The sequence below is a fragment of the Bos javanicus genome, chromosome 16, assembly GCF_032452875.1.
Source record: "Bos javanicus breed banteng chromosome 16, ARS-OSU_banteng_1.0, whole genome shotgun sequence".
NCBI lineage: Eukaryota > Metazoa > Chordata > Mammalia > Artiodactyla > Bovidae > Bos > Bos javanicus.
Genome location: NC_083883.1, coordinates 43,388,244 through 43,460,332, shown reverse-complemented (window position 1 = coordinate 43,460,332; position 72,089 = coordinate 43,388,244).

Here is a 72,089-nt window from a genome sequence, read left to right as displayed (position 1 = left end):
AAGGAATGATGCTGAAGCTGAAACTCCAGTACTTTGGCCACCTCATGCGAAGAGTTTGACTCATTGGAAAAGACTCTGATGCTAGGAGGGATTGGGGGCAGGAGGAGAAGGGGACGACAGAGGATGAGATGGCTGGATGGCATCACTGACTCGATGGACGTGAGTCTGGGTGAACTCCGGGAGTTGGTGATGGACAGGGAGGCCTGGCGTGCTGCGATTCATGGGGTCGCAAAGAGTCGGACACGACTGAGCGACTGAACTGAACTGAACTGGACACTTTTTTAAAGAAAACTGTAAGGTAAATACTGTATTTTATCTAAGCAAATATAATCAAAGTTATTTCATTATCATTCCAACTTTAAAAAAAAGCAATAATGAGCTATTGCAGTTTTTTCCCATCCTAAGCCTGTGACACCCAGTGTGCATTTTACACGTATGTGCTGTGCTTAGTGGCTCAATCATGTCCGACTCTTTGCAACCCCAAGGACTGTAGCCTGCCAGGCTCCTCTGTCCATGGGGATTCTCCAGGCAAGAATACTGGAGTGGGTTTCCATGCCCTTCTCCAGGGGATCTTCCCAACCAAGGGACTGAACCCCAGTTTCCCGCATTGCAGGCAGATTCTTTACCATCTGAGCCACCAGGGAAGCCCTTTTACGTGTATAGCCCATCTCAATCAGACCAGCTGCATTTCAAGTGCTCAGTAGCCACATGTGATGCCTGGCCACTGTGTGGGACAGCTAAGGTTTCTACACTGATTGTTTCCAACCCATACCTCCAGCCTAGACCTCACGTTTCAGCAGACACTCATACTCAATACCTTTATTCGGAGGCGGGAGGGCCATCTCAAACTCCAGACTTCCAAAGCTGAGCTCCTGTTCTTCCCCACACCAGCTCCACCCACAGCCTTCCTGCCTCTATTAATAGCAGCTCCAGCCTTCCAAGGCTCAGATCAAAATCTTCAAAGTGACCCTTGACTCTTCTTCCCCTGCCAACTCTCCCCACTCATCCGATCTATCAACAAATCCTATCTGTTCTGTCGTCACAATACATCCAGAATCTGAGCACTTCCCACTTCCTCTACTGCTGCCACATGGTCCAAGCCACCAACACCTCTCCCCTAGATAACTCTGGTCACCTCCTCTCTGGTCTTCCTGAGTCCACTCTTGCCTTATCCCTACCAAAGACATGCTACCCAAATCCCAGAGTGATCCAGTAAAAGCATAAGTAAGTACCTGTCACACCTCATAACCCTTCAGTACCACCCATAGTGAAAGCTCAAGTCCGTAAACCTCAACACACATAAACACATCCCTGCCGCAGGACCTTTGCACTGTCTGTTCCCTTGGCCCAGATGGACTTTCTCATAGATATCTACAAGGTCAATGCTCTCATCTCCTTTGCTGAAATATCAGCTTTTAATTGAAGTCTTTCTTAATCTTTCTATTTTATTATTTGGTTGCACTGGGTCTTTGTTGCTGCGAGCGGCCTTTCCATAGTTATGGTGAGTGGAAGCTATACTCTAGTTGTGGTGTGTGGGCTTCTCATTGCAGTGGCTTCTCTTTTGCAGAGCACGAACTCTAGGGCACAGGCTCAGTCGTTGTGGCTTGAGGGCTTAGTTGCTCCGTGACACACAGAATCGTCCCAGACCAGGAATCGAACCCACGTCCCCTGCATTGGCAAGCAGATTCTTATCCACTGTACCACCATAAAAGTGAAAGTGTTAGTCATACAGTCATGTCTGACTGTGCAGCCCCATGGACTATAGTCTGCCAGGCTCCTCTATCCATGGAATTCTCCAGGCAAGAATACTGGAGTGGGTAGCCATTCCTTTCTCCAGGGAATCTTCCAAACCCAAGGACTGAAGCTGTGTCTCCTGTATTGTAGGTAGAGTCTTTACCATCTGAGCCACCGGGGAAGCCCCTTAATCTTCCTATTTTTGATTGCCACTTTCTCCTCATCCCCCACCTCTCCTTTATTCTCTTTTATTTCTAACACATAAATAATTTACCTATTTATTTTATTGACTGACTGCCTCTACCACTGGAATGTCAGCTCTACGAGGCCAGGAATTTTTGTCCTTTTGTCTGTTTCGTTCACTATTCCTCCCCAGCAGTGTCCACATGTATGGTGCCTAGCCTGTGTTAGCATCCATAAATATTTGATGGAATAACGAATAAACATTCAGTGCCAAGTGGATAGTCACTTGAACCGAGACTATTTATTAAATTCTGTTTTTTTGAAATGTCATCTTTATTATAAACTAAACTTTCATGTAAACATGGAACTGTTCCTGTCCATTGATTGATTTATCTAATCTCATTCCAATACTACACTTTTAATTACTATGGCTTTATATTCTGCCAACTGTTAGGGCTATTCACCTTTGAAATTTCTTTTTTAATATTACTGCACATTTTCTTTTTCATATGAACTCTACAAGTGGACTATCACATTTGACAACAATTTATGCCAGGAACTTCATTGAGACTGCATTAGATTTATTTATTCATTTAAGAATTACTTCAATATTGTCATCACATCCAAAATATAAAACTACTAGAGGAAAATATTTTCATATTCTCTGAATAGGAACAATAAGACATGAAAGCCAGAAGCCAAAATTTAACATTTCTATGTCAAAAAGATTATCAGTAGGCTGGGAGAAAGATGATTCATATCCACAATATATAAAAATAGTCCATTAGAAAAACGGACAAGAAATACAAACAGACATTTCACAGTAGATGAAATTTAAATGGTCAATAATCATATATTTTTTAAGTTCACATTCAGTAATCAGGTATATGAAAATTAAAACAGCAATGAATTTTCTGTTTTGTTTTTTGCCTGACAAATTGGCAAAAATTAAGGAGATTAATAATATTGAGAGATGGTAAAGATGTAACTACAGAGTACTCTCATACAATGCTGGTAAAGGCATACATGACTCAAAATTTGAGAGAACAATTTGTTAATATCTACTAAAATTTAAAAAAATGTTCACCCAGCAACTCTACTTCTAGGGCTTTCTTTACCAAAAAGACTCACTTGGGTGCACAGAGATGTGTGTGAGGATGTCTATTACCTTGTTCACAATAGAAAACATTTTTTGAAAATGCATAAATGTCCATCAGTCAGAGATTGGATAAATACTTATAGCACAGTCAAACTATGAAAGCTTGACTAGGTGCTTAGAAATAGTGAAAGTGAAAGTGAAGTCGTTCAGTCGTGTCTGACTTTTTGGGACCTCATGGACTGTAGCCCACCAGGCTTCTCTGTCCATGGGACTTTCCAGGCAAGAATACTGGAGTGGGTTGCCATTTCCTTCTCCAGGAGATCTTCCCTACCCAGGGATTGAACCCGGGTCTCCCACATTGCAGGCAGACACTTTACCATCTGAGCCACCGGGGAAGTAAGGCAAACCTATAAAAATCTATAAAGATCACAGAAAGACCTCCGTAGCATACTGTCAAGTACAAAGAAGCAAGTCAGAACAATCAACGTGGTGTGATGCCATTTACATAAAAGATAATTAAGATATCTGAAAAACTGGCAAAAGGCTTGAACAGACACTTCTCCAAAGATATACTAATGTCCAAAAAGCAAGGGAAAAAATGCTCAACATCATTAGCCAAGAGGGAAATGCAAATCAAAATCACAATGAGATAACCACTTCACACCCACTAGGAAAGCTACAATCAAAAAGGCAGATGACAGCAAGTGTTGGTGAAGATGTGGAGAAATGACAGCCTTCATATATTGCTGCTGGGGATGTACTGGGTGCAACCACTTTGGAAAACAATCTGGCAGTTCTTTAAAATGGTAAACATGGAGTTACCACATGACCCAGAAATTCTACCCTAGGTATATACCCCGTAGAAATGAAAAAAACACAAAAACTTGTATACGAATGTATGTAACAGCATTATTCACTATGGCCAAGAAAGTAGAAACCCATATGTCCATCAACTGATGAATGGATAAGTAAAATGGTATAGCCATAAAGCAGAATATGACTGGGCAATACAAAGGAAAGAAGTATTGATGCATGCTACAGCAAGAATAAACCTTGAAAACATTATACCTAAGTGAAAACGCTTATTCACAAGAGACCATCTATTGTATAGTTTGACTTATATCAAATATCCAGAACAGGCAAATACCATAGGAATAGAAAGATCCATGGTTGCCTGCCGCTGCTGTTTATCGCCAAGCCGTGTCTGACTCTTGCCTAGGGCTGAGGAAACTGAGGGGACTGGAGAGTGGCTGCTAGCGGGTATGGCGTTTCTTTGAGGGGTGATGAAAATGTTCCAAAATCGGTGTGGTTGCACAATCTGAATAAAACCACTGAACTGGACACTCTAATGGGTGAACTGTATGATATGCAAATTATATCCCAGCTTTATGCTGGTTTTTTTAAGTTAAAGATAAAGTTAAAAGATAATTAAGATTTTTGCATTTGATACTTTGTAACTGACTAATCACAGTCATGGGTGTAGACTCCTGCCCACAATCCAGTCTCCTTTAAAATCATGGTGAACAATCCATGATGGACGAAATACTAACATTCTAAATAAAACAGTATACTGTTCCCAGTTTTTCTTTTGCCATAGGCTCCAACAGGGCTCAGTTGAGCAGTTACTGATCTCATCTTTAAAATGTTGGTATTTTCTTCACCACTGAATTTTTGGCATTAATTTTGCTTTTTTAAAACTATTGCATTAGAGTATTTTTTAATCTTGGTTTCTGAGAGGTGTTTTTTTTTTCCTGATGCTCCTTAAATTCTGCACCCAAGTGCCTCATTCGCCCCACCTGTGTCTCGGTCGTGGATCCCAGAATTCGTGCCCCTGGCCTTGGCCTTGTCCCCAAAAGACCCACCGGGGACTCCCAGGCTCCCAGCCGCTAGAAAGTGGAGGCGGGAAGCTGCAGTGTCATGTCCCAGGCTGCGGACAAAGGCCTGGGGTGACTGAGCCGTCCTCCCAAGACTTGGACAGGGAGAGACAGAGAAATAGGAGGTGTAGAAGGAAACCGAACCAGAAGAAGGGGAGAGAGACAGAGATAGAGAGACAGAGACAGAGGAGACTGGAGAGGCGGGCGAGCCGAGAGAGGCGGAGAGGAGCCGGGCAGGCGCAGGGCCGAAGGTCCCACCGCGGGTCGCCCCTCCCCGCGTCCAGCCCGCCCTCGCCCCCACCCCCAGCGCGGGAGGCCCCGGAACGACCGTCAGAGGCGCCCGGAGGAGGGGGCGCTCCCGGCCGCCCGCCGCCTGATGCGTATCGATCGGCGCCCGGGGTCGGCGCGGGGGCACCAGCTGCCGGCGGGCGGGGCGACCGCACATTAGCGCGGCCGGGGACCACTCCCCGGAACGCGGGCCGGGCAGCCCATTAGACGCCCCCGGCCGGCCGGCCGCGCGACCACCGAGCGGGCGGGGCGAGGCTGGCTCCGCCGAGGCGGCCCCTGCGGCAGGCGGGCAGCTGTGGGATGAGAGGGGATGCAGGAGCCTCCGAAGCCCCACCTCGGCCCAGGGCCGCTGTTTGCTGTTTCCTGAACTCCTCTCCCTCCTCTAGGCCTTTGCACGTGCTGTGCCCTCTGCGGGGACGCGCCCCCCATCGCTCCTCACCCAGCTGAACGTCACTCTTCCTTGGCCTCTTGCTTGGAAGTAGATCCCTTGGGAAGCCTTCCCTGATCCCCACCCTACCCAACCCCTGACAAAGGGTGCCCACCTTTGTACCGACCTCCTGAACAGCCCCCATGAAACCTGGGGGCTAGTCGTTGGGATCAAGGATTGGCCACCCCAGAGGATCTGTTCACCTGATGCCAAGAGCCAACTCATTGAAAAAGACCCTGCTGATGGGAAAGATTAGGGGCAAGAGGAGAAGGGAGCAACAGAGGATGAGATGGTTGGATGACATCACTGACTCAATGGACACGAGTTTGAGCAAACTCCAGGAGATAGTGAAGGACAGGGAATCCTGGCATGCTGCAGTCCAAAGAGTGCAGCGACTTACTGACTGAACAACAAAGAGGGTCTGTGAGTCTAGGGTGGAGGAGAGGCAGCTGGGCTTCTCTCTGTGTAGTATATTGGGGATCCTGACACCAGCAGTGCCCCCCAACTGGCACACCTGTAATGAAGGAATAACCACCAGAGCTAATCAGGAGGCCAAATTTGGAAAGCCCATGAGGATCTCTGGCTATGACCTCTCCTCCCCTTATTTATCCTTGGAGGATGCTGTTGGGCAAAAGTCGAATTCTAGTTCTTCTGCTTAATGGATGCATCACCATGGGCAAGTTGTTTAACCTCTCTGGACCCCCATTTCCCCATCGATAGCTTTATCAAGGTCTGTATTCTAATCCCTGCTTCTGCAGGAGATCCCCAGAGATCTGTACCCAAGCTGGAGAGGGGACTGGAAACCCCATAACGTGTGGTTGCAAAAAGCTTAAATGCTCCAGTGGGGAGTGGGGCATGCAGGAGAAACAGGTCACCCTCACATGCTGCTGGGGGGCGGTGTCGGGAATGGGAGACTTTCTGGCCCCTGTGACTTCTGCGCTATCTTAGGACTCTTTCTCATCAACCTCATTTTTCTCCTGTGTGTCACTTCTCCCTTGACCTCACTTCCCCCGCCAACTACCACCCTATTCTCTGCCCTTACCCAGTAAGATTCCCTGAAAGACGTCCCTGAGCCCACTCTTCTCTAGTCCCTCTCTTCCCATCCTCTTCTGAACCCACGTCATGCAACTGCTCTGGTTCACAGCACCAGTGACTCCATGTCGCTAAGTGCAATAGCAGTTAATTCTCAGCTCTCAATTTACTGGCCCCATCAGTGCTCTGGACCCAGGTGGTCACTCTTTCCTTCTTGGAACACTTTCCTCCCTCCACTGGTTCCCTCCCATCTCCCCCGATGCTCCTTCCTGTCTCCTCTGCAGTATCAGAAGCTTGGTCTTCTGACTCTTTTCCTTGTATCCCTCCTCCCAGTACCATGGCTCTTTTTGAATACCAATAGTTTGTATTTGCTGACACTCTTTGTGTTGCTGACACTTCCCAAATGTGTCTCTCTGGCTCATACCTCTCCCTAGTGCTCTGGTCTTGTCCATACATCTGTCACTCAACATCTTCATTTGGGCAACAGGCAGACCTGCCTCTAACTCATACAGCCCTTTGCAAGTTAGAAGAAAGTACTTTTCTTAAGTAATTTAACAAAGCAGCTTCATACTATGTATTATTCTGTCTGACTGTAGGCAAGCTGGCCAGGAGAAAGCAGAACGCACCTGCCTGTTCCAGGTTCTGCTGGGCAACCCCAGACTCACTCTTGTATAAAGGAGGGAGATGGGAGGGGGAGACAGGGAGGGAGCACTGACTCTGGGGTTTAATAGCAGCAACCACCTGAAGTTCATCTGAATGGCAGGTCCATGAATCAGACTTCTTGTTAAATGTGTGGCCAGAGCATATGAGTCCTGTTAGGAAGCGGTGAAGCTTCTGGAGCATGGCTGTGCCCCCTGGCACACCCCCTCTGCTTGGCCTAGATCTGCTCAGAAGGACTTTCCTGGGAGCAGCAACCCTGACTGGGGCTTATATCCACACTCTTGCTCACTTGTACCCAGGCACTCAGGCAAGTCACACAGTGAACCCTCCTCCCACCACCCCTGCCCTGTGAGGCGGCTGTAGTAGGTTTAGGGTTGGGTGGGAGTAGGGCGTGGAAATCAGGTCCCTAAGAGAGTTTGGTAAACAAGAAGAGCAGCCTCAGGGGATGCCCTGAGCATGACCTCAACAGGACACAGTCCTTCATGCATGTTCAGGATCTAGAAGTTAGACAAGTCTATGATCAGGAAGAAACCTTCTTGGAGATGCTGCCCTTGTTCAGTGTACAACCTGTGCAACCTTACATGGCAGTCCTACTAACAGGCCCCTGTATTATTCAGGACAGGTTAAATTATGTTGTGATGGCAAATAACATCTGAATCTCAGTGTGTCTTAGAACAACAAACATTTCTTTCTTTGTGATGACACATGTCCAGGGCATGTGGGCAAAGGGCTCTCCTCCACTTAGGGTCCCAGGCTGATGGAAGTTCCACCAAATTCCAGAGATAGCCTTGGCAGGAGACCAGAAGAGCTGGAAGTGATTAAAGCCTCAGCCCGGAAGTTAAACATTTCACTCCTGCCCACAACTCTCTGGCTGGAGTTCATCCCATGACCATGTCTAACTTCAACAGAGCAGGAAGTACCATCCTCCTATGTGCCAGGTAGAGAACAGGATACCAGGCTGGCAGTGATAGTTCCCAGATTTTCTCAGCTGTACTAAATACATCTCCTCCTCTCCAGGGTTCAAGATCCAGACTTTGGAGGCATCCTTGATTCCTCTCTCTTTAAAAAAAAATTCCACAGCCAAGTGATTTGCAAATCCTGTCAACTCCATTTTCAAAATATATCCAGAAGGAAACTACTTCTTCCCCCACCCCCACACCACCAACCTGGTCTGAGCCTCTTTTATCTCCAGCCCCACTGTCACAGGGGCCCCCTCACTACCACTTTTGCCTCCTACAGAGATTCTCTACCCAGTAGCCAGCAGGATCTCATTAGAGGTAAACTGGACCACATCACTGCTTGGCTCAAAGCCCTCCATCGCGCCCACCTCCCTCAGAAAAAAGTCAAAGTCCTTACAGTGGCCCTCGGAGACCCAAGATCTGTACCCCCTCCGTTGCCTCTCTGACCTCGCTGCGCCCACGCTCCATCTCTCACTCTAGTCCAGCCCCCCTGGTCTCCTTGTGCTCCCCGGACAGCTCACTCCAGCCTCGGGACCTTTGCACTTGCAGATCTCCATCTAGCGTACTTTCCCCTCAGATCCCCGTCCAGCTCCCTTGCTCACCTCCTTCAAGACTTTGCTCTAATGTCTCCTCTGTGAGGCCTTCCCCAGCCGCCTTATTCTACACTGCACATCCACCTCTGTGTTCCCATTCTGTTGTTTTCGTTTGCTTGTTTTTGGCCAGGACACTTTCTAACTTCCAAAAACACAAGGATTTCACTTACAGTGTTTACCATCTGTCTCCCCAGCTAGAAGATAGGGCAGAGATTTTTATCTGTCTGGTGCTCTGCTGTGTACTTATCGCCTGTAATAGTTCCTGGCATATATAGTCGGTGCTCAGTAAACACTTGAATGAATGAACCATCCAAAGCATGGCATAGTGACTGAGAGGTCCGGGCCTGGAACCAGACTACTGGTAGTGTTCAAAGACCAGCTTTGCCATTTACTATCATGCGATTTGAGATAATTCATTTAGCTTCCCTGACCTTGGGTTTGTTCATCTGTACAATGGAAATAGCAATAGTTCCTACTACATGGAATTATACATTTCAGTGAGCTAATGCATTTAAAGCTGTCCGATCCCTGGCAAAGATATGCTTGGCATATGTTGGCTATTACTATTTTAAAATATTGATCTTATAATTTTATAAAGAAATAGTCAGAGGTTCTGATTATGGGACAAAGATTTACATAGAATAGTGTTCATCACAGAGTTCTTTTAATAGTAAGAAATTGGAAACAATCTAAATTTCTGAGAAGGTAAGAGTTGTTAAATAAAATACGACACACCCTTTGAAGGAATACCAGGCAGCCAAATAGTCAAGTCCTCAAAGAATATCTAATGGCATGGGAGAATGTTCAGAGCCTACTGCTAAGTGAAAAAATAGTATATAATTCTTAAATTGAGTGGTGGATACCCGGCTGTTTTATTATGGTTCTTTAAACTGTATGTGTACTTTTATATGTATTAAGTAATTCATAAAAATGCAGGGAAGAAAGCAAGATACAAAGATACCTTATCCTAATTTAGATTTACATGTTTTTATGCACCTTCCTGGGCTTCCCTGGTGGCTCAGATGGTAAAGAATCTACCTGTAATGCAGGAGACCTGAGTTCGATCCTTGGGTTGGAAAGATCCCTGGAGAAGGGAATGGAAACCCCACTCCAGTATTCTTGCCTGGCGAATCCCCATGGACAGAGGAGCCTGGTGGGCTACAGTCCTTGCGGTCACAGAGTCAGACATGACTGAGCAACTCAGCACAGCACAGCACAGCACATGCACCTTCCTACACTTTCACACATTCAGAGAAAATAAAAAGACTGAAAAAGAATGGACCAAAATGTTAACAGTGGTTCCTGCTGAGTGATCAGGTATTGGAAGACCTAAACAATCTTTCCTGTTCTTTATTATATTTTCTAGATTTCTTGCAGTGAACATGAAAAAACTGAAATGCCTTAGTAATCAGGAAAAGGTGGGGATGGGGAATGTTAAAGATTCAGGTTAGAGTTTTCCAAACTGCGCATTGGTAGATGATCACTGAAACATAAGTTCCATAAGGTCAGAGAAAGGAGACCACAGTCGGGTAGAGGAAATACAAGAAGTTTCACCCGTGCAGGAATCTCAGAGCCTTTACTGTAGCACAGGTGATAGCTGTCAGTAAGACGGGAGTCCTTGCTGCACAAATCCCTGGGTATGAACTGGCACTAGGGGTGCTTAGTGCCACTCTTGGCCCCTAGGGGGCCTCTGTGCTGGCCTTCCTAGACAGGATTTAGAGCCTGGACCTGGTCTGCCTCTTCCGGTCTCTTTGCCAAGCCTCTGTCCATCCGGGATGTCCTTTCTCTGCACTAACCCACCCCTACCCGTGCTCAGGGCCTCTCTCTCCCCATGGAAGCCTAGAGCGACCCAGCTCCCTTGAGCTCCAGTGGCAAGGACTGAGTCACCAGATTGAGTTGGCGGTGGAGGGGGGCGGGGACGGCGGTTATTGATGCCTCCACAATGATTTTGTGATTGTACTTGGATGAGGGAAGCAATTTATCCCCTCAGCTGACCTGCAAAGACCCTGGAGGCCAGGCTGCCTCTGGGGGCTTCCCCAGGCCTCACAGGGCACCCAGCACAGCCTTTGCACATGCAGGAAGCCCACTGCCTCCTGCTGTACTCCGCTCCCAGAGGCTGCCGCTGTTCACTCTCCCATGCCAAGACACTTAGCTGACACCAAGCCTCACAGGGCCCCATCCCCCCAATTCCTGCTCCCCTCCTTTCCGAAGACCCCTCACTCCCTCCCCAGAAAGCCCCCTGTGGTGCTCGGTGCAGGCAGGAAGGACCCCCTTCTGCAGCACTGCTAGAAAGAACTGTTTCTCCGAAAGCACACCCGTGCCAGGCCCAGGGGCACCAAGGCAAGAGTGACACACAGAGGGACACCGGCCTGTTTTTCTGGAGCTGCCTCACTCGGAGTCTGAATCACTTCCCCTTCCTAGGTTTCGGTTTGCTCATCTCTCCAGTAGAAACGGGGGAAAGATCCTGTTTCTAGTCACTGAAGACCCTGTTGTCTGTGTGCATCCCTGGACTGGTCTGGAAGGAGGTAGTTATTCCTGCCCTGTGTCTTCTTGGGGAACGTGGGTCTGTGTGAGTACAGTCCTGCGACAGAGCACACCTGTGTAAAGTGTTCATTTCTGCGGGTGTGGTATCTCAATGACCTGACTCTGGCCCTGTGACTTCCTGGTGTATGTGTGTGTCTTTGGGCCGCAGACACATGGCTGTCAAGTGGCTCAGAGTTCCCTCCTTTCTCACTAGGGCCCTACTACATACAGGCCTCTGGGCCTAGATCACAAGGCCAGAGTCCCAGTCAGACTGGGGTCTGCTGGGGAGTGTGGGGAAGAACTTCACCTCCCCACTCCTCCAGTCCCCCTCCAGAGAGTCCACACAAACCCCACCAAGCAAGGCAGGGCTGAGAGGGCTGCCCCTCCCAACACACCTGTTCCCTGGAGAAATGTGGTCCCTGAGCCCAGCAAGCCATGTCTTCTAAGGTGCTGACCATGAGCCCAGGGTGTCAGAGGCCTCCCCAATACTGTTGGGTTCCCCCTGCCCATGGCCCAAGACTCGCTGTGGAGTCCCCATAGGGCCCTCCCTGTCCCCCCACAACTTGCCTGAGCAGCTGGGGAGCACCTCCTGCCCTGCCTCCAGGGACCTAGCTTTGACTCGCAGCCACAAGCAAATGGAGTGAGGACCCCTGGCGCCCTGGCTCCCCTCTGGTGGCCGCTCTTCCCGCAAAATCAATCATTCTGCCACTGTGTTTGCGGGAAGTGGGGTGGGGGTGGGGGGCGCAGGCAGGAGACTCGCAGGGCACACACTCCCTGGTGGGGTGGCACCAGTGGGGGACACTCCCAACAGACCCCCATCCCCAGCTCCAGGCCCCTTCCCTGTTGGCCGAACCAAGCCCTGAGCCCAGAGGCAGTGTGGGTGGGAGTTACCCCAGGGGTGCGGCCAAGGGTGGGATGGATAAGCTGGGTAGAACATGCCCCCGGGAGGCAGGGGTGGAGGGCCATGAGGAGAAGGGTGAGTGTCACTGCGTAAGCCGGGATAAGTGTCTCCCGAGTGGGAAGTTGGACCTGATTCGCTCATTGATGGGTTCAAGCACCTTCCCCACACCCCAGCAGACAGGGGAGGTGACCGTCGAGAGCCCTCTCAGCCCTCCAGGAGCTGGCGGGTTATGACCCAGGAGTCTCAACTGTGGGTGTTGGGTGGGCCGGAGTGAAGAGAGAGAGCCCCAGGCACCTCCTCCATGGCTGGCCTCGGCTGCCTGGATCTCACCAGCAGAGAGTCAACTCCCCACCCAGGGGAGGGTGACCTTACCTGCTCCTCTTGGGTTACAAGGAATGCCCCATGGCTGGGGAACAGATGAACTATCAACCCTACACCCTCCACTCCTACCATCACTGCTAATAAAGACACGATCAATGCCTAACATTTACAAAGAGCTTTAGCAGATGAAAAGTGTCTAGCGAGGGTGGGCAGCAGCAGGCACTATTGTTTCCACACCCATTTTACAGACGAGGAACCTGAGGCTCAGAGCAGTCCACCTGTTTGCACAAATGGCAACGGTGTAGGCTCAGTGGTAAAGAACCCACTTGCCAGTGCAGGAGACTTGGGTTCGATCCCTGGGTTGGGAAGATCCCCTGGAGTGGGAGATGGCAACCCGCTCCAGTATTCTTGCCTGGGAAATCCCATGAACAGAGGAGACTGGTGGGCCACAGTCCACAGGGTCGCAAAGAATCGACTTGACTGAGCACACAGCACAGGGTAGCCAGAGGCACACAGAGGAGGCCTGAGTGAGCAGGGCCTGTGATGGGAGGTGGAGCACTGAAGGGGCCAGAGGACCGTCTCTCGGGAAATGTGTTCTCCTGGGACGAGCACTGGATGAGGAGTCCCACAGCCTGGGTCCAGCCCTGGCTCTTGCACTGGCTCCCTGAGCAAGCTTCATCTCCTCCCTAGGCCTCTACTTCCCCCTCTGTAAAATGGAGTTAATAACCCCTGCCCCGCCCTGCCTGTGGGATGTTGCAGGGACAAAACCAGTGTGACTGGCTGGGAACGGGCTTTAGAAACTTCAGGGAGCTGCCAGCACCCAGGAGTCATCAGCCCACGTCTGCCTTCCAGCAGCTCTGTGCCCAGAAGGAGGCAACCCATCTGGACCCTGGGTCACAGAACCTGGAATTTGCCCAGCTCGGAGTCCCAGAGCCCATCGGGCTCACCCACTGCTCTCTTCTCAGGCTTCAAGGGCTGAGGTGGGAAGAGAGTATGGCAGCCCCAAATCCAGCAGGAGCTCCCATCGCCTGCCTTAGAACCTGGGTTGCAGAGGGGGAGCATGGGGAGTCCAGGCTGCCAATGTGAATATTAGCTGCTGTGAACTAATTTGATGGTGCTGATAAAGGCTGGCCTGCCTGGGGCCCTGGAGCCTCACCCAGCCCCCCACTCCACCCCCGCTGATAACATCGAGGCTGAGTTGTCCCGGCTCCATTCTCAGTGATGAAATCCCAGCTCAGTCGGGCTGGCTAGCGCTGCAGTTACCAAATCGCTATAATTGAGATTAATTTGGGTGCCTGATTGGGTCAGCCCTCACAGGCACCCATTAATTAGTAGGGAAGGCTCAAAACCCCAACAGCTGGGCCCTGTACCCAGAAGGAGCCAGGGCCTTGGGATGCGGGGGGGCCGGGTGCTGTCCCTGGTGGGTAAGATGCGGGCAGTGTGGCAAACTGGACAGAGCCTCCCCACCCATACTGCTCCCTCAGACCACCCCATCCTGAGCTCTTCCTCCCCTACTGAGGGAGGAGGGGACAGCAGACCTTTGACTCAGACCCAAAGGCAGTTCTGGGTCTCCAAGGGTTAAAGGGCTTATTACAGGGGTGGGGAGGAGGGGAGGGGGTGCTCAGAAGCTTCTTGGACATCAAACAGCTCTTGCAAAACTTCCAGATGAGTTAAGTGCAAATGAATTTGAAACAGACAATGAAGTTCCCTTTATTGACACCTGGGCAGAAAAATGAAGGGAAAATCGCCCAAGGGGGAGCTCATTTAGGGATATTTTTTTTTCTCCTGAACCCAAAACACACAGGGAGAAAACAAACCCACCCATCCACAGCGGCTACAAAATGTGCCAAAGGCAGGCTGGCACGTCCTGACTCAGAGCTGGGCTGGCAGTGAGCTGGGCATACACGTGAGGCCTGGGCACATGCATGTGAGTGGAGAGCGGCAACAAAGACTTGTGGAGAGCTGAGAGCGCTGGGCATACATGTAGGGTAGGGCCCCGGGAATGCAGCGCAGCCCAGGCTCGCTGGTGGAGGTTGAGGGCACGTGTGTGTGGGCAGCTGGAAGGAGGCCAGATGGGGGTGGGGGTTCAGGGTCCCCTGGGGTGAGGGGCAGAGCCCCAGGGCTCCCCAAGGTGGTGGCAGCAGGGCTCCCCCATCACATGAGTGCTCCCGGCCAGGGTGGAGGGGGAACCCCCCCCCCATTGCCTGGCAAGTGCCCCACCCTCCCCGCCCTACTCACCTGACTTGCTCCATTTAATTGCCTGGGTGTTTTATTTTTTCCCGGTGAATCTCTCCGAGGGACGAAAGCAGGTTCTGAGTCACCAGGAACCGGCCCCCGCTTCCGCCCACTCTGAAGTCTTACCCTTGCCCCCACCCCAAGTACCTGAGGACCCTGAGGCAGCTGGGGCCTGGCCCAGGGTCTGGGAGGTGTTCCCACCACTGACCAGCGCCCCTCACCCTGGGCCCAGGGCCTGTGACCTCCCCAGGGGGCCTAATGGAGCAACCTCCCCACTGCAGCACATTTGCAATTCATGGCTCCGGCTGAGATTGCATTAGGGCCCGGCTGTCACTCGTGATGAATGTCGCTTGTTTTCCAGAAAAAAACGGGCTCTGGATGCAGAGTGACAGTGCCGCGGGAGGTACCCAGCCCTCCCCGGGGCAGAGGACCAGGGCGTGGCCTGCATTCTCAGATGCTGGTCGGTGGCCTTGGACCTTGACCAGTCCGTGGGGCTCTCAGGGTGTCCCTCACTTCCGTTCCTGTTCACCTGCCCCAGGGAGTTCCCCTGGCAGCCCTGCTGGAGGGGACTCTGTTTGAGTGGCTCCACTTGACAGATGTGCAAACTGAGGTTTGCAGGAAGGGGAAGTTGAGGAAAGTGTGCTGACCGGAGGTGAACTGGAGAGTGGTTCAGGGGTCCTCGGGCACAAGGGGGTTTCCTGAGGACGAAGGTCTGGGGCACTTAGGAGGGAGGTCGATTGAAGGGGGAAGAGGAAGAACCCCCATAGGCTCTGCTCTCCCTACCTGCAGAGGCGAGGGCCGCCCCAGGGATGGGAGCTGCTGTCCGTGTCTGCTCACACTCTGCCAGGCTCTGCCCTCTCTCTCCCTGGCAACTTCCTTCCTGTCCAGAAGAGGGGAGTCACAGACCTGAGGCTCTGGGCACTGCCTTTCCTAAGCCACTAGCTTAGAGAGAGGCATACTGCCCCAACCCCAGGCCCACAACCAGGTCAGCGGGAGCCAGGAACTGGCGTGCAGGAATTAGTTGAAGATCTCAGCTAGAGCTCCTCCAGCATGTTCTCACCCTCCAGCCTCTCAAAGAGCCAGCATTTCCCAGGCCTTTTGGAACAGAGAAGCCTAGAGAGGCCTCCCTAATGACCTGCTGTGGCTCAAGAGTCCAAAATAACTTCCACTTTCCCAAAATTTCCCACATTTTATCCTGTTTCACCTTGGCTCCTGCCCTTACCATCTGGGAGCCCCAGCCTGGTAGGGCAGCAGACAGAAAAATAATTCCATCCATGAGGGTCTTATCAGGCCCAGTTCATTGGAAAAAGAACAATAGCTCATCTGGGGGCAGCTTGTATCTCTTTCACCCCTGTGATCTCACACAGTTTAGCCCGAAGCAGGCGAAACAGGCAGAGCCCCCATCACAGGTGAAGAAAGTGAGACAAAGTGCTAGTGGCAAAAGGCATACACCTTAACTTGTGTAAAACAGAGGGAAGTTGTTGTATAACACAGAGAGCTCAACCAGGTGCTGTGACAACCTAGAGGGTGGGAGGGAGGTTCCAGAGAGAGGGGACATATGTTTACCTATGGCTGATTCATGCTGCTGTATGGCGGAAACCAATACGACATTGTAAAGCAATTATCCTCCAATTTAAATTTTTTAAAAAGGCAGAGGCTTTGTCTTGGGTTGTGAGTCCTGGTTTGTTTGCTGTATATTCCTGTCCCTCGAACAGTGCCTGGGTTGTGATAGGTATTTGCTGAAACAGTGCATGAATGAATGAATGAATGGCCTCAGCGAGAGACTGTGGAAGCTGTGGGCTGCTGAAGAGGCTGAGCCACAGGGCCAGGTGCTCAGGCCCTTGATGCCTCCTCTCCTGATCTCCCTGCTGCCCTGTGCCCTTGGCCTGGGAAAGACAACCCGCCGACACGGCCTCCTGGGTTTCCCCATGGCAAAACCAGCTGACGAGGGTGGGAAGCCAGCTCTCACCCAATCAGAGACATGGCTTCTTAGCATCCAGCTCCATAGCCCCAAACCCACCTAAAGGGACCCAGGAAATGCAGACCAGAAGAGGGAAAAAAACCCATATTCTCTGGAGGAGTCTAGGGCCCAAGTTGGACCCCAGATATGCTGTCATAATAGCAGTTACTGTGGCCTATACCAAGCTTGTGTTTCTTCTCTAGAACAGCCCACCTGCAAGGGAGGTGCCGTCTTTCTCCCCATTTCACAGATGTAGAATAAGACTTAGGCTTCCCAGGTGGCATGGTGGTAAAGAATCCACCTGCCAATGCAGGAGATGCAAGAGACCCAGGTTCAATCCCTGGGTCGGGAAGATCCCCTGGAGGAGGAAATGGTAACCCACTCTTGCCTGGAGAATCCCATGAACAAAGGAGCCTGGAGGGCTACAGCCCATAGGGTTGCAAGAGTCAGACACAACTGAGCAACTGAGCATACACAGAATAAGACTCAGACTGATAGGTTGGGATTGCAGTCCAAGTACCCAAAAACATCTCTGGTGATGACTCTGATCCTCCTGCCAAATTGTTTCTCCGCTTGTGAAGCAGCAGGATGCTACTCCTCTTATGGTCCTCCTCTCCCCAGTTCAAGCTTCTGTCCTGGCATTTTTGTCCAGTGTGGTAAGCCTCACCGAGAATGCTAGAGTCCACTCCTATTGACTGCCTGTCCATTGGTTCCAGAGCAGCCCAGGGACACCACTGCCATAGGGCATCCCTCACTGTCCAACACGTGGATTTGATTAGCAACAAGGCTAGAGGTCCAGCTCCGGGTTCCCTTGAGCGACCCTCCCTGGCTTCCCAGGGACGAGGCAGTTTTCCAGAATCAAGATGTGCCAAGTCCCTGCCCCTTCGCCATATGGGCGGATGTTGGCCCTGTCTCCCTCGGCTGTAAACAGCTGCCCGTCAACTCTGGAGCACGTCAGAGGCCATGGCTCAGGGCCAACATCCTACCCACCCTCCAACTGCACCTTTCAAGAGAAGCATGTGTGTGTGCTAAGTCACTTCGGTTGTGTCCAACTCTTTGCAACCCTTTGGACTGTAGCCCATCAGGCTACTCAGCCCATGGGACTCTCCAGGCAAGAATTCTGGAGTGGATTGCCATTTCCTACTCCAGGGGATCTTCCCAACCCAGGGATCAAACCCACATCTCTTATGTCTCTTGCATTGGCAGAAGGGTTCTTTACCACTAGTGCCACTTGGGAAGCCCCCTCAAGAGAAGCATGGCACAAGAGCACTGACTCTAGAGGGAGCTGGCTCTGGGTTTAAACCCTCCTGAGGGAGCTGGCTCTGGGTTTAAACCCTCCTGTTGTCCCAGCTGTGAGTCCTTGGACGGATTATTTCACAGCTCTGAACTCCAGCTCTCTCATCCATAAAATGGGCATGACCATGCCTCATAGTCACAGGGAATATGGGGCTCACATGAGCCATATGTAAAGCACCAGGCACACAGTAGGGGCTTGCTAAGTGGGAGATGATCTATGACCGTTCTGTCGACTGGAGGTGCATTTCAGTGCTCTGAGCCAGTGGGCACCGTCCCCGGGTCCCTGGGTCCCATCCACTCTTGTCATCAATCAGCACTGCTGTGCCACTTCTGCAGCCATCTGTCAGCACCAGCTGCTGCCTGCCGCCACCAGGGCACCACTCAAGGCCCGGGGGCCCTGCCATACCCTATGTCCCCCAGCCCCTACTGCCTCAGCCTGCCTTTGAGCTCTGAGATGCAGGGATTCCAGCAGCCTCCCCAAATTCTGAGAGCACCCCCTTTATCCTCATCCCAGGGCTTTTCCGCATCCCGAGGGGCTCCTCACCAAGGCCTGGGGCCCAGGGACTGGGCTGGAAGCCCCTCCGTTCCCACAGCAGGGCCCCCGCCCCTCCTGCCCCTCCGCTGCTCATACCACATCCTGCCGCAGCCCTGCCTCTATTTCATCAGGCCAAGGATTGCTTTTTAAATAAATCTAAAAAACTCCACTTCCTCCTTGGCAAGTTCATTTTAAGTCATTTTATCTCTTTCCCCCCTATATTTTTCCCAAATAATGTGATTAAGTGACTCAGCGCCGGCTGCCTCTGGCAGGCCTGGCCTCTAATTCAGTTTGAGGACGGCCACCTCTGACCCCACTCCACTCTGGCTAAGAGAACACTTAAGCGATGTCCTACCGCTTCCTACAGAGAAAGGCTGGTGGGGGGGGCGACAAGGGGCGGGGGCGGCAGCAGGCGGGGGCGAGGGGGGGAAGCGAAACAAACTTTCACATAAAATTATGGTATATGGATAATTGAGAAGTTTAAAAACATGAATCTAATTGTACAGTCCCCGGAGAAACCCATATCGAGCCACCCTATAAGAGGCCTGGAATCTCCCGATGATGATTTATTGCTAAATCCTAGTATTTTTCAATACATTATAGTTTTTAAATTGTGTTTAAATTGAGTGTAGAGGAGCAGAGGCCATTAGGAGATGCAGAAATGATGATTATATTTAAATATTCATGCACGCAGTACCTTATTATTGAATCTGAACACTAACAAAATCAATATTAAGTGCGGTTTGACATGAATTTATTTATGAATTTCGACTTTCTAAGTACTGTATTTTTTCACTCAAAAATTGTGAGTATAATGTAGTAATGATATCAAAACACAGTGTCAGAGAGCATTAGCTGGGGAGGTTATAAACCTCTGGATTAGGGGGCCCCAGATTGCCCTCAAAAGTGCTTAGTACACAAAACCCAATTCCTTTTTTTTTTTTTTTCCCTTCCCTGTTTCTGAATCGTGCAAATCCACATACACTCAGAGAAGGCAGCGTGGCAGAGTGGGGGAGGCGGGTGGCTCAGCCGGAGTGGCAGGAGTGGCTGCGGGCGCTCAGCTGCTCCGATGGGGTGCCGGGGACCCAGGGTTCTCCGTGGGCGCCTCCCTTAACCTCCGGGTCTGGGAAGCAGCCCCCTGGCCAAGGGGTCCCGAGGGTCTCAAAGGATGTGCTGCTCCCACTGCCAAGAGGTAGACACGGTGGAGGTTGGGGAGGGGTGCCTGGGGGTCTCTTTATTTCTGAGACTTTTGATTCTGGATGCAGGGTGTAAGCTGGTGGGATCTGGGTCCAGGAAACCCAGACACAAGGAGCTAGAAAGAGAGCCTTTACCCCCCAGACTCTGGGTCGGGCCCCCAAGCGCATACCCCGGGTGGGTTTAGGCGACATTCTCCTGCTCAGCCTACCAGGACCTGCTGCCTAGATGTGGGCGCTGACGCTGGTGAAGGGAATCAGTGTGCCAGCCCCTGCCCTCCCTGGGCCCCCTTCCCTTCTGTTCATTCACAGCGTCTCTTTCCTGCGGTCCCTGTCTGCTGCCCCAGGCCACCCCTGCCAGGAAGCTACCTGCAGGCGCAGGGGTGCCCCCTGGAAATCCTTCCAAAGATCTGATGTCTGCCTGTGCGCTTAGGTGACACCCAGCCCGTCACAGTCACAGTGAGCAGTGGTCCCCATACATGCAGAACCACCTTGCCATGACCCATTCGGACATGCCCGGACCTCACAGAACCCCGTGTAGGCACACACACGCACACATATACACACAACTAGCGTGAAAAGACACAGTGGGCAACGGGAGTGAGACCCCATTCTTTAGATGGAAAGTGACTCCTGGATCTGTAGTCTTTTGGACAACATACAACACGAATTTGCAAAGAACTAACTACAGAAATACAGTTACTATCTTTGATGTAAGCTGACACTTCTCAGTCCTCCCCTCATGGTCACACAGTCCTGACTCTGATGGTCAGTGGCCACACTATCTTCCAAATAGATCCATGACCCCCCATCCATTAACCCACAAATACTCCACAGCCCGACACTCACCATATCCTGCCTCCAGGGGACCCCCCTACAAATAATGTAACACACAAGTCCACACACCTTAACACTCACAACTCCCTACCCCTCCCGCACAGAAATAATCAGTGGGTACACACGCTAGCACACACCCTTGAACACAGTCAGACCACCATCATCTTTACATGTAGCCCCACACACACTTCAACACACGGACTCCCTAACACAGATACACCCCCCACTTCTGACACCCCAAGTCCTCAGTTCACGCACACGCCTGTCCTGAAGCTGGCAGGGGGCCAGGTGATCAGTATAGTCTGTCCCACCGTGGGTGGAGGCAACCTGGGGTCAAGGGTCAAAAAGCACTTAGAAGCTTTGATTCAGAATATTCATCAGTCTTTGGGGAGGGGAGATGAAGCCCACACAGGGGGAAGGGGAGGAAAAAGACTCAACCTCGACCCTAAACTCTTTTCCAGTAAATCGATGTATTTTGCTATAATTTTATTAGGAATATAAAAGGAGGCTTTTCAAAAGTGCTTAGGACGCAAAAAAAAGAGGCGGGCGATGGAAACATTAGTCTGTCTGTATTAGCAATCCCATAGTCACATTTTATTGTTACTGTCAGGATGCAAAAGCTGTGCTTAAAACAAAATAATACATAATGTATTACTGAGGCATAAACATCAGCGAGCCGCGAGCGGTCGGCGTTTTTATTTTAAAAAGAAGACGCAAGAAAAAAAAATATATCGAGGGACCGAGGGTGGGGGAGGGGTGCTGGCAGCCTCTGGAAATCAGAGTAGAGCTGGGCTCCCAGGCCAGGACTGGGGAACTCAGAGCAGGGGTGGGGGCTGACCCCCAGTGATAACTTCAATCACAATCTTCCCAACCCCCTTTACAGCTCCCCCCTAGGAAAAATCTGCCCCCCAGAGTAGCTCCAGCTTCAAGGATCTCCCATCTTCTGGATACATCCTTCGGACCCTGTGGTTTATAAAACTCTGGCCTTTTGTCCTTCCCCAATCCTGACCACCACTGTATCCTAGGGAAGGAGATTGGGCAGCTATTCTTGTCCCTATTTTGCAGATAAAGACACTGGGACTCAGAGAAGGACAGTGATCTCTAAGTCACAGAGCCAATGAGGATGTGGTCAGGGCTAGAATCCAGGGCAGAGCACAGAGCCTCAGTTCAGTGCCCCTTCCACAGTTCCAGCTACCCAGGTGCGTGACCCTCTCCAGCCTGAGCCCCTGGCTTTCTGGGGTGATCTGCCCTACCCTTGCCCTCTGTAATCCATTCTCCAATATCAACAAGTATAATCTTCCAAAAGGCAAACCAAATCTTGCCTCTTCTGTGCTAACATCTTTCAAACACATTCTCTCCCACCTAGGAAACAATCTGTACCCTGCCAGGGTCCTCCTTCTTCTGGCTCTGACCTCCTCTGCCACCTCCTTCCCCTCCCCGCTGCCCAGTGCTCACTGGGCATCAGATCCACTGGCCTTTGATCTATGTCTTCGCTTCAAGGTCACCTCTGCCTTAGGGCCTGGACTTCTGTTGTTCCCTCTGCCTGGAAAGTCTTTTCTGGCCCTTTACATGAAATACCACCTCCTCTGAGGAGTTCTCCTGGATTACCCAATCTAAACCTGATCCTCCTTCACTTTTTGTCTTATCTCTTTGTTTCTTGTTTATTGCCTATTTTCCCAAAAGTAGAGCTTACGTCCCAAGAAGGAAGGGACTTTATTCATTGCAAGGTCTCCAGTTCCTGGCACATGCACAATCAATATGTAGACAACTGATGGGTAGACAGCACTGCCACTTGGATGCCATGGTGGGCTGAGGCTGAAACCATTTGAGCCTTTTATCCTGCTTCAATCCTCAGAGTTCCCAGGGCAGGCCCAGCTTCCCACGTATGGGGACTCTTCCAGCCCACCAGAGCCAGAGCCCCCAGTCTGGGCTGGACCACTGCAGCCCACACAGCTGAAAACAGGGCCTCTGGATTTCAGCACCACCTGGAGCCAGCACTCCCTCTAACACCAGGGGCAGCACCTCCCCCATCCTATACCTGCCCCTCAAGTTCCTCCCAGCTTTCTTTGGCCCTCTAGGAAAGCTGGCTCTGCTTCCCCACCCGGGATTCCCCTCCAGGTATCTCCCGTATTCTCTCCTCCATTTCCTGGACCTTTGGTCAAGCAGCTACTGGGGGGTCAGGATCATGGCTCTTCCATCCTCCCATGCATCCTGCTCTCAGGCCCTAGCTTCTCCCCTCCCAAACCCACCCCAGCCCTCCAAGTCAGCCCCCTACTCTGAAAGCTTCCTCACAGCCTCTGGCCAGCTAGCTCTGGGGCCCCACGGTTCACTCTGGGGGGCCACTGACCCTAATGAAAGAGATTTAGGGAACCAGTAGTTAAGAGTGGAACCAGGAAGACAGAGTTTGAATCCTGGGTCTCCTTCTTGCTAGCTTTGTGACTTGGATACATTGCTTTAACCACCCTGTGTGCCTCAGTTTCCTCATCTGTAAAATGGGGACAGGAATGGTGTCTTCCTCACTGGGCCTTTGCAAGCCTTGTGGGGGAATGTAAGGCAAAGTATGAACATCCTTTAGCACAGGGATTTAGGGCCACCGCGCCATTCAAAGAAAGGGCTGTGGGGGCAGGAAGTCCAGCCAGTGTCAGAATGAGGGATGCTGGGACCAGCCGGTCCACCCATCCCGACCTGTGAGCCCTTCTGGGGCAGCTCCCCACTGTCTCAGGGCTCTTGGTGCCACCTAGTGGTGGGTGGGGGCATCAGGGGGCCTGGCGGGGGCAGGGTGGGGCTGTGGATACCAGAGATGGATACCAGAGAGGGGAGAAGAGGTCAGGAGCAGTTATTCACCTGTCTTGCTGGGCACTATCTGGGGCTAGCATGCACTCAAGAGGCCACCCCACCCCAGGCCTGGCAGCCTTCCTGGGAGAACAGAGCAGGGAGGAGCCACCTCCAGGGCGCCCTGTGCCAGCTCAGGAGTCCCCGCCAGCCCCACCAGCCATAGCTCAGATGCCTGTGCTATTATTGAGGGAGAATAGAAGTGAGGCAGGGGAGGAGCTGGGAATATCCTCTGCAGCCCTCAAGTGTCCCAGCCTCCTGTCCATCACATCCCCTCCCTCCTCAGGACCCAGGACAGCAGGAGGTCCTGGGTGTCAGGGCTGGATGACCCTGTCCATTCAGGCACCAAGTCCTTCCATGCAACACATGCCTGTTGAGTCCCTACTATGCGGCAGGACACTGGGGAGGCAGAGGGAACAAGACAAAACCCTGGGACTTCCCTGGTGGTCCAGTGGCTAAGACTCCAGGTTCCCAATGCAGGTGGCCTGGGTTGGCTCCCTGATCAGAGAACTAGATCCCATATGCCACAACTAAAGATCCCATACGTTGCGATTACGATCCAGTGCAGCCAAACAAAATAGGGCAGGTGCTTGTTGTTCAGTCACTCAGTCGTGTCCAACTTTTTGTGACCCCATGGACTGCAGCACGCCAGGTTTCCCTGTCTTTCACTATCTCCCGGAGTTTGCTCAAACTCACGTCCATCGAGTCGGTGATGCCATTCAATCATTTCATCCTCTGTTGTCCCCTTTTCCTCCTGCCTTAGATCTTTCCCAGAATCAGGGTCTTTTTCAGTGAGTCAGCTCTTCAAATCAGGTGGCCAAAGTATTGGAGCTTCAGCTTTAGCATCAGTCCTTCCAATGAATATTCAGGGTTGATTTCCTGTAGGATTGACTGGTTTGATCTCCTTGCTGTCCAAGGTTCTCTCGAGTCTTCTCCAACACCACAATCTGAAAGCATCAGTTCTTTGGCGCTCAGCCTTTTTTATGGTCCAACTCTTACATCCATACATGACTACTGAAAAAACCATAGCTTTGACTATACGGACCTTGCTTATTTGAAAGTAAATGAGCTTGTATTAGTTGGGGTGGGGTGCAGGCAACAGGTGGGGAGAGGGAGAGGAAGAGACAGAAAAGCAAATAACAGAAATTCTCTGTGTGTTTAACCAGCACAGATGGTTAAAGTACTGTGGACTTCAAAGCAGCGGGGAGGGCACGCAGGGGGGAGGGCAAGCAGTGGGGAGGGCAAGCAGGGGGGAAGGCAAGCATTGGGGAAGGCAAGCAGGGGGGAGGGCAAGCAGGGGGGAGGGCAAGCAGGGGAAGTTGTGGTGTAGCAGGGTGTGGGGCCCACAGCATCACCTGGTGGTTAGGGCCTTGGGCTCAAAGCTTCCAGGATGCCTGACTCTAACCTAGCTGTGAGGCTTTGGATGAGTTATTGAACTTCTCTGGGCCTGTTTCATTGTTGGTGAAATGAGGAATAATAAGAGCTACTATCTTACTACTTGATGGGTGGGTTTGTCCCCAGGACTGAATGAAACTCAGAATGCAGGGAGAATCTGAGGCTTTAATTGTGGCAACAGCTCCAGGATCCTCTGCTCCTCAAGACCCCACTCTAGCGTCACCACACACACACACACACAGCCCAGGAACACTGGAGGCCATATCCATATCTGTGTAGACATGCCCAGGTGATCTCAGGAATCAGGGCTGCACCTGGACAGGTGTACAAGGCCCTGAATGTGCCAGGCCATGTGTGCCCATGGAAGGGAAGAAAAAGACACCAGGGAATAGACAGGAAAGAAGAGAGAAGATTTTGGAGGTCTAGTTCCCATCCAGGGACAGAGGCTGATACTCTGGATTAGGGTTTCCTGAATGGTCTACCAAGGATGCTGCCTAGACTCAGCCTTCCTTGCCGCCACCCACGGCTGAGGTTCCAGGGCCCTTCCAAACTGTGGGAAGCTCTGAGGCCTGGGCAGAATATGCCCTTGTGTGCATGCATGCTCAGTCATGTTTGATTCTTCACAACCCCATGGGCTATAGCCCAGCAGGCTCCTTCTGTCTGTGGGATTTCCCAGGCAAGAATACTGGACCACCAGGGAAGTCCTGCATTGTCATTTCAACTCAATAGATCCTAAATACCTACTATGTGTTGGGCATTAGGGATCCAGAGAAGGATAAAACTCATTCATTTAACAAATGATTATTGGGTACCTATGTGTCAAGCACAGTGCTATGCATTGGGAATACAAACATTGAAAAGATTGATTCATTCATTCATTTGTCCATTCAGCATATGCTAACTAAAAATTGACGATGTGCCAGGTACTGTGCTGGGTCACAGAGATGGAATAGGCTGTGCCAGCCCTCAGTTGCTCACAGTGAAGCTGGGAAAACAGACTCCCAGGCAGATTCATGCCCTCCTCCAGGGGATCTTCCCAACCCAGGGATCGAACCCAGGTTTCTTGCATCTCCTGTATTGGCAGGCAGAGCCTTTACCACTGCGCCACCTGGGATCCCCATGGAGCCCCTTTATTCCAGGCTGAGGGTCCCTGCATCAGGCTGCCTTGTGTCAGGTGCTGGGCCTTCCCAGGCACCAGGGAAAGGGAGCAGAAGCAAGCCTCAGTCTCCTGCATCTTCGCCCCTCCTGCATCCTTGCTCTCACTCCTGCCTCTGGAGTTCCCAGGATGCCTCCCAGCAGGTGGTAAACCTCACCAAAGGGCCAGCTGTCCTTCAGTAGGCTAAGACAGGGATCAGTAAGCAAGAAGCGGGAAAATAGGAGGCTTCTCATACCGACACTGCCAGGCTGGGCTTCGCATCTCCCCACCCCCATGGACTGGGGCAGGGCTACCTGTCAGCAGCAGAGCCCCTGCCTTTTCATCAGACTCATAGCAATGTGTCAGCAGCTGGCAGGGTCTCCCTCCTTTCACTGGGCAGCCTCCATCAGCAAGGAGACAACTGAGGCAGAGTCTGGACTTCCAGCCTGATGAATGCAGTGAATCTGCCTGGAAATCTGTTTTCCCAGCTTCACTGTGAGCAACTGAGGTTTGGCACAACCTCTTCATCTCTGTGACCCAGCACAGCACCTGGCACATCGTCGATTTTTAGTTAGCATATGCTGAATGGATAAACGAATGAATGAATCTTTTCAAAGTTTGTATTCCCAGTGCAGAGCACCAATAATCATTTGTTAAATGAATGAGTTTTATCCTTCTCTGGATCCCTAATGCCCAACACATAGTAGGTATTTAGGATCTATTGTCATTTCAACAGAACTTCCTGATGGAAATGACAGTGCAGGACTTCCCTGGTGGTTCACTAGTTGAGAATCTGCCTTCCAGTGCAGGAGACATGGGTTCCATCTCTGATCCGGGAGGATCCCACATACCATGGAGCAACTAAGCCTGTGTACCGCAACTACCGAGCCCACGCTCTAGAGCATGTACTCTGCAACAAGAGAAGCCACCATGATGAGAAACCCGAGCACTGCAACTAGAGAAAGCCTGTGCACAGCAACCAATACCCAGAGCAGCCAAAAATAAACGAATAATTTTTTTTTAATGACAAAGTGGGCTTCCCTGGTGGCTTAACGATAAAAGAATCTGCTTTCTGATGCAGGAGACATGGATTCAATCCTTGATCCCACAGAGCAACAAAAGCCACGAGCCACAACTACTAAGCCTGCATTCTAGACCCTGGGAGCCTCAACTACTGAGTCCATGTGCTGCAACTACTGAAGCCTGCGTGCCTTGGAGCCCTTGCTCTGCAACAAGAGGAGCCTGTGAACTGCAGCTAAAGAGTGGCCCCTGCTCTCCGCAACTAGAGAAAAGCCCACAAAGCAACGAAGACCTAGCACAGCCACATAAATAAATACATAAAATTATTATTTTAATGACAAAGCAAAACTCCTGAGGGCCTGTCCGGTCCAAAGGGGACTCCAATGATAGGCTTCTGCTTAGACTGGCCCCAGCCTCAGCATCCTGGGAGGGCCTGGGTTCTGGGCACACTCCACAATCTCCCCAACCCCATCTTCCTCCTTGTCTAGAATGGGGTGAGGTGGGGAACTTTGGCTCCCTTGGCACAGGAATTGATGGGTCAAAGGCAAGAGGGAGAGAGGGGAAAGGCAGACCATCAGACAGACACCACTGCAGTGGGTCCTGCCCACAGAGGGGACAGCAGGGTCCCCACAGTGTCCCTGGAGGCCCTTCCCCTGACAAACCAGGTTGTCCTACTGCATCCCCTCCATGCAAAGGGCTCCCCATGGCCCCGCACCTACAGAGCCCTGCTTCCCGACCCTCTGCACACTCAGTAAGTCGGGGTTGGTGAGGGGGGCCAAGTGGAGGGGGAGATAGAATTCTTCTTGGCAGTTTAAAGAGTTTTGGCATTTTCACGAGGGTGCATGTAATATTTAAATTACTTCCCCGCAGCACGCCCTCATGCCTGCCTTGGCTTCCCCAGGTGAATTTGTAGGCGCTGAAATGGTCTAATTTCCCGCACAAGCCATGTCAAATATAATTTGGGTGCAAAGTTGGTAATTATACGTAACATCAGTCTGATGTTAAAAACACTGAAAAATTTAGCAAGAAGACACTACTGGAAAGACGTAAGTCTGAGGCCCAGCCAGAAAAAGGCAGGCCCGGGCCCTGCAGAAGCCAAAGTCTTTAATTAATGATAGCATGTTTTCAGAGACTCAAAGGACGCGGGTCCCCAACTGTCTGAAACTCCTTTGTCTTCCAATTACCAGCATCTGGGGAGAGGGAGGCAGAGAGGAAGTCGAAGGGGGGCACCCAGATCCTGGCGGGAAGCTGCTGAGGTCTGGACAGCGGCTGTGGCACCTGAAGACCAAGGTCCTGCCGTCAGGTGACCCACCGTGTTCTTCTGTCACCAGAGACCAAGCCCACACACAGGGCCAGCGGGAGGAGGGGCTTGTCCCCCCCAACCCCTGACTCTCTGGGTGAATCATGGGGAGGGGGTGAGGTTGCCGAGCAGATCTGCCAGTCTTAGAGGGTCTGGAGACAACGCCTGTCCCCTTCCTGATTTACCTGGACCTTTTTCTTTTCTTTTCATGTGGACCATTTAAAAGTCTTCACTGAATTCGTTACAGTATCACTTCTGTTTTACATTGTGTTTTTTTGGCTGCGAGGCACATGGAATCTTAGCTCCCTGACTCAGTAGGATTGAACCTGCATACTCTGCATCAGAAGAAGTCTTGATCACTGGAGTGCCAGGGAAGTCCCTCTTCCCTTTTCAAACAATTCAACCAACTCTTTCTGTGAGGACAGGGGCCACATCTTGTTTGCTCAGCTGTGTCCCTGGATCTAGCACATAGTATGTGCTCAATAAATATTTGTTACCTGAATGTTCTGTGAAACAAGCTCAAATTGCTTCTCACTCTAACTCTATGTGGACCAAGAGGGACCCCAGCACAGGAGACATTCGAGAAGCTAAAAGGACAGATGCTGAGTCTGGATTTGGTTGGTGATTCCACACTTATAAGCACTATAATCTTGAAACAATTGCCAAAACTGTGCCTCAGTTTCCTCATCTGCATAATGGGCACAGTAATAGATCTGCCTCTGAGGATGACTGTGAACTCTGGGTGAGATTCTTGGAGGCATAAAGTACTCTCAACAGTGCCTGGCAGGTAGCTCTTGTTTTGCTAAGAGAGGCGAGGGAGGTGTGGCTTTGTAGAATGGCTCTTCAGAAGGGGTTTCCAAAGGCTGTGTAAAGACAAGGAGAGAAGGGGTGGCCAGCATGGCACAGGAACCTGGAGTGAACTTGATTTCCAGTGGACAGTTCAGAAAAGTTTCTGCCATTAGTGACATGACAAGAATACCTTCTTGACTCCTTAGGAAATCTTTAATAAAATGTCATCCGTCTCTTGATACATGATATGGAGTTGTGTCTGTTTGGGCTATATGGCCTCCAGGTGAGCAAAGACCTGAGCATCTCCTGTGAGAGGTGACTACGTTCAGAGTGGGTACTGTTACTTATTTATTCGACTGTGCTGGGTCTTAGTTGCGACATAGAGATCTGCGGTCTTCATAGCGGCCTGTGGGATCTTTAGTTTTAGCGTGCAAACCCATACGTGGGATTTTAGTTTCCCCATCAGGAATCGAACACAGGCCCCCTGCATCGGGAGCTGAAGTCTTAGCCACTGGACCACCACCAAGTCCCCTCTTACTGTTATTAATGGTTTATGATGTGAAAGCAGGGCTCAGAGAGATTAAGTAGTGGGCCTGTACTTCACACTTTGGTGTGGTGGGTTTGTCTTCCCACTGTCCACTTTTAACCCTCTGTGCTCCATTAAACATACCAGAAGATTCTGCCAAATAATAACAAAAGCCAGAGCTGACATGAAGCACTTTACTGAGAGTCAGATATCCTGGTTTACCCCACTTCATCCTAACTGCCCTCGGAGGCAGGCACCACTGGTATCTCAGTCTTAGAGATGAGGAGGCTGTGGCTCTGAGGGGTTGAATTGCTCCAGGTCACAGGACGTGGGACGTGGAAAGAAATCCAGGCTGACCCCAGAGGAGCCCTGCCCTCAGAAGGAACCATCTCCTCAAACGCTGCCCTTATCCTGCATGAATGCCCCAGCTACACCTTCTACAAACTGGTCCTAGGCCCTGCACATTGGAATCATCTGGGGACCTTTAAAACCACTGATGCCCAAGTTTGAAGTGGCCTGGGTTGTGTCTGGGCAACAGGATTTTTATAAACTCCCAGGTTGTCCTAACACTGAGGACCTTCCTCCTGTTTCAGCTAAATCTTCCTGAGCTCCTTCAACTGTAACATGCACATGAATCACCTGGTTGTTGCTCGGTCACTAAGTTATGTCCTGTTCTTTGCAACGCCACGGACTGCAGCATGTCAGGTTTCCCTGTCCTTCACCATCTCCCGAAGCTGGCTCAAACTCGTGTCCATTGAGTTGGGGATGCCGTCCAACCATCTTCATCCTCTGTTGTCCCCTTCTCCTCCTGCCATCAATCTTTCCCAGCATCGGGATCTTTTCTAATGAGAAGGCTCTTTGCATCAGGTGGCCCAAGTATTGGCGCTCCAGCTTCAGCATCAGTTCTTCCAATGAATATTCAGGCTTTATTTCCTTTAGGATTGACTGGTTTGATCTCTTTGCTATCCAAAGGACTCTCAAGAGTCTTCTCCAGCACCACAATTCAAAAGCATCATTCTTCAGCGCTCAGCCTTCTTTATAGTCCAACTCTCACATTTGTACGTGACTAATGGAATCACCTGGGGATCCTGATAAAACACAGCCTCTGTTGAAGATGTCTCTGGGTTGAGGCCTGGGATTCTGCATTTCTAACAAGCTGAGGCTTCTCCTCTGAGGATCACTCCTCAGAGGCTACTCCTCTGAGCTTTGAGTATAAAAGCTCCATACTAACAACTCTTAAATATGCCTGTATATTCTAATCATCTGTAGAGTTTGAAGAAGTTTGAATGCCTGGGTCCCAACCCAGAGATTCTGGTATCATTGAAAAGGAAGACTAGCAACTGGGTGGGGTTGGGGGTGTGCTTTGAAAAAATACCAATGCCTAGGCCACATCCTCGGCCAATTAAATCAGAGTCTCTGGCATGGCACTTGGGCACCTGCATTTTTTAAAGCATTCAGGTGATTCTGACAAATAGCCAGTCTTGAGGACTAAAGCTTTGGGCTGCATCTCACATAGTGTTTGAAAAGTGAAAGTGTTAGTCGCTCACTTTTGAAAAGTGAAAGTGTTAGTTGTTCAGTCGTGTCTGATTCTTTGTGATCCCATGAAGTATAGTCTGCCAGGCTCTTCTGTTCATGGAATGCTCCAGGCAAGAATACTGGAATGGGTAGCCATTCCCTTCTCCAAGGATCTTCTAGACCCAAGGATCAAACCCAGGTCTCCTGCAATAAATTCTTTATTGTCTGAGCCACCAGTTGCCAGATCCTATCGAACTTAGGCTTCTTCAGAGTTTTGCATTCATCGAGTCTGAGGTAGGACCCAGGAGTCAACACTCTTAATGCCCTTCCCAGGGGATCCTGGTGTAGGTGGACCTCAGACTCCTTCATCTTCCCCATCCTCAGCCCCTGCCCAGCTGATCCCTCTGCACAGCATCCCACCTCAGCCCACAAGAAGTATTCCCTGGGCTAGTGGGACCCCACTCCTTAGGACTCCGGGACCCCCCCCCCCCCCGCTAACAAGGAGAGATGATAAAGCCACAGAGGGAGACCAGAGGTGAGGCTGAAGAGGGGCTGGTCCAGGCTGCAGCCCTCTGTCACACTTCTGTGGCTGACCAGCGCTCAGAGGTCAGCTTCATCCTGTGACAGGCAAGGAAGGAGGACTCCTGGCTTCTGAGGAAGGCAGGGGTGGGGCAGAGACTGGAAAACCAGACAGGAGGATTCCTGTCTAGCCAATTCCTCCACCTGGCTCCCTGCACCACCCACCTGGGCAAGTCAGGACAACACCCCCACCCCATGCCTCTATTCCTGTATTTCTCAAATAAAGAGAATAATCTTACCCCACCCCACTGTGTATGTGTGATTGTGTGTGTTTTCTTTTTAAAGTAGTAAGTGCTCAAGGCAATGAATTCAAACAGATCAGAAGCATGTGAAGTGAGGAGTCTCTTTTGGAGGAAGCACTATTAATAGACTCTTGTGTGTTTCCAGACAATTTCTGTGCATGTACAAGCAAACCTCTGTATGCATCTTCTAAAAAACAAGATCGTATATGTTGTTGCAATTTGTTTTTTGCACCTAGCAATATTTTATAGGTACCTTTCCTTGGAAATCCATAAGATTCAGCTCATTCTATTTGAAGGTTGCTTAATATTCCACAGTACTGATATACCTTTGTTTATTCAGCCATTCTTCTATTGGTGGACATTGAGGCCATTTTAACTTTTTTGACTACAATAGATGATGATGCAACAGACATCACTATATGAGTGCCTCTGAATACTTCTACAAGTGTGTCCCCAGCACATTCCTGGGAGTAATGTTAAGGTTCACTCAACTTTCTCTCTCATTTTAACAGAGACTGAAAAGCTCAAGTTTGCAAAACCCATGGATCTTTAATGAGAAGAGACAAGTTGATAACAAACAGTAACTCTGTCTAGAAGTGGACAAGACTGCTATGGGTTTCACAACAGTAGGATTTCACATAGACACTATTTAACATCTCCCTTATTTCCATCATAACTGGCAGCACTAATACTATTGTCAAGTCACCGCTGCCAGCAGCACCACCAGACCATTGACACCAATGCCATGAGCAAAACCGCCATGACCATCATTTCCACATCAGCCTGTGTTCTCAGTTGCAGACAACAGAACCTACTCTGATTTAACTGGAAAGGTATTATTAAAGGGTAGTAGACAAACATCTCAATGTAAAATCCAAAACTATGAAACACCTAGAAAAAAAATAAGAAAAATTCTTTAAGACCTTGGGTTAGGCAAGGATTCCTTAAGATAAAAGCACAGATAGATCATAAAAGAAGAAAATTGATGAATCTAACTTCACCAAAATTTAAAATGTCTGCTTTTGACAACACTGTGATGAAGATGAAAAGACAAGCTACAGACTGGGAGAAAATATTTGCAAAATGCATATCTCACAAAAGACTGGTAACCAGATAGACAAGCAACACTAAAAACTCAAAAATAAGTAAAGAGACAATCCAATAAAAATATGAGCTTAAGATCTGCATAGACACTTTACCAAAGAAGGTATTTGGGTATAATGTGCTCAGCATCAGTAGTCATTAGGGAAATGAAAATTAATACCATAATGAGATATCACTGCATACTTATTTGAACCGTTCCAATTTTTAAAACTGACAGTACAAAATGCTAGCAAGGATGCAGACCAGCTAGAATTCTCATACATTGCTGGTGGTAATGCAGAATGATGCACCCTCTTTGAAAACCTGTTAGGCAGTTTCTTGTACAGTTGAACATATATTTAACACATGGCTCACCAATCCCACTCCTAGGTATTTACCAAAGAGAAATTGAGATATACGTCCTCGTCAGAAAAAAAGCATGGCATGTGAATGTTTATAGAAGCTTTATTCATACCAAAAATTGGAAACAACCCAAATGTCCATCAGCAGATGGATGGATAACCAAATTATGGTACATCCATTCAGTACCATATGCAACAATAAAATTTGTAACATAATTGTTACATAGTAACAACATAGTTGTTACAATATTGTTACTATGCAACAATAAAAGGGAACAAGTTACTGACATATGCAATGACCTGGAGACTCTCAAAAGCCATATGCTAAGTTAAGGAAGCCAGACTCAACAGGCTACATATTGTATAATTCAATTTATATGACATTCTAGAAAAGGCAAAACTATAGCAACAGAAAGCAAAGAGGAACTAAAACAGCCTCTTGATGAAAGTGAAAGAGGAAAGTGAAAAAACTGACTTAAAACTCAACATTCAAAAAACTAAGATCATGGCATCCAGTCCCATCACTTAATGGCAAAAAGATTGGGGAAACAATCGAAACAGTAACAGATTTTATTTTCTTGGGCTCCAAAATCACTGCAGATGGTGACTGCAGCCATGAAATTAAAAAATGCTTGCTCCTTGGAAGAAAAACTATGACAAACATAGACAGCATATTAAAAAGCAGAGACATTACTTTGCTGACAAAGGTCCATCTAGTCAAAGCTATGGTTTTTCCAGTAGTCATATATACATCTCTCTTTGGTATATACTTAGGTGGCCGAAGGCACAGCAACCCACTCCAGTGTTCTTGCCTGGAGAATCTCCATGGACAGAGAAACCTGGCTGGCTACATTTCATAGGATCGCAAAGAGTCGGACATGACTGAGGCGACTTAGCACACATGCATAAACCTAGGCATGGAATTGCTGGGTCATATGGTAATTCTATGTTTAACTTTTTGAGGGACCACCAAATTGTTTTCCACAGTGGTTGTACCACTTTATATTCCCACCCACAATGTACAGATTCCTATTTCTCCATATCCTCATCAATATGTATTATTTTGCCTCCCCCCCATTTTTTACTATAACCATTTTAATGAGTATGAACTGGTATTTCACTGGGATTTAATTTGCATTTTCTTAGTGACAAATGGCGGAAAAGGCAATGGCAACCCACTCCAGTACTCTTGCCTGGAAAATCCCATGGACAGAGGAGCCTGGTGGGCTGCAGTCCATGGGTTTACTAAGGGTCGGACACGACTGAGCAACTTCCTTTTCACTTTTCACTTTCATGCATTGGAGAAGGAAATGGCAACCCACTTCAGCGTTCTTGCCTGGAGAATCCCAGGGATGGGGAGCCTGGTAGGCTGCCATCTCTGGGGTCGCACAGAGTCAGACACGACAGAAACGATTTAGCAGCAGCAGTGACAAATGGTATTGAATATCTTTTCATATGCTCATTGGCCATGTTTCTTTGAAGAAACATCTACTCAATTCTTTACCCACTTTAAATTGGATTGTATGTCTTTTTGTTGTGGAGTTGTAAGAATTCTTTAGATAGTCTGGATATTACACCCTTATCAGATACATGCTTTGCAAATATTTTCTCCCATTCCATAGGTTGTCTTTTCATATTCTTGATAATTCCCTTTAATGTACCAAAGTTTTTAATTTGGTGGAATCCAACACATCTATATTTTTATTTACTGCTTGCATTTTCAGTATCAAATCAGAGATTCTGTTGCCAAATCTGAAATCATGAAGAAGTACTCCTGTGTTTCTTATAATAGTGTTACCGTTTAGCTCTTATATTTAGGTCACTGATCCATTTCGAGTTAATTTTCGTACAAGGAGAGAGGTAAGTGTCCAAATTCATTATTTTACATGTGGTTATCCAGTTGTCCCAGAACTACTTGGTTTTGGTTTTTTTCTGGCGAGGAGGTAGGGGAAGGTGGAGGTGCAGTAGCACTTCATGGGGCGGCATGCAGGATCGTAGTTCCTGGACCAGGATTGGCACTCACTCTCCCTGCAGTGGACCTGCAGAGTCTCAACTGCTGGAAAACCAATCAAGTCCCAGACCTGGAACTACTTGTTGAAGAGACTGGTCTTTCTCCAGTTAAATGGTCTGGGCACCCTAGCAGAAAATCAATTGCTCATAGATGTCCAGTTTATTTCTGAACTGTCAATTCTATCCCATTTGTTTATATATGTATCCTTATGTCACTGTTTTTATTACTTTCACTTGTAGTAACTTTTAAAATTGAGAAGCATGATCCCTTCATATGGTCTGAATTGCCCCCCCCCCTTCACATGTTGAAGTTCTAAGCTCTAGTACCTCAGGATGCAGCTGTATTTGGAATAGTTACTAGAGAGGTAATCAAATTGATATGAGGTCATTAATGTTAGATGCTCAGTTGTGTCTTACTCTTTGTGATCCCATGGACAGTAGCCTGCCAGGCTCCTCTCCGTGGAGTTCTCTAGGCAAGAATACTGGAACGAGTTACCATTCCCTTCTCCAGGGTATCTTCCCAACCCAGGGATCAAACCCAGGTCTTCCACACTGCAGTCGGATTCTTTACCATCTGAACCACAGGGAAGCCAGGCAGACCCTAATCTAATATAGTTGGTGTCTCTACACAAAAAGGAAATTTGGACATGGACATGCACAAAGGGCCCCTTCAAGGATCACAGCCTTGTGAAGGGGCTTGCATAACTCAGTGAAGCTCTGAGCCATGCCGTGCAGGGCCACCCAAGACAGATGGGTCATAGTGGAGAGTTCTGACAAAATATGGTCCACTGGAGGAGGGAATGACAAACCACTCCAGTATTCTTGGTGCGAGAAACCCATGAATAGCATGAAAAGGCAAAAAGATATGACACCGGAAGATGAGCCCCCCCAGGTTGGAAGGTGTCCAATATGCTCCTGGAAAAAAATTGGAGGACAATTACTAACAGCTCCAGAAAGAAAGAAGCAGCTGGGCCAAAGAGAAAATGATGCTCAGTTGTGGATGTATCTGGTGGTGAAAATAAAGTCCGATGCTATAAAGAAAAATATTGCATAAGAACTTGGAATGTTAGGTTCATGAATCAAGATAAATTGCCAAGCAAGAGATGGCAAGAGTGAACATTGATATCTTAGGAAGCAGTGAACTAAAGTGGATGGGAATGGGTGAATTTAATTCAGATGACCCTTATATCTACTGCTGTGGGCAAGAATCTCTTAGAAGAAATGCAGAAGCCCTCATAGCCAACAAAAGAGTCTGAAATATAGTACTTGCATGCAATCTCAAAAATGACAGAACGACCTTGGTCGTTTCCAAGACAAACCATTCAACATCACAGTATTCCTGTGTATGCCACAGTATGCCACAATCACTGGTGCTGAAGAGGCTGAAGTTGAATGGTTCCATGAAGACCTACAAGACCTTCTAAAACTAACACCAAGAAAAGATTTCCTTTTCATCATAAGGGACTGGAATGCAAAAGTTGGAAGTCAAGAGATACCTGGAGTAACAGGCAAGTTTGGCCTTGGAGTACAACATGAAGCAGGGCAAACGTTAATAGAGTTTTGTCAAGAGAATACACTGGTCACAGCAAAAACCTTTTCCAACAACACAGGAGAAAACTCTACACATGGGTATCACCAAATAATCAATAATGACATCAGATTAATTGCATTCTTAGGAGCCGAAGATGGAGAAGCTCCAAACATTCAGCAAAACAAGACCTGGAGCTGACTGTGGCTCAGCTCGTGAGCCACTTGGTGCAAAATTCAGGCTTAAATTAAAGAAAGTAGGGAAAACCACTAGGCCATTTAGTATGACCTAAATCAAATCTCTTATGATTACAGAGTAGAGGAGATAAATAGATTCAAAGGACTAGATCTGGTAGACAGAATGCCTGAAGAGCTATGGGCAGAGGTTCGTAACATTGTACAGGAGGCAGTGATCAAAACCACCACTGCAAGAAAGCAGAAAGAAATGCAAGAAGGCAAAGCAGTTGTCTAAGGAGGCTTTACAAATAGCTGAGGAAAGAAGAGAAGCAAAAAGCAAGGGAGAAAGGGAAAGATATATCCAACTGAATGCAGAGTTTCAGAGACTAGCAAGAAGAGATAAGAAGGCCTTCTTAAAAAAGCAGAGGAAAACAATAGAATGGGGAGGACTAGAGATCTCTTCTAGAAAATTAGAGATTTCAAGGGAATATGTCATGCAAGGATGGGCAGGATAAAGTACAGAATTGGTATGGACCTGACAGAAATAGAAGAGATTAAGAAGAGGTGGCAAGGATACACAGGAGAACTATACCAAAAACGGTATCAATGACTAGGATAACCATAATGGTATTTTCACTCACTCAGAGTCAGACGTCCTTGAATGTGAAGTCAAGTGGACCTTAGGAAGCATTGCTACAAACAAAGCTAGTGGAGATGATGGAATTCCAAGTGAGCTATTTAAAATCCTTAAAGATGATGCTGTGAAAATGCCACACTCAGTGTTAGCAAATTTGGAAAACTCAGCAGTGGCCACAGAACTGGAAAAGGTCAGTTTTCATTCCAATTCAATTCAATTCCAACTCAAACTATCCTACAATTGCACTCATTTCCCAGGCTAGCAAGGTTATGCTCAAAATCCTTCAAGACAGGCTGAAGCAGTATGTGAACCGAGAACTTCTACATGTACAAGGTGGGTTTAGAAAAGGCAGAGGAACAAGAGATTAAATTGCCAACACTCATCGTATCACAGAGAAAGCAAGGGAATTTCAGAAAAACATTTACTTCTGCTTCACTGACTATGCTAAAGCCTTTGACGGTGCAGATCACAACAAACTGTGGAAAATTCTTAAAGAGATGGGAGTACCAGGCTTACCTGTATCCTGAGAAACCTGTAGGTGGGTTAAGAAGCAACAGTTATATTGCTTATATGAAAGAACTGACTGGTTCAAAATTGGGAAAGGAGTATGACAAGGTTACATATTGTCACCCTATTTATTTAACTTATATGCAGAGCACATCATGCAAAATGTCAGGTTGGATGAAGCACAAGCTGGAATCAAGACTGCTGGGAGAAGTACCAACAACCTCAGATATACAGATGATATCACTCAAATGGCAGAAAGCAAAGAGGAACTGAAGAACCTCTTGATAAAGGCGAAAGAAAACAGTGAAAAAGCTGGCTTAAAACTCAACATTCAAAAAACTAAGATTATGGCATCTGGTCCCATCGCTGTATGGCAAATAGAAGGGAAAAAAGTGGAAACAATGACAGATTTTATTTTCTTGGGCTTCAAAATCACTGCAGATGGGGACTGCAGCCATGAAATTAAAAGACACTTGCTTCTTGGACGGAAAACCATGACAAACCTAGACAGTGTATTAAAAAGCAGAGACATCACCTTGCCGACAAAGGTCCATATAGTCAAAGCTATGGTTTTTCCTGTAGTCATGTATGGATGTGAGAGTTGGACCATAAAGAAGGCTGAACGCTGAAGAACTGATGCTTTCAAATTGTGGTGCCAGAGGAGACTCTTCAGAGTCCCCAGGACAGCAAGGAGATCAAACCAGTCAATCCTAAAGGAAATCAACCCTGAATATTCACTGGAAAGACTGATGCTGAAGCTGAAGTTCCAATACTTTGGCTACCTGATGCAAAGAGCCAACTCATTGGAAAAGACCCTGATGCTGGGAAAGATTGAAGGCAAAGGAGAAGAGGGCAGCAGAGGATGAGCTGGTTGGATGGCATCGCCGACTCAATGGACATGAGTTTGAGCAAACTCCAGGAGATAGTGAAGGACAGGGAAGCCTGGTGTGCTGCAGTCCATGGGGTCACAAAGAGTCAGACAATACTAAGCAACTGAACAACACCAACCATGCACAGAGGGAAGACCATGTGAAGACGAAGGAGAAGGCCACATACAGGCCAATGAGAGAGACCTCAGGAGAAACCAAACCTGCCTGACACCTTCCTCACTTCTAGCCTCCAAAATTGTGAGAAACTACATTTCCATTGTCTAACCCACCCATTCCGTGGCACTCTGTTATGGCAGCCCTAGCAAACTATTACACTCCTCCAATTTCATTTTTCTTTTTCAATATTGTTTCGGCTATTTGGGGACCCATGCAATTCCGTACGAATTTAAAGGTCAGCTTTTCAATTTTACCCAAAAAAGAGGCCTTTGGAGTTTTGATAAGATCACACTAAATTTGTGCATCTCTTTGGGGAAAATTGCCAGCTTAAACACACTAAGTCTCTCAATCTATGAACATGGGATATCTTTCTATTTAAATAAGTCTTGATTTCTCTCAGCTAAGTTTTGTAGTTTTCAGTGTATGAGTCTTTCACCTCCTTGAGTTTTTCCCTCTAGGTATTTTCATCTTTGGATGCTATTGGAAATGGAATTGTTTTATTTATTTCCTTTGCAATAGTTTATTGCTTTTATAGAAACACAACTGATTTTTGTATGTTGATCCTATACCCTGTAATTTTGCTGAATTTATAGCATACAATTTACATATAATAACATAGTAAATTTCATACAGCCAGTGGATTCTCACAGAATGTTGTAGTTAATTTCACCAAACTCATGAATCTGTAGCCAACCTGTGGTTGCAACTGACAAACATGTGTTGCTCCAACTTGAATGTCGGTTGATATTTTCCCTCACATTAAAGAGTGAGGTTGAAACCACCTACGCTCACACAGCTTGGAAACTGAAGACTCAAACCCTCTCCACTCCCCCCAACCCAGTCTACAGTAACAAGACTCCTCGATACGCTAGGCCCTGCACTGAAAGATCCTCCGTAAAACAAACTTCTAATTCTTAATGAATTCTGACTTTGCCTCCCCACCTTGACACACAGTAAAATCTGTCAGTGCATTGGGTCTTTTTTACCATGGTGAGAAATAAATTCAGCTTTGTCTTATCAATGGGGTATTGGGGGTGATATTCGGGGAGTAAGACAAGAAGAAAACAACGAATATATATGTCAAAACTTCCTTCAAGAAAGACAAATAGCATGTGACATCACTTATATGTGGAAACTTAAAAAATATATATAAATGAACTTATACACAGAACAGAAATTGACTCACAGACATAGCAAACAAATTTATGGTCACCAAAGGGGAAAAAAGAGGAAGGATAAATTGGTAATTGGGGATTAACAGATAAAAACTAATATATAAAGCTAGGTAAACAGTAACAATCTACAGTATATAGCACAGGGAACAGTATACAATATCTAATAATAACCTATAATGGAAAAGAACCTGAAAAAGAGTACATGCATATGTAAAACTGAGTCACTTTGCTGTATATACCTGAAACACTGTACATCAGCTTCACTTTAAAAATATAATTTAAAAGTTAATTGAATTTTGAAAAATAAGAACTTCCTTCACTCACCATGACGTGAATGACTTCTTTGCTGAATCAGATAAGAGTGCTTAAATGTGTGTTAGTCATTCAGTCGTGTCTGACTCTTTGCAACTCCGTGGACTATAGCCCGCCAGGCTCCTCTGTCCATGGAATTTTCCAGGCAAGGATACTGCAGTGGGTTGCCATTTCCTTCTCCGGGGGATTTTTCCCAACCAGGAATCAAACCTGGGTCTCCCGCATTGCAGACGGATGGTTTACCGTCTGAATTACTAGGGAAGTCTGTGCTTAAATAACAGAAGAATATTTCCTTAATTTTTTGTGCCATTTGCAAGGTAATGGTTACAGACAAGCACACTTTTAAGTTTAATCTGCATTATTTATATTTTCTCCATCATTTTCTTATGTCTAGACAATCAACAAAACAGTAAGTCAAATCCCAATCTGTAGCTATCAATTTCTCTGGTGCAAATTCTCCCACCAACATGAGGTCACTGAACTTGGAGCAGAAAAGAGCTATCATTACATAGTATTTCTACCAAATATAACATAATCTCACAAGCATAAGTAGCAAAAGGTAGCAAAATCATTAGGAAGTAAGCTGGTTTTAGAAAAGGCAGAGGAACCAGAGATCAAATTGCCAACATCCACTGGATCATGGAAAAAGCAAGAGAGTTCCAGAAAAACATCTATTTCTGCTTTATTGACTATGCCAAAGCCTTTGACTGTGTGGATCACGATAAACTGTGGAAAATTCTGAAAGAGATGGGAATACCAGACCACCTGATCTGCCTCTTGAGAAACTTGTATGCAGGTTAGGAAGCAACAGTTAGAACTGGACATGGAACAACAGACTGGTTCCAAATAGGAAAAGGAGTTCATCAAGGCTGTATATTGTCACCCTGTTTATTTAACTTATATGCAGAGTACATCATGAGAAACGCTGGGCTGGAAGAAACACAAACTGGAATCAAGATTGCCAGGAGAAATATCAATAACCTCAGATATGCAGATGACACCATGAAGAGGAACTAAAAAGCCTCTTGATGAAAGTGAAAGTGGAGAGTGAAAAAGTTGGCTTAAAGCTCAACATTCAGAAAACGAAGATCATGGCATCCGGTCCCATCACTTAATGGGAAATAGATGGGGAAACAGTGGAAACAGTGTCAGACTTTATATTTTTGGGGCTCCAAAATCACTACAGATGGTGACTGCAGCCATGAAATTAAAAGACGCTTACTCCTTGGAAGGAAAGTTATGACCAACCTAGATAGCATATTCAAAAGCAGAGACATTATTTTGCCAACAAAGGTTCGTCTAGTCAAGGCTATGGTTTTTCCTGTGGTCATGTATGGATGTGAGAGTTGGACTGTGAAGAAGGCTGAGCACCAAAGAATTGATGCTTTTGAACTGTGGTGTTGGAGAAGACTCTTGAGAGTCCCTTGAACTGCAAGGAGATCCAACCAGTCCATTCTGAAGGAGATCAGCCCTGGGATTTCTTTGGAAGGAATGATGCTAAAGCTGAAACTCCAGTACTTTGGCCACCTCATGTGAAGAGTTGACTCATTGGAAAAGACTCTGATGCTGGGAGGGATTGGGGGCAGGAGGAGAAGGGGACGACAGAGGATGAGATGGCTGGATGGCATCACTGACTCGATGGACGTGAGTCTCAGTGAACTCTGGGAGACGGTGATGGACAGGGAGGCCTGGTGTGCTGCAATTCATGGGGTCGCAAAGAGTCGGACACGACTGAGCGACTGATCTGATCTGAATGAGTTTATTACTGTTGTTTTTAATACAAGTTATTTGTTAGTTTGTGTAATTTAACATTTAATGAGGGCTATGTTTAACAATCAGCTTGCAAACTTCCTGAAAATTTAACAACTGACTCTCACAAAGTGACACTAGCCAGCTCTCGCACAGCACTAGGATGGACTACAGAGTTGCACGGGGAAACTTTTGAGAGTGACAGAAATATTCCATGATTGTGGCTGTGGCTATACGAGTATGTAAGTTTGTTGAGATATATAGAATTGTGAATATAAACAGGGTAATTTTGCTGGATGTCAGTTATACTTCAATAAACCTGAAATAAGTGGGTATTTGGAAACATACTAATTTTCCATAGAATCAGACTTGGAGCCTGGAACAGCACCCAGAGATACAGGAGAGGCTTCTGTTGCTGTTGCTGAGCACAAGGAGTGGGGGCTTGCACCACCAATGTGGGCAGGGAAGCCCCTGCCGGGACCCCACCCATGTTTCCACTGGACTCCGGTTGTCTCTCCAACAAACCCATCCACACCGAGCCTGCCATGTACCTCTGCTGCATCAGAGCCCTGTGTCTACATCTGAGTGATGGAAGTGAGAGCACACGACTACACTAGCTGCAAGGGAGACTGGAAAATGAATTTCTTTTTTTTTTTTTTGGCCACACCATGAGGCATGCGGGATCTTAGTTCCCTGACCAGGAATCGAACCTGCGCCTTTTGCAGTGGAAACAGTCTTAACCATGGGACTGCCAAGGTAGTCCCTAGAAAGTGAATTTCTGATTTCTACCTTTGTGGAATAAGACTCGTAGTATGGGAGACACCTTGAACCTAGGAAGAGAGTTACAGGATACAGAGTGGCCCCATAAGCAAGAAAACTGTCCCCTACAATGACACCAGCTACTGTCAACAGCACGTGAATACAGACACCAGCAACGATGTCATCTCGGTTATTGTTATAAGTCTGGTCCCAGCCCTTCCATGTGAAGGCCACACGGACGGTTAGAACCCACATGGAGACAGGTGTCAGACAGGCCCCTTCTTAGAGAAGCTTACCTCCTGATTGGAAGTCCTGGTCATCCTCCTCCAGGGCGGTGTGTACTCAGTTGCCGCAGGAGGACCTGAGACAGGAAGGGCTGCGGGAACCAGAAGGAGAGGTCCATGGCGGCTGGGAAGGGAAGGGAAGACTTCCTGGAGAAGGGGAGCATTTGAGCTGAGCTTTGAAGAGTGGGAAAGACTGAGACGTGGGTAGCCGAGGATCAGGGTACCTCATAAGAAGAGGCCTTTGGCAAAGGCTTGGGTCAAGAATGTGCTCCTCATGCTAAGGGGTTTGGCTAGTGCAGAAATGCAGGCAGTGCTTCTCAGAATTCTTGACCACAGCTTCAAAGTAGGAAATAATACATTTTACTTGCAATATACACATATATAATATACAAATGAGTAAAAATTTCACAAAGCAGTGCTTACCCTTCTCCATGCAGTGCACTTTGATGTTTTCTATTCTCATTTATCCTGTTTCATTACTTTTCTTTTTTTCAAATGCTGGTCATCACTCATTAAATTGACTTCATGACCCATCAGTGAGCCACAACCTGAAAATCACAGATGCAGGGGCCATAGATCTGGAGGAAGAAGCAGGGGTGGGGCTGTGAAGGGCCTTGCACACCAAACCACGGCATTTTTTGCTTCATTGTTTTGTTTTTGACCACACCACAAGGCTTGCAGGACATTAGTTCCTCAACCAGGGATTGAACCAGGCCTGAAAGTGCCAAGTCTTAACCACTGGTGGTTATTGCTGTTCAGTCGCTAAGTTGTGTCTGCCTCTTTGCAGCCCATGGACTGCAGCACTCCAGGCCTCCCAGTCCCTCACTATCTCCCAGAGTTTGCTCAAGTTCACGTCCATTTAATCAGTGATGCTATCCTAACCACTGGACTGCCAGGCAATTCCAAACATTTGGACTTTTCCCTGTAGATTCTTGATCCCAGAGGTCTTGTGTGGAGTTGTGATTTGAAACGATTAACATACACCATCTATCGATCTTTAAAATGCACAGAGTATTTGACCCAGCAATTCCACTTCTAGGAATGTAGCCTGGAGAAACACCCACCAAGGAGTTCACAATAGGATGTTTGCTGCCACACTGCTTCTCACTGGAAAAATTGGAAGCAGCCAAGTACTATGCAGCCCTTCAAAGGAATGAGGTCAGTCTTCATTGTGGAGAGATTCCCAGGACATTCTACAGGGGGGCGATCAAATCGTCTCAGAGCCAGATCTGTGGTTTGCCTTCAATTTTGGATAAAACACACTTGTATATGCATATTTATACATGTAGATCACTTTTTGTGTGTTAGTCACTCAGTCATGCCCGACTCTGTGATCCCATGGACTGTAGCCCACGAGGCTCCTCTGTCCATGGGATTTTCCAGGCAAGGATATTAGAGTGGGTTTCCATTTCCTTCTCCAGGGGTTCTTCCCGACCCAGGGATCAAACCTGGGTCTCCTACATTGTAGGCCGATGCTTTACCATCTGAGCTACTAAGGAAGCCCCATGGATGACTTTTTAAAAGATCTAAAAGGAAATTCAGACACACGCTACCACATGGATGAAGCTTGGAGACATTATGCTAGTGAAATAAGCCAATCACAAAAGGACAAATACGTGATTCTATATTTAGGAAGGATGGAGAGTAGTCAGCTTCATGGAGACAGAAAGTAGAATGGTGGTTGCTGGTGGCTGGTTGGAGGGAGGATGGGGAGCTAGTGGCTTATGGGGAGGGTTTCAGTTTGGGAAGAAGAAGTTCTGGAGATGGATGGTGGTGATGTTTGCGCAACAATGTGAATCTACTTGATGCCACTGAACTGTATTCTTAAAATCGGTTAAAATGGTAAATTCTGTGATATGTGTGTCTTACCACATATACCAAAAATGATTTAGAGGCCCTAAACCAGATTTTGGGCATCCCTGGTTGCTCAGATGGTAAAGAACCTGCCTGCAATGCAGGTTTGATCTCTGGATCAGGAAGATCCCCTGGAGAAGGGAATAGCTATCCATTCCAGTATTCTTGCCTGGAGAATTCCATGGACAGAGGAGCACGGTGATCTACAGTCCATGGGATTGCAAAAAAGTTGGACATGACTGAGCAACAAACACTTTCACTTCACTTTCACACCAGATCTAACCGTGATTGCCATGGGGAGGGGAGTGAACTAGGGTTAGTGCAGGTAAAGGGGGTCTTTCACATTTCACTCTCTATGCTTCTGTATGGTTTGTAATTCTTGAATAACTCATATGATTTTTAAAAAACCAATTAAATATATATATAAAGTTCAAGTGGGCATAGGAGGGTTAGAGGGTGGGGATGAGGGAGGGGTTAGGGTCCAGAGAGTCCTGGAGGAGCTGGAGGGTATGGCCAAAGGGGTTACCTTATTAAGACCAATGCTGAGTGCAGGAGGATGTCAAGTAGCTCACTAGATGAGGAGGTTATAATCCAGTGCAGTAAACATTAGGAGCTCTGGGACCCCAGAGAAGGTGCTTAATCTACCCAGAGTATCATGGAAGACTTCCTGGGAGAAGTGACTGGAGCTAGGAGTGAGGACTGTGAGTAACTCAGCTGAAGAACAGCAGCAGCAGACTCGGAGGCAGTATTTTCTGTAGCCCAAAGCCTGGAATCCCAAGCACCCTGGGCTGGAGGCCGTTGGTCTCACCACCGCGAAGGCACAGTTCCAGGCCTCTCCCCAGAGACTGGCAGGATGGGAGCAGTTATGCAAATCACCTCCTGGGTGTAGCAAGAGCAGGGACTGGCAGCTGCAGAGCCTCCCTGGCCTGGGGGTGGCGGGGAACAGATGCTTTGTTCCCATCTCTTCCCCCAGCCCTCCTGCGAGAGCCCCCAACCCTAATCCCATCTGGTTCACATTGGTCCTGTTTGGTTCCAATTGTCTCACTTCCTGCTACCGTCTCTGGGCACCCCAACCCCTGCCCCCCTATCTGTGGGAACAGACCCCTCCCTCTCTCCTTCCCTCAGCCTGCAATAAGGCCTTGGTTGGGGGAGGATCCCCAGGGGTGAGGGTCCCCAACAGCCCTGTGGACCTCCCCTTGACCCCTCTCATGAGCATGATGGGTCATGTCACCGTCCCCCAATGTGCCTTCTGCCCATTATTCTGAGGTGTCCTGGCTCTGATAATGCCCACCCTCATCCTTCTAGGTCTGGCCCAGACATCTAGGAACCCCACTATCCCCTTTGCCCGGTCCTTCTCAACTCCTGGGGAGGGGCATTCCATGTCAGGCACTATGCTGAACTCCTCTGTCCCCACACCCAGGCCTTCCTGGGAGGTCCTTGGTAAGAGTGAGCCAGAGGTGTGTTTACCTGGAGGGCATTTCTCTCCAAAAGAAAATAGTCCCTAAAATAGTCCCCACTTCCAGGGGTTGCTGAACCTCAGAGACAGAGCTGGATAGGGTGGTGGTGAGTGTGTCAGGGAACAAAGGGCTGATAACACAGGAGATGAGACTCCAGAAGGCAGGCACTCAGACACCCACCCATATGGAGTCAGCAAAGTGCTTTGGAGGGAAGGTCAGAGAGTGCCCTCTGCTTCCACCTCTGGGATCAGCTGGGAGTGCAGCTCTCTCTCCAGTACCAGACCGTGCCCTGGTGAAACATGCTCTGTAGTGTTTGTCCCAAATGATCACTAATCAGTGACAAACTACACTTACCATAAGCCAAGCCCCTAAAATATGTTAACTCCTTTAATCCTCTTGGCAGCCCCATGAACGAGCTATCATCGTTGCCATCATAATCCCATTTTACAGCTGAGAAAGTTGAGTCGGGAAGAGGTTAAGTAACTGGTCCAAGGTCACACAACTGGTAAATTGTGAAGCCAGGATCTGGGCCCAGGAGCCTCTTAATCTTGGAGGCCAGGAGGCCCCCAGAGAGCTGGTGTCTCTGCTTCCACCACTACCTGCCCCTCGACTGGACCAGACTCTGGACTGGGAGCTCCTTGAGGACAGGAAAAGGGGCTGAGGTTCCTCGATGCCTCCCCCACAGCCAGCACTAGACATCCACCCATCCATTCATTCATTCATTCCATAGAGTTTTTCCTGAGTACCACGAGGCAGTCATATGCCAAAACCCCTCTGAGCCTCCAATCCTTCATCTCCAAAATTCAAATGTTGTCTGAGCAGAGGGGGTCCAAATAAGATACTGCAGGCCATGAATGTAATTTTAAAACTTCTAGTAGCCATGTTTAAAGGAGTAAAAAAATGACAGGTGAAATTAATTTTAATAGCATACTTTCGAACCCAATACCTCCAAAATACTATCATTTTAGCATGCAATCGATGTAAAACTGATGAATGAGATATTTGACATGCTTTTGTTTGTACTGGCCCCAAGAAATCCTATGCGTATCCCTTTCTGGCACTCCTTCCTACGGACTTGCCATCCATTCAGTGCTACGTGTGGTCGTCGTACTGGGCAGCACATATTCGGGCTGTGAGGTTCAGTAGAGATCAGAGGACACTGGTGTGTTAGCCTCCAGCTCCCAGTTGGGTCCGAGGTGGGAACACATCCAGGTGTGAAGGTCCCAGCCCCTTCCTTCCCTCGGCCTGGCAGAGCCTCCCCTTTCCTGCTCCAGGGGGAAGGGAGGCCCCTCTGGGGTGCCCCTGGGGCTGAGACGCTGCTGGCTTTCCGGGAAGAAGCAAGAGGAGGAGGGGGAGAGCAGTCTGGGGCCTCGAGGAGGGAGCTGCTGCCGCCTGGCACGGGGACAGAGTTTGTTTGCACCTCTTTGAAGCCGGGAGATGAAAGCCGGGCCCACATGGCTGCCTTTGATTCCCCCCTCCCTGGGCCCTCACAGCTGCAACCGGGCCAGGCCCGGTCCTTCGCTGCACCCGGGGAGCAGAAGAAGCCCCAGGCCAAGGCTTTCTCCCCTGGGTGGCTTGGAATGTAAGCAGAGGAAGCACCCTCCATCCTGGGGCATCTACCCTCCCATAGACAGACCCACCCAAGGGAAGAGTGACAGCTTCCCTGGAGAGGATGGGGCAGGTGTGATGTGTAAGATGCAGGGGTGCCTGCAGACTCGAATCTCTCTTCTGCTAATGCCTGAGCATCCACCGTCAGTGGTCAGACCTTATGAAGAAACACAAGAGCGTGGCGGTTGAGAGTTGGGTGGATCCCTTTACCTCCCTAAGCCTTTTAATCCAACAAATGTTTGTTGAAGACCTACTGTGTGCTTTCAAACTGTGGTGCTGGAGAAGACTCCTGGGAGTCCCTTGGACAGCAAGGAGATCAAACCAGTCAATCCTAAAGGAAATCAACCCTGAATACTCATTGGAAGGACTGATGCTGAAGCTGAACCTCCAATCCTTTGACCACCTGATGCAAAGAGCTGACTCATTGGAAAAGCCCCTGATGCTGGGAAAGATTGAGGGCAGGAAGAGAAGAGGGTGACAGAGGATGAGATGGTTGGATGGCATCACCAATTTCACGGACATGAGTTTGAGCAAGCTCCGGGAGATAGTGAAGGACAGGGAAGCCTGGCATGCTGCAGTCCATGGGGTCACAAAGAGTCGGAGGTGATTCAGTGACTGAATAAGAACAACTGTGTGCCAGGCACTGTTCTAGGCGCCTTCCAACTACATATCATGGAGCAGATGGAAGGAAATGATGTGTGTAAAGTGCTTAGCATGGTGACTGGCATGTGGAAATTGCTCAGTACATGTCAGGCAGTATCAGCATCATTACTGCCAAGTTCTGCAGGGTCTCTTAACCATGCCCAGGCACTGAGAGAAGAGGATCAGCTGCTGAAAGAGTGCCCACCCTCAGGGTCATGGCCATCTGCTTCGGCCTGGGCTCTGCCACCTCCTCTCTCTTAGGCCCTTTGGGGCAGGTCCTGGCCTAGAAGGGAAAGCAGGAACATTGACCAAGACCACTGACGTCTCTGGGTCAAGAACGGCAGCTCAGATCGCAGGTATCATTCTCGGGGACCTCCTGGCTATGATAGACTCACATTCACATCTGAGACCTTGGTGGGCCCCTCCCCAGACCTGCAGACCCCTCCTCAGGCAACTGGAGACCCAGGGGCTGCAGGATCCTTTAGAGCAGCAGGGCTTTGGGCATCTGCTGTACTAGGGGCGTGGCCTCTGTGATCTCAGACCCTATATCATCCTGGCAGCATGGACAGGGTGTCCTCAGCCCTAATCCCTGTCCGAACAGTTTCTGGAGTCTCCCAGCTGCTGCCTCACCTCAGAGGAAGAATCACCTTTGTCCCCTTCCTCTGGTACAGGACACCATCTGCACCATCCTGCTCACTGCATCCCCGCACACACACTGCTGGTTCTCACTGCTCAGGGCACAGCAGTGCACAGAGCAGGTTTTCTTCTCTTGGGCCTGCGAGCCCCTCGGGTCAGAGAGGAGACGTGGTGGAGCCAGGGCTGCAGATGAGAGCCAAGTGGGTAAGACCCATGTCCCGAGGGCTCCTGGACAACCCCTGGTAGAAGAAAAGGTAGAAGCAGTGACAGGTTTTATTTTCTTGGGCTCCAAAATCACTGTGGACAGTGACTTCAGCCATGAAATTAAAAAACGCTTGCTTCTTGGAAGAAAAGCTATGAGAAAACTAGACAGTGTATTAAAAAGCACAGACATCACTTTGCTGACAAAGGTCTGTAAAGTCAAAGCTATGGTTTTTCCAGTAGTCATGTACAGATGTGAGAGTTGGACCATAAAGAAGGCTGAGCACCGAAGAATTGATGCTTTTGAACTGTAGTGCTGGAGAAGACTCTTGAGAGTCCCTTGGATTGCTGGATCAAACTAGTCAATCCTAAAGGAAATCAACCCTGAATATTCATTGGAAAGACTGATGCTGAAGCCAAAGCTCCTATATTTTGGCCACCTAAGGGGAAGAGCCAATTCATTGGAAAAGACCATGATGATGGGAAAGATTGAGGGCAGGAGGAGAAGAGGATGACAGAAGATGAGATGGTTGGATGGCATCATCAACTCAATGGACATGATGAGTTTGAGCAAACTCCAGGAGATGGTGAAGGACAGGGAAGCTTGGCATGCTGCAGCCCATGGGGTCACAAAGAGCTGGACACAGCTGAGTGACTGAACAACAACAGACGCAGGTCATTCCCAGGTGCATCTCGATCCTCATGCATGGTCGTACCCATTTCACAGATTGGGGAATCAAGGCTCTTTCACAAATGCACACGTAGGAGGGAAGGCAGCCACATTGGGTGCCAGGTCTGATTGATTCCAAAGTCCATGTTCTTTTCACTCAACCTGCCAAGGAACCCAGCTCTCTCAGCGCACTCAGAGCAGCATAGTCTGAAACTCCAGGGCCGAGAAGCCTGCCCTGTAGATAGATGTGCTGGAGCAGAAGAACCCTGGCCTTGCAGACAGACAAGCTGGCTGGGGAAACCACCAACCCTGGAGCCTTGGGCAGGTCGCCTCACCTCGAGACCTTCTTCTTCTCTTCCAGGGATTTCCCAAAACATGCATGGTTGGCAGGATTATCTTAGATGTTAAATAGCCTTTTAAAAAAACTATAATTTTGTTTATTTATCCATTTTTGGCTGTACTGGGTCTTCATTGCTGTGCGGGATTTTCTCTAGTTGGCAGCGAGTGGGGGCTACTCTCTAGTTGCGGCGCATGGGGTTCTCATCGCAGCGGCTTCTGTTGCCACGCACACTGTCTAGGGCGCGCGGGTTTCCATACTTGTGGCATGTGGGCTCAGTAGTTGCGGCTTCCAGGCTCTAGAGCGCAGGCTCAATAGTTACAGCACATGAGGTTAGTTGTTTCGTGGCATGTGGGATTTTCCTGGATCAGGGATCAAGCCCGTGTCTCCTGCATTGGCAGGCTGATTCTTATCCACTGAGCCTCCAGGGAAGCTCCTACATAGCCTTTCTTTCTACTTCAGTTGTTACAGATTTGTTCTGTTCTGTAGTAGACCAGAGAGATGTAACTAGAACACCCAACTCACAGTTTCACAGATATTTTGGCTTAGGTGGTGTCTACGTAAGTGAGAAAGGTGCATTGACTTAAGGGATGATACTAAGCAACTAAAAACACAGGTGGAAGGAGGATGTGATTTATCAGCTGCCTGTGTCTGGGGAGCAGGAGCTGGTACGATGACCAGCATCAGCCAGAGGGGGACACCAGGTGGCTCGGGGCTGGACGCTGGGTAGCCTGGCCCCATTGGCTGGGGCGAGCTCCACGGAGGCTTGGACAGGAGAGGGAAGCGGGCGTGGAGGTGGGAAGAGGGGGAGACGCCAGTGGGGCTCCAGGCTCACCCCGGCTGGCTTGCCTGCTGCATCCACCCGGGCCTCTGAGCCTGGAGGCCACATTGCCGCCTCCCCTCCCTGGGCCACGCAGTCCACAGCTGGCTGATGTAAAACACACATGTTTTGACTGAAGCTGTTCTCCCCCCACCTCCTGAAAAACGCCAACATTAAAGGGAGCGTAGCTTTGTAAAACTGAAACTGTAAAACGCTTCTGAAACCCAGCCCGGGGGATTAAAGAAACCACATGAAAAGAGATTTGGGACGACCTGCACCCTGACTTCCTGTTCAGAAGTTCGCTCACCATGTGCCTCCCACCCGCTGGTGCCATGGAGCGAGGAGGAGAAGGAGGGAAGAGGAAGGCCAGGCCCGCAGGGGCCGCAGAGAGCCCCCAGAAGTCCAGCGCTCCCTGAGGTCCGAGGCCTGCCAACCTCAGCCATGGCCCTCCCAGGCCTCCAACCTCTGGGGGTTCTGAGAAGACACCCTGCTGCTCTTGCCCTTGGACACCCTCTCTTGTCATAACAGAGGGATCAGGCAAGCAAATGAGACCTCAGCCAACCACCATAGGCCTCCCTCCCAGTTTCTGCCATTCTCCCCTGCTATTCCCAATGTGGTCTTCACTGGCCCTGGAGCCTCGTAGAGGCAGGAAATGTTTGGACCCCAGCTTGGCTTCCTGTCCTAGCATAGCTAAGAGCCTCCCCAAGGCACAGGAATCGACTACGTGTTCGAATCCTAGCTCTGCCCTTCTTCGCTCATGGGATGAGCACGAGCTACCATTGGAAGCTCCCACTATCCCCTACCCTCGTCACTGAACAGCATGAGCGATGCTGTGTGCAAAGATGCTGTGACTGGGATGATGCCAAGGCGGTCCTTCTCCCACTCTTAGAAGACTGGGGTAGGAGTTCCCATGGGTCTCCCTCTTGCTATGTATGTGTTCTTGGGCTCATCACTTTCCCTCTCTGGGCTCAGGATCGTCATCCTTGAAAAAAAGAGGGTAGGATGGGCTTGGCCAGAGGGGAAGCCTGGCCTATGGACAGACATCATATCCAATCGTGCATGGACATGCACTCATCCCCCACCACACACATCATACACACACGAAGACACACACAGGCCACTTGGTGGCCACCCCCAGCTTCATTACAGCCCTCTTTCCCTTATATAAACTCCCCATGCCCTCCAGTGTCCCCCGCAATCACTTACCTAATATTAGGATATTAAAAAATATGGCAAGATTTTAAGAGACTTATTAAAATGCAATTAGCAGCCTGTACGACTTAAGCAGGGAGATTATTTTTAAAAATGACTTGATTGTGCAGAATACCACGCACCTTCCTGAGGCCGTAAACCTGCCAATCACACATATTCTCAAATGAGGAGATTTCCCCGCTTTCTCTTTGTCCTTCAGGGTTTTCTCCTGCCCCCAGGGACCATGAAGGCTGTGGTACCCCAGCCATCTGCCCACACACAGACACTCTGAACCCTGCAAGAGGCCCCTCAGAAGGAAGCAAATGGGTTAATCAGGTTCATGCCAAACCTGGAGAAGCTTCCAGAAACTGGCCAGAGGGTAGGCATGGGGATGAAGAAGCTCCCATTCCCCCACTCATGCCCACCCCTGTTAAGATTTGGGTCTGGCGGGGGCTGCAGCCGGGATAACGATGACGAACTGTCCTCGGAAGGGGCTGGGGATAGGAAGGGCCAAGGGAGGAGGAAGAGGTCCCAGGGAGAGGGCTGCTGCTGACCCCCTCTGAGGGCTAAGCCTCAGAGACCCCCTGCCAACGCCCCCCACCTAGCGCCCACTTTCCCGGCTGGAACGGTGGGTTATGCTGCCCCCTGCTGGCTGCTCTTCACACTGCAGCCCCGCTCCCGGGACCGGCGGCTGAGCAAAGCAGCGGGGCTCGTCCAGGGTCAGTCCTTCTCCAGATGCAGGTCCATTAGACGGACCCCAGGATCCTCCAGGCTCTAGCCTAAAAAGAAACACACCTCTGGAAGCATGGGACCCGCTCTCTGGCCACCCCCACCCAGGCCGCCCCACCCCTGGCTGGAGTTTATCAAATGTGCTCGCTACTTCCTGGCATTAGGCTCCCGCTGGCACTTTTATTCCAACCATAAAAAGGCTATTTCATTGAGAAATAAAGTCCCATCTCCCTGACGTGTAACTCCTTTCAGAGCTCTTATTCAGCTGCCAGGCAAAATTTATGTTTCCTGGAGGCTTTCTCCTGGGATTGCAACTGGAAATGGGGGAGAAGGGGCTGGAAGGGGGAATTTCCTTTCTGGCTGATGGACATGTATTTATTCCTTTGACCTAAGGATCCCCAGAAACCCAAGGTGTCCAGGAGGGAGCCTTGGCCTTGGAATGAGAAGGCCAGGGTTCGAACCCTGGTTCTGCCACCTATTAGCTGTGACCTTGAGTGAGGCCGAGTTTGTTATTCAGTCGCTAAGTCATGTCTAACTCTTTGTGACCCCCATGGACTACAGCATGCCAGGCTTCCCTGTCCTTCACCATCTCTCAGAGCTTGCTCAAATTCATGTCCATTGATATCATGTCCATAGATGATATCACCCAACCACCTCATCCCCTGTCATCCCCTTCTCCTCCTGCCCTTCTCCTCCTGCTTTCAATCTTTTCCCAGCATCAGGGTCTTTTCTAATGAGTCAGTTCTTTATATCAGGTGGCCAAAGTATTGGAGCTTTAGTATCAGTCCCTCCAATGAATATTCAGGGTTGATTTCTTTTAGGATTGACGGGTTTGATCTCCTTGCAGTCCACCGGACTCTCAAGAGTCTTCTCCAGCACCACAGTTCAAAAGCATCAATTCGGTGCTCAGTCTTCTTTATGGTACAACTCTCACATCTGTACACGACTACTGGAAAAACCACGGCTTTGACTATATAGACCTTTGTCAGAAAAGTGATGAGGCCAAGTTTTGTCATCTATAAAATGGGAAGAACAAGTCCTCTCTTCCTCAGAGGGATAGTGCCAAATGCAGTGAGCAGATGGAGGCAGAAATTTATTAGATGCTGTTGAGTGCAAGTATTGAAGGTATATGGAGGCAGAGGAGTTCTCAGACTCCGAAGGGGGCAGGGGGCCCCTGGCACAGATTCTCCCAGGGGTGGTCTTCAACTGCCTTGTGCGTCAGAATCACTTGGAGGACTTATTACAACACAGCTTGCTGGGTCCTGCCCTGTGAGTTTTTGAACGGTAGAGGCAAGAATTTGCTTTTCTTACAAGTTAGCAGGTGAAGCTGATGCTGTTGGTCTGGGGGCTCCACTTTGAGAACCACCATTCCGAAGGTTTTAAGGTCTAGGCTGCGAGACAGCTCAGCTTGGGCCTCAGGGAAGGCATGAGGAGCAGGTGGGAGGTCACCTGTGGAGTCAGGTAGATCTGAGCTGTAGCCAGCTCCATGGGAATGAGGATGGGTCCACGGCACCCCGTCTTGTTTCCCCACTGGCTTGGCCAGCCCCTACCCCGAGTCCAGACCTGTGAGCATGAATGTCAGTAGGTGGACTGACCTGGGCAGGATGGACCTTGGAAGGGGATGGGTTCTCTCAGAGCTGCATTAGAGATTCTTGATTGCCATCTTCAGGGGTTGACTGCCAAATCACCCTAGAGCAGGGGTCCCCAACCTCCTGGATTTAATGTCTGATGATCTGAGGTGCAACTGATGTACTAATGATGGAAATAAAGTGCACAATGCATGTAATGTGCTTGAATCATCCAGAGACCATCCCTCCAATCTACCCACCTACCCTGGTCCATGGGAAAACTGTCTTCCACAAAACCAGTCCAGTGGTTGGAGACTGCTGCCCTGGAGCACCGGTTCCTGTTTCCAAACAGCCGCATGCCAAGGTAGGAGCTCAGAGAAGTGAACTGACTTGCTCAAGGTCACACAGCTTGGGCAGGACACCCAGAAGAGAGCTCTTCTCACCACACTGCCTCTCTGGTTATGCAGTAATTTGGAAGATTACTAAATTGATGACTCCAATTCCAGTTTAAGTAATATTCAAATACCCAACAGAGACTTGCAGCTAAGGCTGAAAGAGCATGTTGTGATGGAAGAGGTCTGACGTGGGAAGCATCTAAAATCCGGAAATTCGAGACCTTCCACAAGGGAAAAACAAGGAGCTGGGATGTTTTAGAGCGTGAAAAATGGCTTTGTGCTCAAGGAGGGAAAACCCAAAAGGGAATCTGGATCACTGACTGTTCCCGTAACAGGAGAAAAGGACAATAAACACATCAGACACTGGATTTTACACACAGAGTCATGGGGGGAATGCTGAGGATCCAAGCTGCTGAGGGTAGGGGGCCCCAGATTTCTAACTACCCCCAAATCTCAGGTTGTCTGAGATCCCACCCAGCAGGGCACTGACCGGGAGGGGCAGAGCCACTGTCTGCCAGGATCTTACCGATTACACTCGTGTCAGCTGTCAGCCGTAAACAAATGACTGCATGACCACGGGGGAGGTCTCAACAGGAAAACCGGAGGTCCCCAGGGCAGAGAAGACACTGGGGCACGTGTACACATGGCTGCGGGTCAGACCCAGGTGCCACCCAGGCCCTGCCAGACCTGGAGCCCCGGTTCCAGATCCAGGGTTGTCCTATATTGAGGGAGAACAGGAGCCCTCCGGAGAAGCGGGATCACTTTCTAATTAAGTATGACTGTCCCGGTTTTGAGCCGATGCGGAGCAGAGCGAAGGGAAGGAAGAAAAGGAAAGTGGTTTGTTCCAGCTGTGCAGCGCGCTGAGCTGGGAAGAGTGCCCAGAGCAGTTAATGTCCAGACCCTTTCAGCCTTGCAAATCGCTGCCCGCCTGGGGGGTGAAGAGCCATTTATGCCAGGTAAAGGCGGGCGATTTCATTAACTTCGTTCCCTGTGTCTCGTCTCCAAGGGCGCGGGTGGTTAAATGTGAGCAGGACTTGGTAAAGGGTCAGCCTGGTTGGCAGGACTTGCTGAGGGCTGTGCGCCTCTGGTCTTTGAGGTCCCGAGGCTGAGTGGCTCTGCAGAGGTGAAGAGGGGAAGAGGTGGGTGTGGGGCAGGGCCACGGGGCAGATGAAAGACAAACTGAGTCAGAGACTGATTCCAGACAGAAACACTGCAGGCCTGGGGACTCCCCCTCCAAGCTTCTAGTGCAAGAGGTTTGATCCCTGATCCGAGAACTAAGATCCCATGTGCTTTGAGGGCAGCCAAGAAAATATATTTCAGAAAAGAAGAAAGAAAGACTGCAGGCTGGTGTTTTGGGGTAGAAGATGTGACATGTCTCAAATGTCACCAGCAGTCACCCCCACCACTCCAGCCACCCCAAGTCCTCCAGGTGCAGGGCGAGAGTGGCCCAAGCCCTCAACGAGGAGCCCTTGGAGTCACCTCTCCTCATGGGGCCTCTCTTGCCCTCCCCTTGTCCCCTCCCTGCTGCTCTTGTCCATCTGATGTCCAGCTTTTTAAAACAGAATAAAGCAAGGCTCCTGCTTCGGCCTTCAGGCTCTGCTGGTCCCCTCCTCCTCCCTACTTTCTCCCGCTGGAAGGCCATCTTTCTGTCCCTTCCACCCTCCTCAGGACCCTGGCACTTGCCTTGCCTCTGCCTGGATGTCCCCTACCCCAGCTCTTTCCAGACCAACTTCCTCAGAGGGTCAGGGTCCGCCCCCACCATCCCACCCAAAGCAGCCTAGGATGTGCCCGCCCACGTTGTCCATTTGGGGCTCTTCAGAGCACTTGGTGGGATCTAGAACCGTCCATGCATGTGTTCATTGTTGCTCTGCCTGCCCCTCATATGCACGCGTGTGGGGCTTTCTCTGTCCCATTCCCCTTCCTCTGCAAGTGGACCGGTGCCTGCACAGAGGATGCACTCCGTAACTAAGTGATGCAGTCCAGGAGATGCTCTACAGGAAGGGGAGTGATCTGGGGAACCAGCCAACAGTGAGCCCACGACAGCAGCGCTGGGCTCCAACCATTGCCCCACCAGCCTCTGCAGACCTTCTAGCCCCCCAAGCCCTGGTTTCCTGTGAGTTGCTCCAGGCTTCGAAGAGGTCAGGCCTTCTTTCCTCACCAGTCCAGGCCACCCAGCCAGCTGTCCAGGGCAGCAGTCAGAGGCTTGGTCCTCCTCCTACCGGCTTCCCCTCTAGGTGTCAGGCTTGCCCTGGCATGGGGGCCGCCATCCCTGGGCAGCGGCTACCCACAGGGGAAACGCCTAGAGGGGCGGGGAGGGTGCGGAGGGGGCAGGCCTTGGAGTCATGGTTCCGATTCAAGAAGGGAAATCATCTGAGCTTTTAAAAAATTAAATGGAGTCAGTAATTTGATTTCAGAGAGAAGCTGAAAACCTCGTAATGGCAGGAGCAGCTCAATTCCGTGGTGAAAAGGAAAAGCCTTAAATGGGGCTATTAAGCTTTTGCCTGGGATGGATCTGCCCGGAGAAGTAGGAAGGAGGGAGGGCGGGTGGGGGGAGAAGTCATCCTCGAGATAGAGACCGTTTATCAGCCAAGACAACCCTGATTATTTATTTATTTATTTATTTATTTATTTTGCGTTTCGGGCGTTGCCGAAGGCCTCCTCTTCTTGGCTGCATTTCAAATCCCACTTCCAGTGAAGGGCCAGCCTGGGGGTGGGGGTGGGGCTGCTACCCTTCCGGGGAAGGGCTGAGTACCCGCTCTGGCTCAGGCCGCAGCTGGGCTTCTGGGCTAGAGAGCCTGGGAACACTGGCGTCCCTGGGGGTCAACAGGGGTCACCGGAGCTGTCCGAGCCAGCAGAGTGCCAGCTGCTGCCATGGGAACCAGAGGAAGGGAGTGGTGAATCATGAAAGCAAAGCAGCAGCACTCCCCATTCCTCTCCTGGGGTTCCTCCCATGAGGCTCTTTAATGACCTGGGGTCGTGGCCCTCTGAGGCCCAGGAGAGAGGACTTCTCACATCACAGCACTTTATCAACACCTACCTTCTCAGAAGACGTCTGAACTATTGTTGTTCAATTGCTAAGTCGTGTCCAACTCTTTGTGACCCCATGGACTGCAGCACACCAAGCTTCCCTGTCCTTCACCATCTCCCAGAGTTTGCTCAAACTCAAGTCCATTGAGTCAGTGATGCCACCCAACTGTCTCTTCCTCTGTCATCCCCTTCTCCTCCTGCCTTCAATCTTTCCCAGCATTAGGTTCTTTTCCAATGAGTCAGTTCTTTGCATCAGGTGGCCAGAGTGTTGGAGCTACAGCTTCAGCATCAGTCCTTGCAATGAATTTTCGGGCTTGATTTCCTTTCGGATTGACTGGTTTGATCTCCTTGCACTAGAAGAGACTCACAAGTCTTCTCTAGCACCACAGTTCGAAAGCCTCGGCATTCAGTCTTCTTTATGGTCCAACTCTCACATCCTGAGCTATGACTGAAGGCTTATCATGCTCTGCTGGAATAAGCAACCATCCTCTCTGCCTGGGCCTGGGAGCCTGACTGTTCAGCTTCTCTAGATGGCAGCAGAAATGACCTCAAGAGTGGCTCACAGGCTCTGAGTTAGAAGCCTGTGTCCATCTTCTCAGTGGCCCCTAAACAGACCTGTTGGGAAAAACCATTGTCAACCCCTGTGTAACTGATCTGGAAACTGAGGCACAGAGAGGTTAGTGCCTTGCCCAAAGTCACCCAGCCAAAGAATGAAGGGACTGGGACTTGAACCACAGCAGCCTGGCTGCAGAGCCTACAACCCTTCTCTTTTCCCGTGCCTCACACATTTAACAGCAAAAAGACAAACACAAAAGCCCTGAGTGTGCACTCATGGGTCGTCCAAGCAGGTGGGTGTGCTGCATGTGTGCTCAGTCTTATCTGACTCTTTTGTGGCCCTGTGGACTGTAGCCCGCCAGGCTCCTCTGTCCATGGAATTCTCCGGGCAAGAATACAGGAATGGGTAGCCATTCCCTTCTCCAGGGATCTTCCCAGCCCCAGGATCCAACCCATGTCTCCTGCATTGGCAGGTCACTGAGCCACCTGGGAAGCCCCAAGCAGGTGGGAGCCATGCCCAAATGATGCCCACCCACCCCCTTCCTTGCACTAGTCATCCCTTGGGGCACTGCCAGGACTCACCCCACTAAGGGAGTCTCTCAAAGGCCCTCGTGAAGTTCTGAAGCTCATGAGGCCTGTGCCCTCCAGGGCTTGATGCCAACATGGGCTCTGTCGGTTCCTGCTAAGGGGCTCCCCAGGCCAGCAGGGAAAGGGTCTCTAGGTTCAGCTAGGCTGGGTGAGGAAATGGGTGCTTGTAAGCTCTTTGTTTGCTGGACGTGTGTGTGCCACCCCCACTCAGCCTGCTCCACTGGCCAGCTGTGCACTGACTTTAGGCCTTGGACTCTGTATGACTCTCCCATAGATGAGGCAGTGGCCTTCTAGGAGGCAGAAGACAGACAGCTCTCAGGAAGGGCTGTCAGGTGGCTGCACTCTGCTGGCAGCTTCTCAGCAGTAAGAACTGGCAGGAGGGTGGCTGGGCCCTCCCTGTGCTCTGGCTTGGGCTCAGGTCTGAGACCTTCAGACGGGCACCAAGGCCTGGCACTACACCTTGGAAGTAACTGTTGGGGCAGTGATGGTGGCATGTGCCCCCAGAAGGAGGGTGAATCCCCCCCAGGTCCCGACTTGGTTCTGGGAATGACAGATCAGGTGCCCTCTGATCCCTCCCCAGGTGGCCCCACAGCTTCCATTCTGGAGTTGGTTGGCTAGCACTTTCTCAGGGGACAGTGGGAAGCCAACACCTCTCCAGCCGGGCTGGTCTTCAAGGACCTTGTCAATGGCTGGACCTCCTGTTGGCCTGGCCAGGGCCCCAGACATGGTCTAGCCACCTCCCCCTGTGACAGTCCTCCAGGAGGAGAGGACTTCCTGGTAGCTGGGGGGAGGGAGGATCTGTTCAGGCCTAGACTGTCAGGGTCACAGATAACCTGAGACCCCAGAGAGCCAGGTAGAAAGGAGACAGCTGAAGACAAAGTTCCCTGGGGGCAGGAAGAACTGGACAACTACTATAGTGAGACGAGGGGACCAGGTCACCCCACTTTCCCTGGGGGAGCTGATCCTCTGGGAAAGGGAAAAGGGAAGCCAGTAGGTGAGCATCTTCTTGCACAGGCTGGCTGTTTGCAGAAATGGTCCAAGCCCCTTCTGCAGCGAGAGAGCGGTGGAGAGAGAAAAATCTCCAGAAATAAGATGTGGTCTCGGCCACTCTGAGAATGGCAGCTGGTGGCAGCTGCAACCTGAGGCTGGTTCTCTAGGCCTGGCTCCCAGGCTCCGGCCACAAGTCCGTGGAGATGTGCCTCAGTTTCCCCCTGATTTTGTGCACAGCCACAGACCCTCCCTACTGCCTCCTCGTGCCCAGTCCCAAGGCCGTGGAGGGATGTGAGCCAGGCAGGACAGCTGGGCTGCACTGAGGTGGGAGCTCTCAGCGAGGGTTGGGGGCAGGTAGTGTTGGGGAGCTTTATCAAGAAAATGGCTAGCATTTGAGGAGGAGGAGACATGGCCAGAGATCAGAGTGGGGCTCCCTTTGGAAGAATGGTGGTGAGAGAGGGGCCTTGTGCCTGGTTGGGTCCACTGATGCCTCGTGGGGCTGTGCCCTTTAGGGGAACCCGTGAGTGGAAGTCAGGGTGAGGACTTCCATCAGCCAGTCCATGGGAACTGGACTTCCATGGTGAGCGAAGCTCTGACAAAGCCCCTCCCAACAAGGACCTATTGTATACCACATGGAGCTCTGCTCGATGTTATATGGCAGCCTGGATGGGAGGGGTTTGGGAGAAGAAAAGATACATGTATATGTATGGCTGAGTCCCTTTGCTGTTCACCTAAAACTACCACAACATTGTTAATTGGCTGTGTGTGTGTGTGTGTTAGTCGCTCAGTTGTGTCCGACTCTTTGCTACCCCATAGACTATAGCTCACCAGGTTCCTCTGTCCATGGGACTTCCCAAGCAAGTATATTGGAGTGGGTTGCCATTCCCTTCTCCATGGGATCTTCTCAACCTGGGGATCGAACCTGGGTCTTCCACATTGCAGGTAGATTCTTCACCATCTGAGCCACCTGGGAAGCCCCGTTAATTGGCTATACCCCAATACAAAATAAAATGTTTAAAGTTAACAAAAAAGAAAGAAAGAAAACCCTTCCTGCTGCTGCTGCTGCTGCTGCCCAGTCGCTTCAGTCGTGTCCGACTCTGTGTGACCCCATAGACAGCGGCCCACCAGGCTTCCCCGTCCCTGGGATTCTCCAGGCAAGAACACTGGAGAGGCCTCCAAATGCAGCTGGTCCTCAGTTTGGAACTGGGAGAAAGTGGCAGATGGCATTCCTGCTGGAGGGGTTCCTGGGGATGGTGGGGAGTGGTCCTCAGCATGGCAGCTGAAGCAGACAACTCCTTCCTGAACCTCTCAGAAAGGAGGCAGAGATCAAGTCCTTCTCCTAAGAGAGCAGAATCCTCCCAACACCCTGCTGGAGGGGCCATTTTTACAGACAGGGAAACAGGCTTTGGAGTTCAAGTTCAAGCACTGGAGTAGAAACTGTCCTCATCGGTTGAATTTCACAGACCCTTGACCTGGAGTCCTTTTTGAGACCAAAATCTATTTCTGAAATTGAATCACAATTTCAGCTTTTCTGTAAAATTTTATTTATTTATTTTTTGTTGCTGGGTCTTCATTGCTGCACACAGGCTTTCTCTAGTTGCAGCGAGCAGGGGCTACTCTTCATGGTGCTCGGGCTTCTCGTGGAGGTGGCTTCTGTTGTTGCAGAGCACAGGCTCTAGACACACAGGCTTCAGCAGTTGCAGCGTGCAGGCTTGGTAGTTACAGCTAGTGGGCTTTAAGAGCACGAGCTCAGTAGCCGTGCCACACGGGCTTAGTTGCTCCACGGCATGTGGAATCTTCCCAGACCAGGGATCGAACCTGTGTCCCCTCCACTGGCAGATGGAGTCTTATCCACCAAGCCACCAGGGAAGTCCCAGGTTTTCTGTAAATTGCCCCTGGTCCCAACTCTCTGCCTCTCTGTTTGATGCCACCAGCTGGTTCCACCTCTGAGCCATTCCCTGTGTTGAGACCAAATCCATCAGCTCCGCCCCAGGAACCATCCAGAACAGACTCTGCGTTGACCCCGTCGACATCCCGGGCAAGATCGTTCTTTGTTGTTGGGGGGCCTCCTGTGCACCCTGGCAGCATCCCTGGCCTCTACCCTCCACGTGCTAATAGCATCGCCTTGCCTTGTCATAATCAGAAACATCTCCAGACTGCTAACTGTCCCCCGGGGGGCAAAAATGCACCCCACCCAGTTGCAAATTCTGGCTCACAAGTCAAATATAGCCCTTAGACATGTTTGGTTTGGCCTGCAGAGGGTTTAAATATTTTCTAAATTAACTGACAAAATTTTATAAACAGCTTTTCCTGAAAAGTCACATTTGGCCACGCCAGCCTGCCTCCCTACAAGGCAGGAATGGGTTCCAGTAAAGTGAAGCTACTTTTCTTTTTTTTTTTTTTCTTTTCTGGCCACACCACTCAACACGTGGGCTCTTAGTGCCATGCCAGGGATCAACCCCATGCCCTTGCATTGGAAGCAAAGAGTTTTAACCACTAGACTGCCAGGAAAGTCCAAAGCTACTCTGTTTAAAGTGGTCTGGTGGCTGCCAGTGCACCAGAGTCCCCGCCACTCCCTTGTGGCTCCTACACTGAGCTTCATGGCCTTTGTCATCCGACACTTGGGCCAGGTGTAGTTGCAGAGCAAGATGCTAAACAGGGCAGGGCCCCTGATGGTTTTCTAACCCTCACTCCTTTACACTCCCCACATTTTTGCCCGTAACTCCTGCTTTAAAATGTAAAACAGGTTTAGCTAAACCACCCTCTTGGTTTCTTTTCCAGGCTGGGCACTCCATTGCCTCCACTGTCCTTGACACCTCTGATCTTAAGTAATTAGGATTTCTCCCATAGGTTCTAATCACCTTTTGCGGGGGAGGAAGGAGATTTTTAAAAATCTGTAAAGAGGAATTCCCTGCAGTCCTGTGGTTAGGGCTCTGTGCTTCCACTGCAGAGGGCTTGGGTTTGATCCCTCGTTGAGAAACTAAGATCCTCCATGAGGTGTAGCCAAAAATTAAAAAAAAATAAAGTGTGTGTGTGTGCTCAGTCACTCAGTCATATCTAACTCTGTGGCCCCATGAACTGTAGCCTGCCAGGCCCCTCTGTCCATGGAATTTTCCAGGCAAGAAATACTGGAGTGGATTGCCATTTCCTACTCCAAGGGATCTTCTCAACCCAGGGATCGAACCCAAGTCTCCCTTGTCTTCTGTTTTGGCCAGTGGATTCTTTACCATTGTGCCACCTGGGAAACCCAAGTAAATAAAGACTAACAGTTTAAAAAAAAATCTGTAACCTCCAAGTGCTTAGGCACTAATATTCCAATAGATTACCCACATATTATCTCAAAGAAATGTTCTTTGTCTAAAACTTTTTAAAAATTCCTGCTGAAAATTCAATCCCATGGGCATTTATTAAGTGTTTACCAAGGCCAAGGCAGTCTGATAAGGCCCACAAAGAGCAAAATGCTGAACCAGGCAGGGCCCCTGATGGCAAGGAGTTCCCAGACCGCAGTACAAGACAGGAGCGTGTACCAATAACTATAATAAGAATAGAAAGACCTAGAAACTGCAGGGGATATACAGGGAAGGCATGTTGGAAACCAGGGAGGGGAGAGGTTCATTCTGGCTGCTGGTATTAAATTAATAAAACAAGGAAGAGAACATTCTTTCCTTGTGTAAATCTTTCGAGAGAGGCCAAAAAGACTTCCTAAAATGTTCTTATTGCTGTTGCCAGCTATTTTTGTATCTTATGTACTAGGTCCCTACCAAGAACCTACCCTCTCTTCAAAGCCCTAGACAAAGTTCACGTGCTCCTTGGCGTCTCCCTCCCCAAACCTGCCTGCCCTCCATTACAACTCCCTGGGCATTTCTTTTTTTTTTTTTTCCCTGGACATTTCTTCTCTCCCCTTCCAGACAGGCCAGTACTTGAAAGCAAGGACAGAATCCGGTGAACTCCGTTTCCTCCCACGGGGCCTCACGCGTGGCAAATGCTTAGTGAATATTTGTTGGATAAAATTCTGGCCCTCCCTTTCCAAAATCAATGTCATCGCTGCAGGAAACTGTTAAAACAAAAACAGCCGAAATGTGTAAAAACTTTCAGGAAACTTTTCCATTTTTAGCAGACTGTTAGAACTCATCCCCGCCCCGCCTCTTCCTTTGTTTCTAATTCTGAATTTGGGGCTAGATGGTAGGCAGTCCCCCTTTTAATCTTTAAATATACTTCTGAATATAATTACATTTTTATGCAGCACCGAAACATCATATCCTGGTAACGGGGCATTCTTGCACTATTAACATCTGAGTTAAATCTCCTTCGCGTCTGTCTTCTATTGAGGACAGTTAGGAAGTCGAAGATGAAAGTGATCAACATCATTTGTGAATTATGTGTATTTCCTTATGCTGTATTTCAATGGGTTTTGCTCCTGGTGGTTTTGCGAATACCAGGTTGTCTGGTAACTGCGCTTTCACCAAAAACCCCTTTCAAGCGGAGAATCCCAGCATCTTGGAGAGGACACACACCACGTGGAGAAGAGGGCTCGACTTGGGCTCAGAAATAAGTGGCATCAAGTACTATTCTTTGCCGAAGAGCCTACTCCCTCCTGTAGGTGACCCAAGAAGCTGGAGCCCACACAGATTGCTGGAGGATCGAAATGGAAGTGGCTCATTTTGTGCCAGGAACCCCACTGAGCTCCTAAGAACCATCACCTCCAGTCCTCAGAGCAGGTACCCCTATTCTCATTTTGCAGGTAAAAAAAAAAAAAAAAGGCTGAGGTCCTGCAGCTAGAAAGTTAACGTGTGCCTTCCCTCTCCCCGGCACTTTGACCACATCACCACATCAGCCAGCAACCACATCATCACCGGTTCCCTCGGCCTTCCTGTTCCTGGGCCAGTTCCAGCCAGTGTGCCTGATGCCATTGCTTCCCTGGTTGGGTGTGGGACGTGTCAAGCCAGGGGATAGGAAGCCTTGTCATGGGAGAAAGAGCCACAGGCAGAACCAGCCCTCTCCGTGACTCTCACCCATACACCGGAAAAACCCCAGAGGATGGGTGGGGGAGCAAATTTCCAGCTCAGGGCCATCCTATAGAAAGCCTGCTTTCCCGGGGCTCCTTGGGCCTCCTGGCAAAGCTGCAGGGCAACGAGGTGTTATTTGTATGTGTCACGGTGCATCCTGCGCCCTGTGGCTGTCCCTCCCATGGAGCCACCCTGACAAGAGCGGCAGCTTCCAGGGTGTAAGTGGCAAAGGTCCATTCCTGCTGGCCTCACCGTGCTGCACTCACGTCTCTGACTCCTCACCACCTCAGAGGCCTGAGCAGAAGGGGCCTTCAGAAGGGGCAGGACAGCCAACACCACTACCAAGACCCTGGCCTGGACCTGGTACACCCCAGCCTCCAGGACACAGACCACCACAGTCTCTGTCTTCAAGATGTAGGACTGGAACACTCAGGAATTTTAGGCTCAGGCTCTCCTCTTGTGGCTTAGACAGTGAAGAATCCACCTGCAGTGTGGGAGACCTGGGTTTGATCCCTGGGTTGGGAGGATCCCCTGGAAAAGTGAACAGCAGGCTACCCATTCCAGTATTCTGGCCTGGAGAATTCCATGGACAGAGGAGCCAAGTGGGCAACAGTCCATGGGGTCACAAAGAGTCGGATCCGACTGAGCGACTTTCACTCACTCCTCTGAGTAGGAACCTCTTTAGACCAGATCAAGTCTCTGCTTTGGGACATGAACAAGACCCCCAACTCTGGCTGGGGGGATGATTCTGGAAGAACACGTGACACAGAAAGATACACACTCTGCAGTCACATGGACAAGAGGGTGGTGGCAGGACCACAGCCAGGGGCCACGCCCGTGGCCGGCATAGTACATTTTTGGGATCAGTGACATGAGGTTGGGTTTCCCAGGTGGCACTAGTGGTAAAGAACCCCCCTGCCAACGCAGGAGCAGTAAGAGACTCAGGTTTGATCCCTGGGTCAGAAAGATCCCCTGGAGGAGGGCATGGCAACCCACTCCTGTACTCTTGCTTGGAGAATCCCATGGACAGAGGAGCCTAGCCAGCTACAGCACACAGGGTTGAACAGAGTCAGACATGACTGAAGTGACTTAGCTTACTTGCTCGCTCAACACGAGATTACTTGGTGTTGAGTATCACTCCCTGGGCTGGAACGTGGCTGCACTGATGAGCAAGAGAAGGAAAAGCCATCCCCAGCACCGGGGGATCCCACCATACTCAGAAGCCCACAAGGAAGCAGATGCTGAGAGCAGCTCTGCTGTGGGGAACTACAGAGATGTCTCAGCCAAGACTTCTTCAGCTCGGTGACCTAGCCTGGTGCCCCTTTCATTACCAAAGCTGCTCTTAAGAAATAAAGCTTGTATCAGTTGTTTACACTTTAGCAAGAATTTTGTCGTGTCAGCCCTCTCACGGGGCCGTTTTAAGCCAGCTCTGCAGTGGCTAAATGAAAGCATCTGTCTCTGAGTAAATGGATTTCAAGCATTGTGAATAAGAAAAGAGATGTTTGAGGGCTTGGTGAGGCCATCCCCAGTGCCCTAAAGTCCCCAGAGCCCCGTCGTAAAATCTGGCCCATGATAAAATTCTAATACACCCATGTCACATCTTAGTCACCTCAGATCTACCCACTCAGGATGAAGCCTTGGATCCACCTAACTCCGCACACAGAGTTCCTTAAAATTTAATTCCCCAAAAGTAGGAAGTGATCTTTCTGGCCCCTCTGTATCACACCCCACGCTGGATGAAATAGTTATCACATCCAGGGTCTAGATCAGGGGTCCCGACCACTGTCAGACCACAGAGCCCTGGAGAGCCTGGTGAAGACAGAGGACCCTCTCTCATCTATGTTCTCAGAGCCCCTGGAGGCCACCTCGGACTTCCTAGGAGTTTGAAGACCCCCGGGTTTGGAAAAGCAGATGATTCCACTTTTCATCCAGTCTCCATACTCCATCCCTACTCCACACACACACTCTTACCCACCAGGAAGAGCCAAGGTCTGTCTGTGCCAAGCAATTCAAGAATGCACGGCTGAGATGGGGTGGGCCCACTGGCACAAGGTGCCCAGAGGATGGAGGAACACAGAAGGGACCAGAGAACAACGCAGCCAGAAAGGCAGGACCTTGGGGGCACCCCTGGGCCTCACCCAGTGGGCCAGCGGCTCCCAAAGACTAGGTGTAGGGACTTGCCTGGTAGTCCAGAGCTTCCTCCAACCCAGGGGGTAAAGGTTTGATCCCTGGTGGGGGAACTCAGATCCTGCCTGCAGTGCGTCTCAGCCAAAAAATAAAGCCTAGGCATAGTGGCCGCTCCCCACAAGCAGCAGGGACCCTGGGGGATGTGCAGCACCTGCTGAGGCTGGAGTGACTCCCGTGACCTCAGAAACTGCTCCTCCAGAAGCAGACCCCCTCCGACATTCCAACCAGCCTCTGGACTGAACCCCCAAGTGTCATAGAGCTCAGGTCAGGGACTGTGGCTCCAGTACCACCGGAAATATTATTTAGCTGAGATATTTTTAGCAGCAAGCCAGCTCAGAGCAAATGTCATGTGAGCCATCTTCTCTTACACGGCAACTTTGGGCTATTTAAAGAGATGGTAATTACGCTCCTGCCACCATGATCAGGACGACGAGTTGAATGCGTGATTGCAGAAGCCCCCCGTCTGCCTCCCAGAGCACTTGATGCTAATGCAGCCCAATTTTCGAAGCCGCCTGCCTAAATCTGTCCAGTCTCCAGGTGGACATTTGAATCAGTGTTTGAGCCCCAGGGAATTGTTCTCTGGGGCCTCTCCAAGGGGCCACGCCTCAAGGCTCCCCACCTGGCATGGTTGCTGTCCACCCCTGACCTCCCGCCTCTGGACAGCGTCTTGCCTTGGGCTCTGTCAGGGGAGGCAGGTGGTGGTGATGGCCACACTGGTCATCACCGTGCTGATAATCCCATCAAGCTGCCGTTGCCCAGAGAGGCTGCCAGCTCCCCTCTATGAGACAGCAGACACAGGGTCTGGATAAACAGGACACACTCTTAAAGAGTCTGGCCAAGGAGACTGGGTCACTGGGGGCTCAAGGAGAAGGTGAACTTGAGGAGACATACTCAGGAAGGTCACAGGGTCAAGGGGAGGATGGGGAGGACCGCGAGGCCAGGCAGCATGCCACTCAGTTCAGTTCAGTCGCTCAGTCGTGTCCGACTCTTTGCGACCCCATGGACTGCAGCATGCCAGGCTTCTCTGTCCAACATCAACTCCCGCAGCTTGCTCAAACTCATGTCCATCGAGAACCCATGAACAGTATGAAAAGGCCACTCAGAGAGGAAAGCAAACTGGACGCTTGACTCCTTATACTCCAGGGGACCCCTGGCAGGACCACTGGGTATAGAGCCGGGAGACAACCTGGCCGAAAGATCCAATGCACCGTGACCCCTGCTAGCAAGGCCGTCAGGTGACCTGCACTCCACCCAGTCTGCATGCTGCCTCAGTTCCCTTTGCAAGCTTCTAGTAGGACCTTGGCAAACGGGTACCTGGATGGCGGGAGGGGACGGGGAGGGGACGGGGAGGGGCCCCCAGTCCCTATCCTAGGAGGACTAGCAGGAGGCATTCAGGAGAAGATTTGAGGAAGGGAAAGCTCACTGACTTCACATATTCAAAGGGATGTGAAATGAAGACGGGACCGCCTGCTCCCAGGGGGCCACGGAGAACAGAGGACCAGCTGATGGAAAGTTTGGGGAAAGAGCTGGGCAGTACAGGAACAGGTGGCTTTGCAAAGACATGAGCTTCCATCACTGGAGACGGTGCAGAGGGAATCACAGCACTGGGTAGACCTCGGAGGCCTCCCAATCAAAGCCAGGACCCCTCCTCAGATTCTCCTGGATGGTCTCAGGCCTCTGCTTGCAGGTACCAGTGTATGCTTCCAACTCCACCACCACAGCCCAAGCCCAGCACACTCAGCCGCACCCACTAATACTCTCCAAAGGAGAACAGAAGTCAACACCTCCTGCCTTGGGGCGTCCCCAAACACCAGACCTGGCAGAACCTTCAAGAAAGTTGCTCCTGCCCCAGCTATCTGTCCACAGGCGCTTCTCATGGGGTGAGGGGGAGACCTGCAGAACAGAAAGCAAGCAACCTCTCCTGGCAAGCAGTAAGCAAAGGTGAGAATAAACATTTCTGCCTGAGCACAGAAGTGCTGGCAATTACCCCAGCGGGAGGCTGGTGAGGGAGCCCTGCGGCTGGGCAGTTTGCTCATTAAGACAAGAAAATCATTTATGTTCTGAGACGCCAGTGTCAACAGACCCAGGGAAATGTCGTTGCCTCAGCTGCTTCCCTGGGCCCGGCCAAGGGGGCAGCAGGGGTCCCAGGCAGGGAGGAGGTCCCGGGCGCAGCTGGTGAGGCCAAGAGCGCATGAACGTGGCAGAGGGGTCTCTCTGGATCCCCTGAGTTCACACATTTCTCCCTCACCCTTTCTCTTTCCTTTTCAAATCCAATAAGCAAAGGTGGAAGGAGTGCTTCCAAGGGCTGGCGCACTCACCACTGGCATTGAACTCGGGGTGGCCACACATCACAGTTTCCTGGGAACTGAGCAGGCCCCCCCGGTGTGGGACTTAGGGCCAAAGCAGGAATAGTCCCAGGCGAACTGAGCTGGTGAGTCACCGTCCTCCCTGTGAGCCTCAAGACCATGCCCTCAGGGAACCAGTCTTCTCGCATCACAGATGAAGGGAAGGGATGGTACGGGCGAGACACCTTCCCAGGAGTTTCTGCTGCAGCCCAAACCCTCCACCCTGCCATCCTCTCAATTCTTCCTACTTTCTCCAAACTCCACCTCGCATTTGCTTCAGGCTTTGGCAGGGCAGTCTCCGCACAAGAAGGGAGTCACAGACCAGCCAAGGGTCCGTCAGAGATCATCTGACCACGTCCCATCCAAGGTGGGGACGTGTGAGGCCAGAGGGGACTGACTTGCCTTAATGACACCTCCATCCAAGACTACCCTCTAACTCCTCCATACAGAGGGACAGAGAGGGGCTCCCAGGAGCAGAAAGAAACAAAAGGGACCTGAGGAGACCCCAGCCAGCTCGGCCTTCTCAGTTCCCCAGCTCTGCTGCCCCTTGGCCCCTCGGCCCTTCCTTGCAGCAGGCTCGCAGTGGCCCCCAGGGAGCCCCTCCAGTGAGCCCCAGTGTCTCCTTTGGAGGTGCCGCCTTCCCTTGGGGAGTGAAGAGGCAGGAATGGGGCAGAGGAACCTCCCTAGCAGTCCAGTGGTTTAGAACACCGTGTTTCCAATGCAGGGGGCCCAGGTTCGATCCCTGGCCGGGGAAATAAGACACGATATGATGGGTGCCACAGCCAAAAAAAAAAAAAAAGAGGAGTAGGGCGGATTCCTGAGGCTTGGTGAGAGGATGGAGAGGATTCAGCGTTTCCTCTGCCACTATTAGCGCGGTCCTGCTCTTGTCCTCCGCTGCAGCCTGGAGGAAGGCAGGGGAGCTGCTGCAGGCTGGGCTTTGAGGAGGGAAGAGTTCTGCTTAAAGAAGGAAGGGAAGACAAGAACGAAGCAAAAACGCACAGTGCCCTTTAAGGCCCCACGCGGAGGCTATATTTAGGGCCGAGGACATTCCGCAGGACCTCGGGCAGTCTTCTCTGGGAGCAATCGCTAATCACTGCGTTGAGTTTACGGGTGCCCCTGGGCACACTTAACCCAGGGCAATGAATAGTTATTGCTCGGCCTCCCGCTCGGGGCCTGTGGGCACACTTAAGTGAGCGCGCGGATCGCTGAGAGCGGGCATGGCTCGGGTACACCCTTGGGCACCCTGCGCCTTCAGTGGGGAGAGGCAGAGTATTAAATATCTATGTGCCCCGTGCCCACAGCTGCATTTAGCCAAGGGCAAGGCCGGTGAAACGGCTTTAATTAAAACTTAAAGCAAGTTCAAGGTGCAGACGCGGAAGCGGGCTGCAGAAGTCACCAGGAATGAATCAGTCAATTCGATGAGGTCCTCAGATGGGGGAAGGGGGTGGTAGGGAGGGAGGCCAGGGCAGCGGAGACCTGTCCTCTGTTGAGTACTTGCTGCCCACCTCTCTGCATCTGTGTTCAGGGATGAGGGGGCCACCGCATACACCCACGCCTCACTTGGAAAAGGATGCTGAGATTCGGGTATCCAGGCTTCAAAGTCAGGTGGCTGGAGACAAAGCAGTCGCCTGGGCCGGGAGTGAGTCCTGCTTTTCTCAGTCACTCGGCCCCA